This window comes from Arachis hypogaea, chromosome 2 (genome assembly GCF_003086295.3).
Source record: "Arachis hypogaea cultivar Tifrunner chromosome 2, arahy.Tifrunner.gnm2.J5K5, whole genome shotgun sequence".
Classification (NCBI taxonomy): Eukaryota; Viridiplantae; Streptophyta; class Magnoliopsida; order Fabales; family Fabaceae; genus Arachis; species Arachis hypogaea.
Window position 1 is genome coordinate 55855258 of NC_092037.1, and position 72089 is coordinate 55927346.

The 72089-nt window shown below is 33.7% G+C and overlaps 2 protein-coding genes and 1 non-coding gene across 4 annotated transcripts; all 3 read right to left on the reverse strand.

Moving 5' to 3' along the window:
- Positions 1 to 6406: 6406 nt before the first annotated feature.
- On the reverse strand, positions 6407 to 9163 carry LOC112744613 (cocosin 1). Its single transcript, XM_025794290.2, has 4 exons — positions 8803 to 9163; positions 8071 to 8315; positions 7140 to 7601; positions 6407 to 6926 (listed from the first exon to the last, which is right to left on the reverse strand). Exons 1-4 carry the CDS (start codon positions 9092 to 9094, stop codon positions 6549 to 6551), a joined length of 1377 nt encoding a protein of 458 aa, XP_025650075.1. The 5' UTR covers positions 9095 to 9163; the 3' UTR covers positions 6407 to 6548.
- Positions 9164 to 14700: 5537 nt separating this feature from the next.
- On the reverse strand, positions 14701 to 14808 carry LOC112763191 (small nucleolar RNA R71). Its single transcript, XR_003182836.1, has one exon. It is a non-coding gene; the product is annotated as a small nucleolar RNA R71 (small nucleolar RNA).
- A 10201-nt stretch (positions 14809 to 25009) lies between these two features.
- LOC112744623 (uncharacterized) lies at positions 25010 to 33912 on the reverse strand. Of its 2 annotated transcripts, XR_003172857.2 has the most exons (7): positions 33575 to 33912; positions 32977 to 33066; positions 29297 to 29738; positions 29070 to 29196; positions 27123 to 27374; positions 25925 to 26032; positions 25010 to 25828 (listed from the first exon to the last, which is right to left on the reverse strand). XR_003172857.2 is itself a non-coding variant. In XM_025794308.2 (3 exons), exons 1-3 carry the CDS (start codon positions 33845 to 33847, stop codon positions 29171 to 29173), a joined length of 741 nt encoding a protein of 246 aa, XP_025650093.1. In that variant the 5' UTR covers positions 33848 to 33891; the 3' UTR covers positions 29090 to 29170. The 2 variants fall into 2 exon arrangements, 1 of the variants encoding a protein (XP_025650093.1); XM_025794308.2 differs by lacking the exons at positions 25010 to 25828; positions 25925 to 26032; positions 27123 to 27374; positions 32977 to 33066 and having other exon boundaries at positions 29090 to 29196; positions 33575 to 33891.
- Positions 33913 to 72089: the final 38177 nt, after the last annotated feature.

The window sequence follows — 72089 nt, forward strand, 5'->3', positions numbered from 1 at the left end:
TAATTTTGAGGATTTTATGACCTTTTACCCACATTTATCCAAGGAAGTAGCATGGTTTCATGACTGTCTTCTAATTTGTGCTTGAGTGTGAAAACATGCTTTTTAGACCTTTAATTAGCTAAATTTAATTCACCTTTTATTCCACTAGATGCCTTGATATGTTTGTTAGTGAATTCAGGATGAAAAGGGCTAGGAATGGATCAAAGGGGTGAAGAGAAAAAGCATGCAAGTGGAGAACTCATGAAGAAACAAGGATTTGGGATGAACTCATCAGCGCGCAAGCGCAGCTAATGTGCACGTGTAGAAGTGACATCGAATGGCGACGCGTATGCGTATATATCGCGTACACATGGATAGGAATTTTCCAAGCGATGCGTATGCGTATGCGTCGATGCTCGCACGTGACTCACTTAAAGGCAAAATGCTGGGGGCGAATTCTGGGCTTCCCATGCCCAAATCCAACTCATCTCTGGTGCTATTTAAGTTAGAATTCAGAGGGGAATCAAGAGAATCCATCACATTAGAATCACTTTAGTTTAGTTTAGTTTTAGAGTTAGTTTTCTAGAGAGAAAAGCTCTCTCTTCTCTCTAGAATTAGGATAAGGTTTAGGTTCGAATTTCTTAGATCTAGGCTTTAATCTTTGCTTTCATCTACTTCTACCTTTCAATTCTATGTTGCTACATCTTGTTCTCCTATTCTCTTATTGCAATTTCTTCTATTTTGTTCCCATACTTTGTAAGTTGATTTACTCTTGTTCTTCTTGTTTTCTTTTAATGTAATTTGAGGTAATTCATGTTAATTGTGTTTTCTTTGATTGTTGTTGTTAATTCTTTGCAATTAATTATTGTTAAAATTCATTCTTATTATCAATTTACTATGCTTTCCTATGCCTTTCAAGTGTTTGATGAAATGCTTGGAAGGATGTTAGAGTAGAATTTTAGGTTCTTGGCTTGAGATGGTAATTTAGGAACTCTTAAGTTACTCATGCCCAAGTGATTGATGATTGGTAGCCATTGACTCTAGCTCTCATTAATTCAATTAGTGAATAGTTAGGACCAATGGACTTGGATTGATATAGCTCATTTGACCTTCCTTTACTAGTTAGAGGATGATTTAATGAGATTGATCCTTGTAATTATCATGATGTGATTAGTGATAAGGATAGAGATCCTTGACCACCAACCCTTGCCAAGACCGCTTTCTCATTTGATTTTCATTGCCATTTACATTTCATGTTTCTCATCCAAAACTCCAAAATATACAACTCATAACCAATAGCAAGAACACTACCCTGCAATTTCTTTGAGAAGACGATCCGAGGTTTGAATACTTTGCTTTATTAATATTAGGGGTTTGTACTTGTGACAAACAAATTTTTGTATGAAAGAATTATTGTTGGTTTATTAACTATACTTGCAACGAGATTTCATTAGTGAAATTCTATACCACACAAAAATCCAATCATCAGTCATCGGCCACACGGGAGAGATTATGGCTCAAAGTATTGAAGATAAGCTTGCTTGAATAGCTGGAAGTTGAACAAGATCTTGAGTTTGACAGTTGATAATGCATCGTCTAACGATGAAGGAGTTATGTATTTACAAAGAAGGCTGATTTCTTGGAAGAGTTTAGTTTTGAATGGAGAGTATCTCCATATGCGGTATTGTGCGCATATTTTAAACTTGATTGTAAAGGATGGATTAAAGGAGATTGATGATTCGGTCGCCAAAATTCGAGATGCTGTGAAGTATGTTAGATCTTCAAATTCAAGATTAACTAGGTTTAAGGCATGTATTGCACAAGAGAATATTCCACATAGGAGTCTTATTTGCCTAGATGTTAAAACGTGATGGAACTCTACATACTTAACGTAAGTAGCAGCCTTAAACCATCAGAAGGCATTTGAACTATTAGAGATGCAAGACAAAAATTTTGTTGAAGAATTAAACAAGGGTACCTTCAATTCAAGATTGGGATTATGCTAAGTCTGTCTTACCATTTTTAGAGATATTTTGCGATGCTACACTTCCCATCTCTAGATCCTCTTATGTCACCATTAACTTATACATGAAAGAAGTGTTTGCTCTTGGAATGAGGATTCAACAATATTGTGATGATGATGATTTGAACATAAGTCTTATGGCAAGTAAGATGGAAGCAAAATACAACAAGTATTGGAAAAATGCAAAAACTATTAACATGTTGTTGTTAATTGCCGTAGTTCTAGATCCTTGCCATAAATTGGATTATGTTGAGTGGTGCCTAGTTAATTCTTTTGGTGCGAAAGTGGGCGGTGAATTGAAGACAAAGTTGTCTTCTTGTCTTCATTCACTTTATAATTTATATATCAAAGTGCAGATGAAGGAAACCAAGATGATACCCTCTCACAACTAAGTGCAAGTGATAAAGCCAAAGACATTTATGATATTGAGTTATATCACCGATCAACCGATCGCAAATCCAATCTTAAATCTGAGCTTAATTGTTATTTGAATAAAGACTGTGAGCTAGATGATAAGCCTTTGGATATTTTAGGATGGTAGAAGGCTAACTCGAATCGATTTTCAACAGTAGCTTCCAAGTCTGCTTTTAGTATGGAGGGAAGAATCATCGATCAATATCGTAGCTCATTGACTCCTAAGATGGTAGAATCCCTTGTATACACCGAAGATTGGCTTGAAGGAGACTTTTTCTCTTCTCTTGCACCTAAGAATTTTGAAGAGCTTGAAAAGGTCAAGCAAGGTAAATTGAATATTAAATGTCTCGTAAATATATCATATGATAATTTATCAATTCCAATATCTATTTTATAGTTTAGACCATCGTTAATTGAATATAGAGCATAATTTTATTTGTTGCTCAATTGGTAAAATGAATCGGTTTGTTTGATTTACTTAGAAAATATTTTAGTTTAACTTATGTAGATTCAAATGATGAATAAAATTAATTAAATTATTCTGTTTGTATTTATATTTTTTAAAATTGATAATTATAGCCTTTTTTGTGCAGATTTGATTTTATCAGAGGATATTACTTGTTCAGTAGGTCCAAGTTCAATTGCACCTGAGGATGACTAGAAAGTCTTGATTGTTTATGTTTTCTTCAGTTATGTTCTAAACACTTAGGTGGTAAAGAAATTAGACTTGCTTTTCCATATATGAGTAGACTTGCTTATGTTTATGTTTATATTTTCTTTAGTTAAGTTATATATATATGATTGCTAAAGAGATTAGACTTACTTTTCCAACGTTGGTTTTGTGAAGGAGATTGTGTCATTGTGGAGTGGATTATGCCTTATTTGAATAGGAAAGGTGTTGAAGAAAAATAAAAATATTTGCAATGGAAGGGATTTCATTATTTACAAATGTTACTCGTATCATTTAGAAAGAAAAAAAATTAATTTTTAGATTAAAAAGGTTCAATTTAAAAAAAAGTAAAAAATTTAGATTTTTATATGTAAAAAAATTAATTTTTTTGTAAAAACCAATTTTAAGTGTAAAAAACAATTTTTTGATATAAAAACTAATTTTTTAGTATAAAAACTAATTTTTTGTTGTAAAAACCAATTTTTTAGTGTAAAAATCGGTTTTTCTATATAAAAATTGGTTATTTTTAAAATCGATTTTTATTTTAATAATTGGTTAAAAATTAATTTTAAATTTTATTAACCGATTAATAATCAATTTTATCATGTATAATCAATTTAATTAATTAATTAAGATTATAGTTTTGATTAACCAAAAAATTAGTTTAATTTTTGAATTAACCAAATTATGTAAACTCCTATAAGAGAGACCAAGGTGTGTCAAAGTGTTTTTGGGTAAATACCACCCCGCATTCCTAATTATTATGTTTATTCTTTTTGGGAAGAAGATTACTAGCAACTAAAACTTTAATTTTAGCATATATCTTATTATTGTTATGGTCTATGTGTTTGAATAAATTCCGATACCTATCTTATTATTAAGGATAGTGAATAATAAAATAGAGCATGCTGGTTCATTGAATTTTGGTTTGTTTTGTCACACTTATCAAGTTGATTGTTTGAATTTTAATTTATGGTTTGCTTTTGTTTCGTCACTCTAAGTATACTGAATATGTCATTTTCATGATAAATTTATGGGGTAAGTATGGTTTACTCTCTTACGTTTAGAGTGAAAATCAAAATCATTTCTCATCTAATTTTTTATTTAAAATCGTTCTTAACGTTTTTTTCATATTAAAATCATCTTTTTAATTTTTTTTTAGACAAAAATATCCTCACCACTATTAGCACAATTACCTCTTCCACCACCACCACCACCAACACTAATATCAACACCACAACCACAACCACAACCAGTACCACCACCAACACCACCACCAACATCAGTACCACCACCAACATCAACACCACACCAGAACTCAGAACTCAGATCCCATAACTCAAATTAATTAGAAAAACAACCCAAAACTCAAACTAAAAAAAACAAGAACTCAACTCAGAAAATCATCATCATCATCAGAACCCATAACTCAGAATCTAGAATTCAAACTCAAAAAAACAAACTCAAAACTCAAACTTAAAAAACAAGAACCCAAAACTCAAACTGAAGCAAACCCAGAAGAAGAAGAAGACGAAGCAGAAACAGAGATCGAAGCAAGAAGCAGAAGCGGTGAGGCGGCGAGGAACAGCGGCGACGGTGGTGCTGGCTTCCCTTAGCGGCAAGGCGGCAAGAAGCAGCAGCGCGAGTCCTTCTCCCTCTTCGCGTCTCTCTCTGTCCGATCTCTCTCCTTTGTCGTGGGTGGCTGGCACGACGGCAAGTTGGGCAGTGGTCTGGGTGGCGATGCAACGGGGCACGCAGCGGGCTGGGCGCGATGGGGCACGCAGCGGGCTGGGCGCGGCAGCGAGATTTCCTGCATTTTCTTCCCATTCAGCTCTCTCAAATCTCCCTCTCTTCTCCTGTCAACAGCGGCGGCGACGGCGGCAATGACACCAAGCACGTCTCCTCCCTCTTTCCCCCACCTTTCTTTTTCCCGCGTCATCCCCCTCCCCCTCTTCCTTTCCCCTTTTCCCTTTCCCTCCCCTCCCCTCCCCCTTCGTATACCCTTTTCTTTCTCCCCCCTCCCCGACGCGTTTTCTCCCACCCCCCAACACGGTTTTTTTATTTTTTCTTTTAAATTTTATAACTTTTTTATTAAAATATGGGTAGTTTAAGAATAATATAAAAAAATTATTAAAAATGACGATTTTAATAAAAAAAACGTTAAGGACGATTTTAAATTAAAAATTAGATGAGAGACGGTTTCAATTTTCACTCTCAACGTTAGAAACTAAAATGATACTTACTTCTAAATTTATCTATATGTTTTTTGGCCGAAGTAGTTGACAGTGGCAAGGAAGAACTACTTTTGCAAATTCTCTGCTACTACTACATATTCATGCCAAAACATAAATGGATATAGAGTGAAAGAGAGTATAAAGCTAACCTTCTTTAGCTGCTTTTCTATTTATGTAGCATTTTAAGTACGAGAAATATTCAAGGACAAGCAGAATTTATTAATTTTAGCTATTATTTTTAGTTATTAATTTAATTTTTTTAGTATAATAATTCAATAATATATTTTTAATTTATATTTTTAAATATTAATAACTAACTACTAATTAAAAATAATAAATTCTATTAGTCTTTTAACATTTGATTTTTAGTAAAATTCAGTTCAAAGTGTAAACCTGTTACTTATAAAAGAAATGAAAAATGAGATTACTCTATGATATTAGAAGGATATCTACATTTATATTTTGCTAAAAAAATGTTTTCGAAGTGTAAAGCCTTGGATATAGCTCGGCTAATTGTGATTCTTCTGGAACTTATATGGTTATTGGTGATGATCTCAATTCTTACCCCTGCCATTTTAATAGGAAGAATCTCTTTGTTTTGTTTAAGATTGTAAAAGAAACATATACTGGTGTGGTATTATGCCACTATGAGAATAATGAAAAATGAAATTGAGGCAATTTCATAATTATTATCAACATTTCATAATTACTTTGCTTATATAACTAGTACTAAATGTGGCAAAATTGGAACATTGCCAACAAATTTATTCTTGAACTAATTAATAAATGTCAAAACTAATAAAAGCATCACAAAAATGTAAAAATAATGACAAAAATAACAATTAAAATAAAAGTTTATCAAATTGATAATTTTATAAACTTATCTTTATTTGTCAAAACAAACCAAATATTATTAGATGTAGCTATATCTATGTTATCTTTAGCATATAACAAAACCTAATTATCATGTAAACTTTCATATTTTATGATTAGTTTTGCAGATAATTTTATCTTTTGTGAATATTTGTAAGAACTGAAATTATTAATTTTATACGCATATATAATTACATAATATTAACTATCAAATTAAAAAAAACAGATATAATTAAACGATTTCATGAAATATTTTATATTAATACATCAAAATTAAACATAATTTAGTCTTTTATTCCTTACTAGACATATAAGCCAGGTTTAAGAAGCTTGGTTAAGCTTGGTGAAGTAGTTGCTAGTGGGTTTCTTCAAGTGGAGGACTAATAATAGTAAGCTCTCCCTTTCGCTTCAAAAGCCTAGCTTCCTTCCTTTCCATCCGATACGAACTCATCAGCACTGCCTCGGGAATTGCGCGGACGAGGGAGAGCTCTCCGGCGAGTGTGTTGATGATGGGGTTATCACTGGTTTTGATTGCTACCCAGTCAAATGCATCACTCCCAGCCTTCTTCACAACAATGTAATGCTGTGGCACAATTAACACTTGACCCTCCTTCACCTCTTCATCCAACACCCTCTTTCCGTTCTCGTTGATTACCTGAACCAGAGCGCTTCCCCTTGTGCAGTAGATCACAGCATGGCAATTCAAATTGTAGTGAGGAACTAGAATAGCATCCTGCATTTTGGTTAAAAAGTATTACTAAAATTAAGATTATATTTTGTAACATTTTTTATTTTTATTTTTAAGTTAACAAATGTTTTAAATTTTGAAAATTTATTATTTTAATTTTAATAAGTTTGAAAGTTATATAGACATCGTAGCAATCATGTATATATACGATAATAGTTATAGTCCAAACAAAGTCTTAATATTATGTAGCAATTGTACCTTGTAGAGTACACCGCGGTCTAAACCAAGTTGGAGGTATTGAAGGACTGCCATATTGGGAGTGTTGAGGCTAGTAATGTGACCCCCACGTGGGTTATATTTGTCAGCATGCATTCTTGGTTCACCTAATGGATGCACAAATGAGTAAGAACATAGAGTTTCCTCTATACCATTAACATCACCTTTCTTCCTCTTTTCTAATCCTTCTTCTTCTTCCTCTTCTTCTGGGCTCAGCCAATCAAGTCCTTCCTTCACCAAAATGATTGAACCTCTCCAATCCTTCAAGCCTTGCACTTTCTCCGCTATCTCCCTCTGAACATTAAAAGACCCAATCAATGTCTCTAATGCTAATCCACTGAACACATTGCCTTCTTGTGCCTCTCTTTGCTTCTTCTTTATAAACCAATTATTGTTACTTTCTTCTCCCTCCTTTCCGTTTCCGTTCCCACTAAGGAGGAAGTTCTGTAATTAATATCAATGTTAAAAGATCGAATCATATTACTTATTATTTTTGTGTAATTTTGAGTGTTACATGCATATACATATAATTATTTATAGTTTAACGGTACATTTTTTCAATAAAAATAAAATTTATTAAAGTAATCTAATATTTTTATAATAATAACATAAATATTTTTAAAAAATACTAAGTATATATATTTATATACACTAATCAATTAAAAGCTAATTTTTTAATCATATAATATAAATTAGATTTAATTAAAACTAATGGTGATGTACGCCAGTTAATTTGAGGACAAGTTAACTCCCATAAAAGATTTATTCCGTGATGCATAGAAAACTAGTAAATGTATCAAATTATTATCTTAAATTTTAAATTATAAAAAAATAAATTGTATTAAATAATTAAAAATTAATTTCTTATACTTCAATTTTATTTGATGATGCCTCAAAAACTAGTGAATAGTACCCTAAATGTGGGGTCAAGTTGGTTATCAGCATTGGCGACATCGACGAGCGAGAAGAGAACAAGATCTGAGTGGCCGGTGTTGTATATCCAGTGAACCGAACTTGAAGGCACGGCAACGGCGTCGTTTTGCTCAATTGATTGAATCTTCTGGTGCTCGTCACTGTAACTGCTCATCATGCCTCTCTTTGTTGATGACCGATACATTGCCCGACACCCTGTCACCACTATTTCCATAACACCCTTACCTGCATAATTTACCGCCTCCCACAAGTTAAAACAGAGATCTTTTGACATTCATGATTGTATATTATCCAATACAAAAAATAAATTTGTCACAGATATATAATATATATTAAAAACAAATCAAATAATATATATTTTTAGATGCATTTAAAATTTTTACTAACATATGTGAAGGATGAGAAATATTAAAAGATTAATAATTTTTATTAATATCAACTAATACTTTAGAACGATATCTATGATCTAAAATTTATGATTTAATATTTAAAATTTAAAATTAATTAAATATTAATAAAAAAATAAATTTTATTAATCATGTAACATTATTTTATAAAGCGATGTAAGCAACTACTCTCTTTGTAATTGGCCCTCAAAATCTCCAATAGTTTAACACGTCTTCCGTTGAGTAACTATTTGGTGGAAGTTGAAACTAAAAGGTTTTGGTTGCAAAATCACCGAAATTTGTGAAAAGTAACCTTTAATTCTGACCTTGGAGAATATAGTGGATTCTGGGGGCATTGGTGTAAAATGGCAAGAGCAGGCCCTTGGGTCTTATAGTGTATCGAATCAACGTGACACCAATGCACTGGAGCTGCTGGCTCTTGTCATCCCAGAACTCAGCTACGCCACCTTCAGATTCAACTCGTTTTGTAGGTTCCATGACGCTGAGGTGCTCAAGACGGCACTCTCCGATTCTGTCTCCATGTGACTGCGCATGACATGTTAAACGTTCAATAAGAACGAGGTAAGCAAGTGTGAGAAAAAGTAATGATGAAGACATGATATGTTTCAAGACAAGCTTAGTAGTGATAATAGAGAAAGATAGTTCAGCAGCGAGGACCAACTAGCCTCTTTGTTTATAATATAGTGAACCTGTGAGCGTGTCCATTAAACCATTTTTTTTCAAGTAAAAGAAATGAGTCTAATTTTTGTATGCTACAGTACTAATAAAATTTATTATTTTTAATATTTAAATTTTGAATATATTATTTTAAATAAATTTTAAATTTTAATAATATAAAAAATAATATTAATTAATATTAATAGAAAGTGTTCTTTCCTAATATATATTTTATTTTATAAAAGTGTTTTACTATTTTAAATTTTATAAAGAGAAAATTTTAGGAGTGACATCGCAATCAATTAACATAAAAGATATTTAAAAATAAAAATATTTAAAAATAAATTTAAATTCACAAAACTCATTTTTAATAGATTTTATATTAAATTTATTTGACAATTAATTATAATCCTAAAATTACTCTTTTATAAAACCAGGGCATTGTATGTTGTAACTTGTAAGGAGGGGGGTTGTTGCATGGCTGACAAACTGCAAGGAGTTAACAAATATATTGAAACTACAATTATATAGTGTTTAATTTATTTCAGATGGAAAATCTAATCCACCATATAATACCACTTCATCAAAATAACTTATATACTATTTGTCTTTGTGAAATTAATGTAGTTTCTATATCAACATTATTTATTATATAATATAAGTTTAATAAGTATCATTTTATTTTAAATATTAAATTATATATTTTTATATTTGTATTTCTCCTATATATTGCTCGTATATATATATATATCTTACACGCGAGCAATACAAATATAAAAAGTATCATTTGTCTATTAATATGTTTATAAGTTACTACTATACGTGCGTAAATAATCTAATATATTAAGATATTTAATTTTGACTTAATTAGTTAGATGATGTGTTAGAATAATGACATTTTAGATTAACTTGATTTAAATAATTATTTGACATGTTAAGATATCTAAGTAATTAAATGACGTATTAAAATATTAACATATTAGATTATTTTGATTTAATTAATTAGGATCGTTAGATTTAATTAGCTAGAAGATCATTAGTTAGTATAAAACATTTATATTAGAATATTACTAATTAATATTAATGCTGTTATATGATTATATTCATAAAATAGAGCTTTGTTTTAAATTAAATTATTAAATTAGTTAAAAGATCGATCATTAGTTAGTAGAAAATATTAGAAAATAATTAATTAATTTTTTAAATTTACATGAAGGTTTTTTTTACTAAATACTTAATTATATTAGGATATTATTAATTAATATTGTTATACGATTATATCTGTAAAATAGAATATTTTTTTAAAAAATTATTTATTTACTTAATTTTGTGAGGTTTGGCATAGTAAATTAGTGTTGCTACTACGGAGACTGTTTATGGAATTGAAGAGGACGATCCACAATTACTACTTACAATTACAAACTTTAACATACCACTCCATTACATATTACGGTATTAGTCTCGCATAGCTCTTTATGTAGGTTTTTTTTTTTTTGGTAATTATATAGTTAAGGTACAGAAATATCTAGATAACCGTATACATATCTCGAATATGTTGTCTAGAATTTTTTTATGATCATATTGAGTACTGAGCACCCTAAATATATACAACTACGTAATTGTAACATATTCTAAATGTTCTTTTTTTTTTTTTTTTTACTTATGTATCATATTTCGAATACTGAATATCTGAACTCAATTATTGTTATATACCCAAAATATGTAATGTGTATATAAAATTATAATTTATCTATACATTACATATTTCAATAAATATTATATTTTATTAATTTAAATAAAAAAAATCCCTTCATGCATATGTATGATTTAACCCCTTTATTTTTTTTTAAAATTATCCCAAAGAAAAATATTAACAGTGCTTAAAAATATATAAATTGATAGAAAATTTAATGTATAATTTTTATTCATAAATCTTTTACAATATATATTTGACGAACAGCAAATAGTTTTGTATAGTTTTTTTTTCTTTTATCGAACATTTCATCTTTTCATTTCTATCTAACTTATTAAATAAAATTTTTATTAGGTTAAATATTAAATTTGGGTGAAAATTTTCTATCCATTTAGCATTATTATTTTTATATATTAATAGTATAAATATTATCTATGCTATCTTGGAATAAAATATTATATTATTTATGTAATTAAATTCCTTTATTTTAAATAATTTATAACAAAAACCAATAGAGTATACATGTATATGGAATACTTTATATCATTCTAGCTAAATGTATATTTATTATTAAGAAATCTAAAATTAAGGTAATCTAAAACAAAATATTACTAATAAATAACATTTACTTAGTAATGAATAAAAGTGCATACTATTAGAAAAATTATTTTTAATCATTATTTATTTTATTTTTAACAACAATAAAAATAGTCACTAATATATTTATTGGTAATTAAATATTATCCGTTTTAGCTTTATCATTAAAATATTTTAAAGATAATTATACAATTATCAGTAAAAAAAATTTAATAACAATAAAAAATATATAATAATAAATATATATTTTATATAACAACGCGATTATATTATTATTGTTGGGCCGACCGTAGAGAGCTCTCGATAACCGGGGAGACTTTAGGGAGGAATCAAATGAGAGAATATAAGATGAGAAGACACCACATCCAACTCAAAATCTTAATGTGTCAAGTAAATGGGTCTCTCATCTTATAAACTCCTCACTCTTCCTTGCTTTCTTTGATATGTGGGACTAACTTCGACACTCCTCACACTTGCAACACTAACAATCTCCTCATCAAGTGTGAGCCTCCACATCAATCACTAACTCCCCTTTAGCTCCTCCATCACATATGAGTATTCGTCCATCACACCGCCGCAAAACACCGCGGGACACGTGATGAGCGGATAATTTATACGCTTTTTGGCATTGTTTTTAGTATGTTTTTAGTATGTTTTAGTTAGTTTTTAGTATATTTTTATTAGTTTTTAGTTAAAATTCACTTTTCTGGACTTTACTATGAGTTTGTGTGTTTTTCTGTGATTTTAGGTATTTTCTGGTTGAAATTGAGGGACTTGAGCAAAAATCTGATTCAGAGACTAAAAAGGACTGCAGATGCTGTTGGATTCTGACCTTTCTGCACTCGAAGTGGATTTTCTGGAGCTACAGAAGCCCAATTGGCGCGCTCTCAACGGCGTTGGAAAGTAGACATCCTGGGCTTTCCAGCAATATATAATAGTCCATACTTTACCCGAGATTTGATGGCCCAAACCGGCGTTCCAAATCAGCTCAGAAATGCCCGGCGTTAAACGCCGGAACTGGCACAAGAATGGGAGTTAAACGCCCAAACTGGCATAAAAGCTGGCGTTTAACTCCAAGAAGAGTCTCTACACGAAAATGCTTCAATGATCAGCCCAAGCACACACCAAGTGGGCCCGGAAGTGGATTTTTATGTCATTTACTCATCTTTGTAAACCTTAGGCTACTAGTTCTCTATAAGTAGGACCTTTTGCTAATGTATTTTCATCTTTAGATCTTTGAATCTTTTGATCACGTTTTGGGGGCTGGCCTCTCGGCCATGCCTAGACCTTGTTCTTATGTATTTTCAATGGTGGAGTTTCAACACACCATAAATTAAGGTGTGGAGCTCTGCTGTACCTCGAGTATTAATGCAATTACTATTGTTCTTTTATTCAATTCAGCTTGTTCTTATTCTAAGATATTCATTTTCACCCAAGAACATGATGAATGTGATGATTATGTGACACTCATCATCATTCTCACTTATGAACGAGTGCCTGACAACCACTTCTGTTATACAAGCAAACGAGGCTTGAATGTTTATCTCTTGAATTTCTTAATCGGAATCTTCGTGGTATAAGCTAGAATTGATGGCGGCATTCAAGAGAATCCGAAAGGTCTAAACCTTGTCTATGGTATTCTGAGTAGGATTCAATGATTGAATGACTGTGACGAGCTTCAAACTCCTGAAGGCTGGGCGTTAGTGACAGACGCAAAAGAATCACTGGATTCTATTCCAACCTGATTGAGAACCGACAGATGATTAGCCGTGCCGTGACAGGGTGCATAGAACATTTTCACTGAGAGGATGGGAGGTAGCCACTGACAACAGTGAAACCCTACATACAGCTTGCCATGGAAAGGAGTAAGAAGGATTGGATGAAGACAGTAGGAAAGCAGAGAGACGGAAGGGACAAAGCATCTTCATACGCTTATCTGAAATTCCCACCAATGAATTACATAAGTATCTCTATCTTTATCTTTATGTTTTATTCATCATTCATAATCATTTGAGTTTGCCTGACTAAGATTTACAAGGTGACCATAGCTTGTTTTCAAATCAAATTTTTTTTAAGTTTTCAAAATCTTTTCAAAATCAAATCTTTTTCAAATCATATCTTTTCAATCAAATCTTTTTCAAAATCAATTTCTTTCCTTTTTCAAAAATACTTGCTATCAATTAATGATTTGATTCAACATTTCAAGTTTGTTGCCTTTTCTGTTGAGAAAGGTTTAATGTTTGAATCATATCTTTTCTTGTTAGCCAAGTTATTATTTTTTTTAAAATCAAATCTTTTTAAAATGTTTTTCAAATCATATCTTCTCACATCTTTTTAAAATCAATCATATCTTTTTAATCACATCTTTTTCAAAATAGTTTTCAATCATATCTTTTTAATTTCTAATTTCAAAATCTTTTTCAAAAAAATCACTTGATTTCTTTTCCACCCTTGGTTTTCGAAAATCAATTAGTGTTTTTCAAAATGTTTTCAAAATCTTTTACTTAATTTTCGAAAATTTCTTCCCCTCTTCTCACATCCTTCTATTTATGGACTAACACTATTCCTTAATGCACAATTCGAACCCCATCTTCTTTGATAAAGTTCGAATCTTCTACTTCTGCCTTCTATTTTTCTTTTCCTCTGACACCTTAAGGAATCTCTATACTGTGACATAGAGGATTCCACATTTTCTTGTTCTCTTCTCTTTCATATGAGCAGGAGCAAAGACAAAAGCATTCTTGTTGAGGCTGACCCTGAACCTGAAATGACCTTGAAGCGAAAGCTAAGAGAAGCTAAGGCACAATTCTCTGTAGAGGACCTAACAGAAATCTTCAAAGAAGAAGAAACCATGGCAGCCGAAAACAACAACAATACCAACAATGCAAGGAAGGTGCTGGGTGACTTTACTGCACCTACTCCCGACTTTTATGGGAGAAGCATCTCTATCCCTGCCATTGGAGCAAACAACTTTGAGCTTAAGCCTCAATTAGTTTCTCTAATGCAACAGAATTGCAAGTTTCATGGACTTCCATTGGAAGATCCTCATCAGTTTTTAGCTGAGTTCTTGCAAATCTGTGACACTGTCAAGACTAATGGGGTTAACCCTGAGGTCTACAGACTTATGCTATTCCCTTTTGCTGTAAGAGACAGAGCTAGAATATGGTTGGACTCACAACCTAAAGAAAGCCTGAACTCTTGGGAAAAGCTAGTCAATGTCTTCTTGGCAAAGTTCTTCCCACCTCAAAAATTGAGTAAGCTTAGAGTGGAAGTTCAAGCCTTCAGACAGAAGGAAGGAGAATCCCTCTATGAAGCTTGGGAAAGATACAAACAATTGATTAGAAAGTGTCCCTCTGATATGCTTTCTGAGTGGAGCATCATAGGTATTTTCTATGATGGTCTGTCTGAACTGTCCAAGATGTCCTTGGATAGCTCTGCTGGAGGATCTCTTCATCTGAAGAAGACGCCTACAGAAGCTCAAGAGCTAATTGAAATGGTAGCAAATAACCAATTCATGTACGCTTCTGAAAGGAATCCTGTGAACAATGGGACAAATCAGAAGAGAGGAGTTCTTGAGATTGATACTCTGAATGCCATATTGGCTCAGAACAAAATATTGAGTCAGCAAGTCAACATGATTTCTCAAAGTCTGTCTGGAATGCAAAATGCACCAAGCAGTACTAAGGAAGCTTCATCTGAGGAAAAAGCTTATGACCTTGAGAACCCTTCAATGGAAGAGGTGAATTACATGGGAGAACCCTATGGAAACACCTATAATCCTTCATGGAGAAATCATCCAAATCTCTCATGGAAGGATCAACAGAGACCTCAACAAGGTTTCAATAACAATAATGGTGGAAGAAACAGGTTTAGCAATGGCAAGCCTTTTCCATCATCTTCTCAGCAACAGACAGAGAGTTCTAAGCAGAACAACTCTGACTTAGCAACCATGGTCTCTGATCTAATCAAAACCACTCAAAGTTTCATGACTGAAACAAGGTCCTCCATTAGAAACTTGGAGGCACAAGTGGGTCAGCTAAGCAAGAAAATTACTGAACTCCCTCCTAATACTCTTCCAAGCAATACAGAAGAAAATCCAAAAGGAGAGTGCAAAGCCATCAACATGGCCGAATTTGGAGAGGAGGAAGAGGCAATGAACGCCACTAAGGAAGACCTCAATGGACGTCCACTGGCCTCCAATGAGTTCCCCAATGAGGAACCATGGGAATCTGAGGCTCCCACTGAGACCATAGAGATTCCATTGGATTTACTTCTGCCATTCATGAGCTCTGATGAGTATTCTTCCTCTGAAGAGGATGAGCATGTCACTGAAGAGCAAGTTGCTAAATACCTTGGAGCAATCATGAAGCTAAATGACAAGTTATTTGGCAATGAGACTTAGGAGGATGAACCCCCTTTGCTCACCAAAGAACTGGATGACTTGTCTAGGGAGAAACTACCTCAAAAGAGACAAGATCCTGGGAAGTTTTCAATACCTTGTACCATAGGCACCATGACCTTTAAGAAGGCTCTGTGTGACTTAGGGTCAAGTGTAAACCTCATGCCTCTCTCTGTAATGGAGAAGCTAGGGATCTTTGAGGTGCAAGCTGCAAAAATCTCACTAGAGATGGCAGACAATTCAAGAAAACAAGCTTATGGACTTGTGGAGGATGTTCTGGTAAAAGTTGAAGACCATTACATCCCTGCTGATTTCATAGTCCTAGAGACTGGGAAGTGCATGGATGAATCCATCATCCTTGGCAGACCCTTCCTAGCCACAGCAAAGGCTGTGATTGATGTTGATAGAGGAGAATTGATCATTCAAGTGAGTGAAGAATCCTTTGTGTTTAAGGCTCAAGGATAACCCTCTGTCACCATGGAGAGGAAGCATGAAGAGCTTCTCTCAAAACAGAGTCAAACAGAGCCCCCCTCAGTCAAACTCTAAGTTTGGTGTTGGGAGGCCACAACCAAATTCTAAGTTTGGTGTTGAACCCCCACATTCAAACTCTAAGTTTGGTGTTGGGAGGTTCCCACATTGCTCTGAGCATCTGTGAGGCTCCATGAGAGCCCTCTGTCAGGCTACTGACATTAAAGAAGCGCTTGTTGGGAGGCAACCCAATCTTATTATATTTATCTATTTTTCCTTTGTTATTTTATGTTTTCGTTAGGTTGATGATCATGAGAAGTCACAAAATCAATTGAAAAAGCAAAAACAGAATGAAAAACAGAAAGAAAAATAGCACACCCTGGAGGAGAATCTGCTGGCGTTTAAACGCCAGCAAAACTAGCAATTGGGCGTTTAACGCCCAGTCTGGCACCATTCTGGGCGTTTAACGCCAGAAAGGGGCACCAGACTAGCGTTAAACGCCAGAAAAGAGCAAGAACTTGGCGTTAAACGCCAGAAATGGGCACCAGCCCGGCGTTTAACGCCAGAATTGGCATGAAGGGAAATTTTGCTCGCCACTTGGTGCAGGGATGACTTTTCCTTGACACCTCAGGATCTATGGACCCCACAGGATCCCCACCTACCCCACCACTCTCTCTCTTCTTCTTCACTCATTCACCCATCACCTCAACACCTCTTCCCCAAAAACCCTTCACCTATCAAATCCCATCTTTCTCTTCACCACTCACATCTATCCTTCATAAAACCCCACCGACCTCACCATTCAAATTCAAACCACTTTCCCACCCAAACCCACCCATACATGACCGAACCCTACCCCTCTCCCCACGCCTATATAAACCCACCTTCACTCCTTCATTTTCACACAACCTAAACACTATTTCTCCCCCTTTGGCCGAACCACAAAGCCATTCTCTTCTCCTTCATTTCTTCTTCTTCTACTCTCTTCTTTCTTCTTTTGCTCGAGGACGAGCAAACCTTTTAAGTTTGGTGTGGTAAAAGCATTGCTTTTTGTTTTTCCATAACCATTTATGGCATCCAAGGCCGGAGAAACCTCTAGAAAGAGGAAAGGGAAGGCAAAAGCTTCCACCTCCGAGTCATGGGAGATGGAGAGATTCATCTCAAGGGTGCATCAAGACCACTTCTATGAAGTTGTGGCCTTGAAGAAGGTGATCCCCGATGTCCCTTTCAAACTCAAAAAGAGTGAATATCCAAAGATCCGACATGAGATCCGAAGAAGAGGTTGGGAAGTTCTTACCAACCCCATTCAACAAGTCGGAATCCTAATGGTTCAAGAGTTCTATGCCAATGCATGGATCACCAAGAACCATGATCAAAGTGTGAACCCGGACCCAAAGAATTGGCTTACAATGGTTCGGGAGAAATACATGGATTTTAGTCCGGAAAATGTAAGGTTGGCATTCAACTTGCCCATGATGCAAGGAGATGAACACCCTTACACTAGAAGGGTCAACTTTGATCAAAGGTTGGACCAAGTCCTCACTGTCATTTGTGAAGAGGGCGCCCAATGGAAGAGAGATTCAAGAGAAAAGCCGGTTCAATTGAGAAGGCATGACCTCAAACCTGTGGCTAGGGGATGGTTGGAGTTTATCCAACGCTCAATCATTCCCACTAGCAACCGGTCCGAAGTTACCATAGACCGGGCTATCATGATTCATAGCATCATGATTGGAGAAGAAATAGAAGTTCATGAGGTTATATCCCAAGAACTTTATAAGGTGGCGAACAAGTCCTCTACCTTGGCAAGGTTAGCCTTTCCTCATCTCATTTGTCACCTCTGTTATTCAGTTGGAGTTGACATAGAGGGAGACATCCCCATTGATGAGGACAAGCCCATCACTAAGAAGAGGATGGAGCAAACAAGAGACCCCTCTCATCATCAAATTCCTGAGATGCCTCAAGGGATGCACTTTCCTCCATAAAACTATTGGGAGCAACTGAACACCTCCCTAGGAGAATTGAGTTCCAACATGTGACAACTAAGGGTGGAGCACCAAGAACATTCCATTCTCCTCCATGAAATTAGAGAAGATCAAAGAATCATGAGAAAGGAGCAACAAAGGCAAGGAAGAGACATTGAGGAGCTCAAGCACTCCATAAGATCTTCAAGAGGAAGAACAAGCAGCCATCACTGAGGTGGACCCGTTCTTTAATCTCCTTGTTCCTTATTTTCCTATTTTTCGAAAATTATGCTTATGTTTACCTATGTTTGTGTTTCATAATCATTAGTGTCTTAGTGTCTATGCCTTAAAGTTATGAATGTCCTATGAATCCATCACCTTTCTTAAATGAAAAATGTTTTAATTACAAAAGAACAAGAAGTACATGATTTCGAATTCATCCTTAAAACTAGCTTAATTATTTTGATGTGGTGACAATATTTTTTGTTTTCTGAATGTATGCTTAAACAGTGCATATTTCTTTTGAATTTGTGGTTCATGAATGTTGGCTCTTGAAAGAATGATGGAAAAGGAAAAATGTTATTGAGGATCTGAAAAATCATAAAAATGATTCTTGAAGCAAGAAAAAGCAGTGAATACAAAAAAAAGAGAGAAAAAAGGAAGCAAAAAAACGAAAAAAAAGGGGAGAAAGAGAAAAAGAAAGAAAAAGAAAGAAATAAAGCTGTGATCCAAGGCAAAAAGAGTGCGCTTAAGAACCCTAGACACCTCTAATTGGGGACTCTAGCAAAGCTGAGTCACAATCTGAAAAGGTTCACCCAATTATGTGTCTGTGGCATGTATGTATCCAGTGGTAATATTGGAAGGCAGAGTGCTTTGGGCCACGGGCAAGACTCATAAAGTAGCTATGTTCAAGAATCATCATACTTAACTAGGAGAATCAATAACACTATCTGGATTCTGAGATCCTAAAGAAGCCAATCATTCTGAATTTCAAAGGATAGAGTGAGATGCCAAAACTATTCAGAGGCAAAAAGCCAAAAGTCCCGCTCATCTAATTGGAGCTAAGTTTCATTGATAATTTGGAGTCTATAGTATATTCTCTTCTTTTTATCTTATTTGATTTTCAGTTGCTTGGGGACAAGCAACAATTTAAGTTTGGTGTTGTGATGAGCGGATAATTTATATGCTTTTTGGCATTGTTTTTAGTATGTTTTTAGTATGTTTTAGTTAGTTTTTAGTATATTTTTATTAGTTTTTAGTTAAAATTCACTTTTCTGGACTTTACTATGAGTTTGTGTGTTTTTCTGTGATTTCAGGTATTTTCTGGCTGAAATTGACGGACTTGAGCAAAAATCTGATTCAGAGACTAAAAAGGACTGCAGATGCTGTTGGATTCTGACCTCCCTGTACTCGAAGTGGATTTTCTGGAGCTACAAAAGCCCAATTGGCACGCTCTCAATGGCGTTGGAAAGTAGACATCCTGGGCTTTCCAGCAAAATATAATAGTCCATACTTTGCCCGAGATTTGATGGCCCAAACCGGCGTTCCAAATCAGCTCAGAAATGTCCGGCGTTAAACGCCGGAACTGGCACAAGAATGGGAGTTAAACGCCCAAACTGGCATAAAAGCTGGCGTTTAACTCCAAGAAGAGTCTCTACACGAAAATGCTTCAATGATCAGCCCAAGCACACACCAAGTGGGCCCGGAAGTGGATTTTTATGTCATTTACTCATCTTTGTAAACCTTAGGCTACTAGTTCTCTATAAGTAGGACCTTTTGCTAATGTATTTTCATCTTTAGATCTTTGAATCTTTTGATCACGTTTTGGGGGCTGGCCTCTCGGCCATGCCTAGACCTTGTTCTTATGTATTTTCAATGGTGGAGTTTCAACACACCATAAATTAAGGTGTGGAGCTCTGCTGTACCTCGAGTATTAATGCAATTACTATTGTTCTTTTATTCAATTCAGCTTGTTCTTATTCTAAGATATTCATTTTCACCCAAGAACATGATGAATGTGATGATTATGTGACACTCATCATCATTCTCACTTATGAACGAGTGCCTGACAACCACTTCTGTTATACAAGCAAACGAGGCTTGAATGTTTATCTCTTGAATTTCTTAATCGGAATCTTCGTGGTATAAGCTAGAATTGATGGCGGCATTCAAGAGAATCCGAAAGGTCTAAACCTTGTCTATGGTATTCTGAGTAGGATTCAATGATTGAATGACTGTGACGAGCTTCAAACTCCTGAAGGCTGGGCGTTAGTGACAGACGCAAAAGAATCACTGGATTCTATTCCAACCTGATTGAGAACCGACAGATGATTAGCCGTGCCGTGACAGGGTGCATAGAACATTTTCACTGAGAGGATGGGAGGTAGCCACTGACAACAGTGAAACCCTACATACAGCTTGCCATGGAAAGGAGTAAGAAGGATTGGATGAAGACAGTAGGAAAGCAGAGAGACGGAAGGGACAAAGCATCTTCATACGCTTATCTGAAATTCCCACCAATGAATTACATAAGTATCTCTATCTTTATCTTTATGTTTTATTCATCATTCATAATCATTTGAGTTTGCCTGAGTAAGATTTACAAGGTGACCATAGCTTGTTTCATACCAACAATCTTTGTGGGATCGATCCTTACTCGCGTAAGGTTTATTACTTGGACGACCCAGTACACTTGCTGGTTAGTTGTGCAAAGTTGTGATAAATAGTTGAGATTGCAATTGTGCGTACCATGTTGATGGCGCCATTGATGATCACAATTTCGTGCACCAACACACCGCCGGACCACCTTTGCCGGGAAGACTTTCGATGCTTCACCTTGAATACCCCTTAAAACCACCAGACCGATTAACCATCGGCTCTGATACCATTTGTTGGGCCGACCGTGGAGAGCTCTCGACAACCGGGGAGACTTCGGGGAGGAATCAAGTGAGAGAATATAAGATGAAAAGACATCACATCCAACTCAAAACCTTAAAGTGTCAAGTAAATGGGTCTCTCATCTTATAAACTCTTCACTCTTCCTTGCTTTTTTTGACGTGGGACTAATTTTGACGCTCCTTACACTTGCAATACTAACGAATATCACTACAAATTTAGTATTAAAAGTGTTTCCTGTTGTGGTGGTAGTTAACTAATTCAACATACCTGTATTGATTATTATTCAAAGACAAATAGTGTCTAAAAAATGAAAATGAACTATGTTGAATAATAATATATTAGCATAGAAAAATGAGAGTGAGAGATATCGCGGAATAAAAATCTTAAATAACAAACAATAAAGGAATAATAGAGACATAGAGTAAACACATATGATTTAACTTGATCTTTTTAAATACTTGTCCTAAAACAAAAAAAATATTAATATAAAAGTAAATTTAGTAACATATAAACGTGAGCAAATAAAATTAAACTAAATTAAAATTTATATGTAATTATTTTTATATAAAATTAATAATAAAAAATTATTAAATAAAAATTTAAACAAAGACCAACAAGCCTGTATCATAATGTATTTGGAATAGTAATTATTAGTGAAATAAAAATATTTGTACAAATCATTAAAGTAATTCCATTTTCAACGGTAAAAAAAATAAAATCTTAGTGATATTTTGAATTATTCATGAACAGCACAGTAAAGAAGATTAAAACGTTTATAACTCCCATAAATTGTTTAAATTTTTATTTAATAATTTATTATTATTAATTTTTACATAAAAACAATGGCAAGCATGTGAGTCTTCACTATTTTATAAATAAAAAAGTATACAGAACTAAGTGTTTAACTAGTTAAAAAGTGAGCAACTTAATTAATTATAATTATTAATAATTAATTTTAAATTTTTAAATTCAAAATTTAAAAATTTTTTATTTGACTAAATAAATCTAATTAAAATTTATAAAAATATTTCTTTTCTCTTCCACATTAACCTACTCACCTTTAAAAATTTCTACAAAAATTTATGTCCACTCAATTCCAATCCAAATATTATTATCTCATTCACTTGCTTCTGAAAGAGTATTTTACCACTCCTGAAATATATATATAACACAGATTTCGATGACTGATGGTTTAATCATGCAACATATTCATGATAAATAAAAAAATATATTTAAAATTATTCAATTTATAAAGAAAAGAAATATCCTAATACTTAGCATAAATACTATTCACGTAGAAGTTTTAGATTCACCCAAAAGTATTTAGCTGATTTTTGACTGATACCCTCTTAATTTTTTAGTATTGTTGTTTATAAATATGAAAGTGACTGTTTTTAAAAATAAACGTATTTTATTTTTATTTTTATTTCGGTAATTAAATGTTTTATAAAATTAAAATTTTACATTTTAAAAAAGAACCTATTTTTATGCCCCCTTGTTACACACCTCATTACCTTTTTCTTACTATTCTCACATCAGCTGTATGACACATCGATATCGCCGACTCCATTACACGCATATTTTCATAGTTGGTTATGTAGCTAGATTGTTTTACATAATATTGGATACGGTTTGGATTTCTAGACTGTAATGCATTGTGTTGTGACGGGTGGAGTTATTTTGTTATATGTTCATTTGTTGCATGGCTGACAATATACAAGGAATTAACACATATATACTACAATTATTCCATTAAGAAGAATTTATTGTTAGTGATTTGGCAGTTTCGCACTTTCGCATCATACGAGGTATTCCTGCATTATTTATTTTACACAGATGAATAATAGAGGGGCAAAATAATCGTGCTTTGCAGAGGACATGTCACGATCATTATTTATTTATTAAAATGTCTATGATCGACTTTCATGCAGGATATACATGCATATCTCAGGATGTTGGTGGTATTCTTTAATTAAATTTAGAGAAGATAACAATCGTTTTGGTTTTAATTTTTATTCGATAATTAAATTAGCGTCTGAATTTTAAAACATTGATATATAAATTTCAATTATACTTTTCAGTATTTTTATCTTTATTTTGATAATTTTTTTGCTGTGCTTTTTTCAATTTTCTCGTTTTATATTCTTTTATTGCTATATAATTTTTTTTTTCTTTTCATCTCTAAAATAACTATTAATAACGTTGAAAATCAGCTAGAGTTATATTAATCTATGGTTAAATCAATCCAAAATAGTCTCTTTAATTACAAATTATGAAAGATATTAGTTCAATTACGATGAAATTTTTGTAATAAGTTAAGCAACAATAACGTAAAAATTTTATCATAATTTTTTAACCTAATTAACAAACTAAAGTCCTAATTAGTCGATCATCAATAATGTAAAAGTTAATTATGGGCATGTTAAATATATTAATTCAACTATTATATATAATTATCATTAATCATGAAGTACAATTGAGCTCAAGACTTCTCTAACTCCTACCTTTAAATCAAAACAATAATTTTACTCCATAATTATAGGATGATTATGTGTTTATAACACGCAATAAAAGTAATAAAATAATTCTAAACATCTATTTTTTACTTAAATTTTATTAAAATAATATAAATCAGATTCAAATATTTAAGTATGTTAGACAAAAATAATTTTTCCTTTTCATTGTTGAAAATATTATGTATATCCATACTAAAACTAAATTTTGTTGTTAACTCCTTAATCAATGAACATTTAATTTAAATTGAAAAATTTCTTGCAACTTCTTACATAATATAAAATTTCTCAAAAAATTAGACTCGAATATACTTATGTGTGTAGAAGTAAAAGAATAAATTTGTTATGTTCTTTTCACTACAAAAAACGTCGTTAAAATCGACGGCCAAATCGACGGCTTAGCCGTCGATAATATTGAAATTCGACGGCAAAATAAATGGCGCAGTTGGTCGCTATAAAGCTTGTCGATTTTTCAAAATGCTAATAAAATTGACGGCTTTCATTGCCGTCGATAATAATTTAATAAAATCGACGTTCGTTCCGTCTGAGAAGAAAAAACTTTTTCTAGAGAAAGAAGTAGTATCTAATTCACGTAAGAAAAGAGAATCAGTCTGCATGCTTAACAGCCTTCCCTGTCTGAACCCCATGACTTTGGAATAGAATAGGCGGGAGTAAGCAATAGAATGAGTTATCTCGGGCTGATCTGAAGGTTGTTTGCAGGATACGGATTCGGCAGTCGAGACATATCTATTTCATTAAGAAAGAAAGGAAAGGATGCAAGCAAGGAAGCGCTAACCTATACGACTGCTATTCTTATTGATCAATGTGGGCTAAAATAAAGCCAAAAAAGGGAACTAGAACGGGGCGAACAAAGGTTGCCGTCGATAATAATTTAATAATATCGACATTCGTTCCGTCTGTAATATGGGTGTGAGAATTTTACATTCTTAATAAAATCGATAACATTGCCGTCGATATTATTATTTAAAATCGACGTCCTCTTTGTCGATAATTGATTCAATAAAATCGACAGCCTTTGTATAGATATTTAACTTAATAAAATCAACAACACTATTGTCTATAATATGTTTAATAAAATCGACGCTAAAGCCGTTAATATGTGCTTGAATAAAATTGACAACGTTGCCGTTGATTTAATTATTTAGATTTGTCTATTTTAACTTTTAAAAGTGACAACTTTGCCGTCGATTTTAATAGTTATATGTTTTAATTTTTTTTTCTATTTGAAAAATAGTAAACCGTTAATACAAATAAACTTTTAAATATAAAATAAAATTTAAACAGAATATTAGATAACAAGACAAATAAACTTTTAAATATAAAAATAAATTTATACTAAATATTAGATAACGAGTTTACAAACTTATCAAAATAATAAATAACCCTCTAACATAAAGACTCAAGACAAGATAAATAACTAAACTTAGACTTATATTCATTTACATTGCAATCTACTAATAATACAAAATATTCAAAGTAAAGTAATTAAATAACCTACTCATACTCGTCTAAATAATCATCTGAGTCATCAAAATCGTCGTCAGAATCATCCTCCCTTTGAGAACTCTGTGGTTGTCCTGGTCGCTGCAGAATAGGTGGAAGTTTTCTACCTGGAGCTGGGGCTGTGCTTTTTTGAGAGCTTGGGAAAGTAAAAGGAGGAGGTTGGGGAACACGTGATCCAGAACTATTAGGACCCATGGCTCTCACATACTCAGTCAAACTGCTCAACTGATGACTAAATTGATCTATCTGTGAGTTACTAGTGTTGAGATCCTCACGCAAGGATTCAATAGTCTGTTGCCACTCTCTTTTCTCCCTTTGGTAGCGGTCTTCAGGCTCTCTATATTTAGCGGCATGTTGTTCAACTTCACTATTGAGTATTATAATTCGTTCTCTAAGATCCAAAACATAAGCGCTGGTGGTCGTGGTTGGCCCATTAACTCAAGGCCGCACCATAGAAGAGTCCCTTACCTCACCCATGCCATATACCCTACCTCTTCGTTTTTCACCCACTGTCTCAATCCATATGCTTTCCTCAGAGACAGGCGGTGGATCAATTACACTTGCCTCTATAGCAGCCTGTCGCTCTTGCTCAGTCTGAAACATACGCTCTTGAAATATATCCTACAATGAGGAGAAATGATTGATAAACTACTATAAGTATTAATAATTCATAACAATTAGATAACAAAATAGTTACAATTAATAAAGGTAAGTTACCTTTGTCTTTTGGGAGTGTTCATCAACCCATTTAGTCATACCCTCTTTGCGAGTACGAGTGTGCTAAAAAAACTCATCCATACATGATTGTCTTCCAAGCGAATGATTCTACATAATGTAACCAAATTATCATGTAATATGGGATGTATTGTACTAAGCAATTGATTAAGCAGAAAATAAAACTCAGCAGTTTGCATCAATTCAAAAAGAAACTAGATCAAGATCATTATTAAGAACGAATTTCACTCTCTATTGATTAAGGCTTACCAAAGCATAACTAAATCAGAAAATCAGAAAATCAGAAAATCGATACAAGTTCGGGAGATGTATGTAAGTTTTGATAACTAAAGGGAATGGAAGAAAAAACAATCAAAATGCAAGGGAATAGCTTGAATAAACAATTGGTACCTAAACAAAAACTGAACCAAAGAACAAATTCTTTACTTCTATATGTGGTAGTTTTCTCTTTTTCATATCAGCCTCACGGTTTTTTTTTTGTCATTTCTATATATTTTCCAGTTTCCTTCACTCTTCCCTTAGCTAATTAATCAGTATCTTCATCAATTATTTGAAAATATCATATTTTCATCATCCACATTGAAGTAACACTAATATCATTAACGCTTCCTTGTATAATTGTATATTTTCACATACCAATTACCAGGTAAACGATACAATGGAAACACTTATTTATTTTTATTTTTTTTCTAAATCTAATATCTAATAATTAGTAGGAATTATAAAGCAAGCTATCTACTATGTCCTTTCTATGTATAGTGCATGCAAATACATATTATTTATTTTATCAATTTATATTCACATTCTGTATAATATAAATACAAATTATACTAATTTATTTATTTATATATATAGTTATGTATCTTGTGTTGGTAAAAAAGTGTCAGTTATATATGAATAGAATGCTTGCCTTGTCTGAATATAGATTTAGCTAGCCAAATTTGTCCATAACTTGTAGAGAAAAGGTTCATGCATGGCTTTCATCAATTATTATCATTATTCAAGCCACACATAGACAATCAAAACTTCACAAATATTGAAAATGCACATAAAATTTTGAATCTGTGTAAAATAACATTTGCAACTGTCACCATTCAATGATTGACATTTAAGATCATTTTTATTAAACAACTTTCAGAACAGCAAATATCATAGTAAAGATTGTCTATAAGCAACTTACCAAGCGTAACCTCGCTTCTGGAAAGGTGGTGCCTCCTGCAGTGTGAAGGGAAGTACCTCGAGTCAATTTCCTGGCAGCTGTATTTCTCGCCTGTAATTGTCTATAGGCATCAGTGTTTCAATGTCTCATCAATTCACCAAGAACTTCTGGTGGGATTCAATATGGACGGGCATTTTTTTTGCGAATGGCAGCCCTAAACCTCCAAACTTGATAGATATCATCCTCTTCCGTATCAATAATGTCAAAGCATTTCTATTTTAAAAAAATTATTGGAATAAAATTTAGCCTCTGAACAAATACAAATTTATTTTGCTGACAAATAAATAACAAGTAATGCTGAGTTTAACAAGTAATAATAATCTAAAGATATCAGAATTCTCTCTAATAGCAAAAGATATCAGAATTCTTTTATAAAGGAAGAAACTCGCGTCTATAATGTAATTAATTATTCATGGATGCATTCAAAACAAATCCTATAAGGAGGATTAAAACTACCATTGTCTGTCATAATTATTAAGTTAATAACAAAAGGTACAGTACATATAGTATATTAATTCCTCTTCCTCCAAAATTATGAACAAACATTAATTTTCTAATTTTCTATTCACTGTTGAATTAATTAAGTCATTAACACAGTAATAAGTTAATAACATTACAACAAAAAATAAAAATAAAAATAAAATCCAGTAAGTCAGCAACTACGGAAGAAAGTTAAGATCTCAAGAACACACGTCAGCAATAGAACAACAAACCAGTAGCAAGAATAACATAACAACCATCAACAGAAAAACAGAGCAAGGATCAAAGAGCTATATTAGAGAAAGTGGTTCTTTTAGACGAGTGGCATGGTTTATAATTCTATCTTTGACATATGTGAGCTAACGTCAGCTTCAAATTTGAACATATTTAAAAGTATGTGCTTTTATTGAATGTAAGTATAAACTTTATATTTATCATGTCTCAAGCTTATAGAGATTTTTGGAGTAGCTTTCACTGCATGAAACAAATGCTGCAGAATTTGTATGAACAATTTTGAGAGGATAAAAAATAAAAGTTAATTAGTTCACTATGATAATTATAAAAAAATTCAATTGAGAATGAATATTAAAAGTACAAAAAATACATGCTTATATACAAGAGAATAGCTTTAACTAATTCTAAAAATTACTAACTAACTAATTGTAATAGTAACTAATTTAATTACTAACTATTATATTGAATTAAATACGTGAGTCCAATATTTAGTTAATTACTTCACTATGATAATTTAATATGCCAATTCGACACATTACTTTTGAAGATTAATGAGATAAACCTAGAGATTAATAATGTAAATCATGTAATCAAAATTAGAATCCGAGTCGAAATAATTGGAATTAAACCAAGTGTGGCAGTATATTGTTGAAACTAGTGTCAGCATAAAATGGAATTAAACCACTTTAATTAATTAGGAACAAAATATACATTTGAAAAGATATGCAAAAATAAAATAAAGTTACAAATTTAGTGCCATGACCGGCCACAAAGTTCATTGGAGGTTCACAACTTCACAGTAACAATCATGCCATGTAGAATGCGTGAGTCACCAAAATTTTTAATAACTTTGCACTTTCATGTGGTAGAATAATCTTTTTATCTCTAACTTTAATTTTATGCCTACTCATCAATCATAATATCATATCATATATATCTATCTATTCATTCCTCATAATAAAGAATAGGATATTTTCCGTGAACATTTAAAAAAACTAACTGTTGACTATTTATCCTTACCCACCAAAAAACATATATATTTAACTAATGTTGGGAGGATAAAAAATAACCAGAATATTTTGAGCTCAAAAACAATTTTGTTGCTGCAAAGATTTCGATAGAATAAGGAGACAGTATAATATACTATGAGATATAATATTATAAAATATGTAAAACAAGGTAGATAAAATTTACCCTCCATTCAGTCCACCATATTTTTCGAATATCATCATCTGCCTCATCAAAATTCAGCCAAGACTTGTTGTAGTTTTTCTTAAAAACCTGAGAAATATGCTTCAATCCAGGTTTAAGTGGGTGCCAACTACATCAAAAACAAAAAAAAAATGATAACGACATATTACTAAGTAAAAATGAGACATGCTATTCATAAAATTTAAAGCAAATAACAAACTATTTGGCACCATCATATCTGAGCTTTGGAGCACTTGTGCTAGAGTGACCAGTGGCAGTGGATGTTTCTTGACCCTGAACATCTTGGGTACTATTAGATATGGTTTGTCTTTCCCCACAAGATCCTGCTTGACTGGGAGCTACAATAGCTGGATCACTTTGCACACCATGTGAGGCAGTGTTGGAAGGTTCATTGGCTTGTTGAGTGCATGATCTTGGCACACCCAGAGTAGGCATCATTTGTATCTGAGGCTCCTGACGGAAGGGGGTAGTAGTAGTAATAGCTGGTGGTCTTCCATTGGTCGGAGCAGTCGTGTCGGATGATGACCCAACGAGAGAGTATGGATCCGCATGCAAGTCAAGGGGCTGACCAGTAGAAAGCCTAGGCCTCCCCTTTCGGCCTCGGCCACGGCCACGGCCACGACCGCGATCTCCGTCTCTACCAACCATATCCTGTACACATTAAAATAAGCAAGTTATTATCCATACTTGTTAAAGTAAAATGCAATTAAATTAAAATGCAATTATCCATACTAGTAAAATGCTTTTGCGGATTTAAATTCAGTAAAGAGTAGGAATTGGGTAAAGAATATAGCAGAAGCAGATTTTTCTTTAATAAAAAAAGTGAAATTGGTTAAAGAGGCTGCCATATTGAGTAACAGATTTTCAGCAACAAATATAGCCAAAATAACACCAAAGACACAAACGTCAAAAGAGAAGGATTCCGGAAAACACAGGGAATTTCCTACAACTTAAGGAAATTCAAGTAACCTCCATGTTTTCCCAAATCTAGAATTAATTAAGAAAGAACTACTTTTTACCATCATATTTCCTACTACTTTTTCCTACATCACGAAAGCCATATCCAGATAAGCTAATAAGTAGCTTGAGAAATAGCACTATACTTGAAATTGTAAGAAAATTGAAGAAGTGTATGTGTTTCGGATGATTAAACTATACATTACACTATATATTGACACCTGGTGAATATTTCCTAAAATACCAACACTCAGTTTCTCTGCAAACATATTTACCCTATCGACTTAAAATTGTAAAGAAATTTAAATGCTCTATCGGATTCATAATTTCTAAGGTATTTACAACCAATAATTTTGGAAACCAAAGTCTAAGGGTCAATAACAGAGCATGTGCCCTTGTATATATGTATAATGATTGTAGTAGAAGTTGTTCAGAACTCAAATGAAAATGTTAGCAAAAATTTTCATCCCATGAATATTATATTACTGGACATTCTTCTCAATATGCATTAGATCTAAACAATGACAAACCAAATGATCTTTCCAATATGGGAGATCCCAAAATATACTCCTTTTGGTCCAATTGTGTTCCACCCCATATCCGCTCAATCTCATTTGTCCTCCTGTGTCAACTGTTTTAGGATAGTGTCTAACTCTTTCCCAAATCTGTTCGCCACTAAGCCTAATAGGAGGTTCTTCATCCTCCTCAACATTCTTCTTAAAACAAACTTTATTACGTCTATAAGGATGACCTTTAGGTAAATATCTTCTGTGACAGTCAAACCACGAATTCTTTCCGCCATAATCTAACCAAAAGGCCTTGGTATCCTCCATGCATACTGGACATGCTAATCTTCCCCCCGTACTCCAACCAGACAACATTCCATAAGCAGAAAAATCGTTAATTGTCCACATTAATGCAGCCTTTAACTGAAAATTTCTCTTGCTATGAATGTCGTATGTTAGGACGCCTTCATCCCATAACTCTTTAAGTTCATCTATCAATGGTTGAAGATAAACATCAATTTTTGCTTTGGGATTTTCTTTTCCGAGTATGATGCACGTTAGGAACAAAAAAGGGTCTTTCATACACATATGAGGTGGAAGGTTATAAGGGGTAACTATAACAGGCCAACAAGAGTACGGTGTGTTAAAATGAACATTAGGAGAAAACCCAATCAGAATAAAGTCCAAGTCTAACATTACGCAGTTCGCTTACAAAATGAGGAAGCTTGGTATCAAAATGTTTTCATGCTTCACCATGGGAAGGATGTGTCATCACGTCGTCATTTCTGCGATTTTGGTGATGCCACAACATATGAGGGGCAGTACTCATTGATGCATACAACCTTTGTAGCCTTGGAATCAATGGCAAATAATGCATTCTTTTATATGGCACCTCTTTATTTTTTCCCTTTCTAGGCTTAAATCTCTGCTCTCCACAAAATTTACATTGTCTAAGATCTTTGTCCGCTTTGTAATATATCATACAACCATTGACACAACAATCTATCTTAACCTCCTTAAACCTTGAATAGCTTTTCTGGGAGTCTTAAACTCTACCAATACTTGTGATAGTGTAAATGGATGCCATTGGAACTTTGATAATATTTGTGACTATGTCAACCTTGCCAAAAAAATATATATAGGCACGATTTTTATAGTGAGATTACACGATTTTGACTGAGATTACACTGAGACTGAAGTTTGAAGTAATGGCTTAGGCAGTTGATAAAAATTTCTAATGATGGAATGAAAATGAGTTTGACTTCTAGGAAAAGTAACCCTTTTTGATAGTGAGATTACACGATTTTTATGTAGAAGTTTATCAAAATTTATATACGGGTTTTGTTTATGAAGATATTCTCCTACAAAAAAAATTAAGTTAGCACGATTGCTGTGTCTATAATGTATTGCAAATACTAAATAATACTTTATTAGATGTGGATTAGTCTACCCTAAATTCGAAAGTGGAGTTGAGTTTCCACATAACTATTAGAACCAAAAGATATAAAAAGTTTAAGGAATAAGTGTTTATTTTTGGACTGAGCAAGTTAATTAAACAAGCCCACAATAGGTAACACCATGCTGCATGAATGTTGTACTCACTTTTCAAGCCCAAATAGTAAAGTTTAGAGCCCAAAACAAAGGGGTGATGATCAGAACTCATAACCACCACAACGAACCATTTATATGTTCAAAGAAGAGAGCGTAAAGCAAGAAAGAAGTATGATGATGGCTCGTTATCTAACTCAGATTGCATCGTTATCACCATCATCATCTTCGTGTCTGACTTGCTCATCATCAAATACGTCTCATCCTTTCCGAACACCACACTTACAACAACCACCTAAGACGCTGTCGTGTCACCTCTCTTCATCTCACAACAACAACAACATTATATTATTTCTCTGAGAGAGATCAGCACTTCTGGTGCTTATAGTGCAACATCTCAATCAAATTTACTACCATCTTCTAACCAAACAATAAAATTTAATGCTAGAGTATTGGTGCTTATTTAGTTCACCAACTTGAGTTATACATATTAACCTTAAAGTTTATCTTAAATATTAAGACGACGAAGTTTGAATTTCAATCATAGAATAGTTGAGCTCACACCTATAGTCCCTTGACCATAATGAAAAAATTGATCAATCTATTGTCCTGTTTCAGTTTTATTTGCTTAGGAGAAATAGATAGGGACACAAACATCACATGCAAACCCATTTATTGAGCCAACAATTTATAAAACAGTATTTTTATATTGTTGTATCCAAATATAATTGATAGAATAAAAGTACTTTTAATGAAAAGAAGATATCACTGAAAAATAATCTTTCTAAACAAGCCCAAATTCACTATAAAGCATTGGCATCATGCTTTCCACAATCAATCTATCTAAACATGAAACGAAACAGAATACAAAACCTTACCTAACTAAGCAATCTATAAATGCAACAGCTTGCAAGTTTAACGTTGTCGACCCATCCTTAGCATCTAATGAAACCTTCGATCCATATCTCCTAAATAAAAATAGTTAGCCTCAATTAAAAAAACAAAATATACTACTATAGCTTCCTACTTTCTTTATCTATTTCTATTGTTTTTCTCTAAATAAACTAAAAGAGCAAGGTGCTGCATCTGCCATCATCAGTAACAGAAGAAATCATGCTTTTTATAGACAACACACACACCACCAGTGTACTAACGAAGCGGACATATATAGAAAAAAGGAAACAACACCAGAATAGAATCAACTTGAAGCTGCAAAATGGTCCAACATCACAATAGAAATTAAATAAAAAATTCCATTCAGGCATTTCTCCGAACATGTGGTGTGTAGAGTTCAAAACAGTAAATTTCAATTCAATCTAAGCAGCATTCAACCCAGTAATTTCAGAAAGATACAGTCAACAACAATTTCAGTCCATAAACACAAGTTTTAACAAACCTAAGCCTAACCAAAATTTCTAAAAATAGAATTAAAAAGCAGTGAAAATAAAGAAAAGACAGGGAACAGGAGAAGGGAACCTGCATTGATGAAATGAGAAAGAAGAACGAAGAGGCGGTGGGGTGGTGGTGATGTCGCGGTGGCACAAAAGGTCGCCGCCGCTGGTGGTTGCTTGTCGGTGCTTGAAGATACAGATAGAGGGTGACTCCATGAACAGGGGTGTCGCACGCAGGAACGAAGAAATGGAGAAATGGGGAAGAAAGAGAAGAAGGAAGAGAGAGAGGGTAGGAGATGGTGGTCGCCGGTGGTGGTGTCGGACGGAGGCGGTGGTGAAGAGAAAGCGAAGAATACATGCTTGAATTTGGGTAAGTTTGCGTTCTGAACTTTGGAAGGGGGGTTCACGCGAAAATATGTATTTAAAAAAAACAACATACATAGCGTCTATTTTATAGATTAAATTTACATCATCCATTCCATTCTAGAAAGCAATCAAGACCGTTCAAATTTATCGACGGCAAAGGTGTCGATATTTGAAATAATAAAATAGACGCCATAAACGTCGATTTTAATATAAAAAAAACAACATATATAGCGTCTATTATATAGATTAAATTTAGACCATTCATTCCATTTCAGAAAGTAATCTAGACCGTTCAAACTTATCGACGGCAACGGTGTCGATATTTAAAATAATAAAATAGACGCTACATTCGTCGATTTTATTTTCGATTTTTGGTTCGCCTGTCCTATGACGATAATAGAGAAATAAATTAATGCATTATAAAAATATCGACGACTAGGTTGTCGATTTTAATATTTTATTTTTAATTATATTTTTAGTGATATCGACAACAGGCCGTCGAAAATTATCGACGGCAGAAATAGCCGTCGATTTTTTGCGTCAAAAAACACGCTTTTTCTTATAGTGCTTTACTCCTCTCTCTCTATATATATATCTATATATATATATATATATATATATATATATATATATATATATATATATATATATATAGTATCAGATTTATTGTTAATTTTAAATTTAAATCTCATTTCAAATTTAAATCATATCGTATTATTTCAAACTTTACGAATAAGAATCATATCATAACTCAATTTGAAACAGAATCATTTAGGATCTTATTCAAACTTAGAATTTAAATTTAGAAATAGAAAAACACTAATTATTTTCGATTCTTATTTCATATTCTCAATTATTATATTATTACAAGTGTAATAACCCGTGCCATACACGTGATAAGATTGAAATTAGAATTTTAAGTTGTTTTGTTAAGATTAATTTGAATCATAATAATTTGATTAATAAAAAAGTAACATGTTATGTATTGTTTGCTTTTTCTTAATCTAGTGTTAAGTGTATTAACTCTAATTGTTACTAATTGGTTTTAGTAGTCTACCTTTTTTAATAAATCAGACATATATACTCAATATGACCATAAGTAACCTAGTAATATTTAGACCCACCAATAAACTTTTATATGTTATTTTACTGTCAAGGACATATCAAAATCAGCTCAAAATGAACAACAGATTATTAGAAAATTCTAATGCACAAAGTTCTCCAATAAATAATAAATAATTTAAACCCACTAAAAAATAACTTAACACTTTTTTTTTTATGCCTACAAAATATATACTTGATACAATATTATATCAATGTTAGTATATAATTTTATGATCATTGACTGTGTTTACTATACGTGACTCATTCTTAAAAGTTATTCTACACACGTGTGTAGTCGGAAGATAAATTCCGCTTGATTCATTAATAAAAAAATTTGAGAAGATATAGACCTTCCCCTCGATAAGTTCATTCTCAAACATTATTTTTGGCAAATAATTTTTTATTGAACAATGAATTTTATCACACTATAAAACAAATTAAATATAAAAGCTATTAGCACTTATAAAGCTATTAAACTGCACTGTCTTTGATTCGTGCAAGGGTTTACTTATTAAATAAACTTAAAATACGAACAAAAAATATTTTTAAACTGGACCTAGCATCACTTGAAAGAATCATGAAAAATAATCAACAAACCTTATCATCTATAAGAACTATTTCTATGTAAGTCGTCTTGCTCTTGTCAAATATAGATGAAACTTTTCATAACTTTATAATTCTTACCTTTATTTTCCAAACTTTTTCATCACATAATCTACCATAGGTAATACTATTGATAGAATCGTAGTTAGTAGTCATTAGATATGAAGAATAAAAAACAAAAAAACTATGCCTGAATTATGAATTTTCTAAATGAATTATAATGGTAACATATATATATATATATATATATATATATATATATATATATATATATATATATATATATATATATATATATAATAATTAGTTACAATTAGGTAAAAGTTATGTCATTATATTTTATTAATCTTTTTGATTAATTAAATAAAGATACTTGCTCAGTATATATATTATCTATAATAATTATATGCCAATATTTTTAGAAAAGAGTTAAAAGAGAAGATATATAAATATATATAATATTATTGCTATATAAAAATTAAATATAAAAAAATATGTTATTGTAATAAAATATTATATTATAAACAATTATATTTATAAACTAATTTTATTAATACACTATATCTATAGTATTATCATATGTTTTCGCAAAGAATAACTATTAATTAATATATATGTGTGTGTGTGTGGTGTGTTTTCACAAAAATTACATAAAATGATTTTCTCAAATCTTAATACATAAAAATGGAAATCGAGTTATTATCATTGTATACTACAAATATATAATTTCACAAAAAATAACTAATTTAATAATTTTTTATTTTTTATTATTAATAATCAGTGTTTGTGTAATTTTCATAAATTACAGTAATTTTTTATTTATATACACGTATATATTAATTTTGTTAAATACTTTTAAATATTCTTTTATTTATGCATAAATGTATATTAATTATACATAAAAATATTTAAATCACATATATTAATTATTTTTTTGTGATAATTATTTCCTTATATATATATATATATATATATATATATATATATATATATATATATATATATATATATATATATATATATATATATATATATATATAGATATATGATTATTTTTTATTCTACAATCTTGCAATAATTTTTTATTTTTTATATCCATGTATGTTCCTGATTCCCGTTCATACGCAAGATTAACATTTTTTTTAAATAGTGATGTTTTAATTTTTTTTTCTTTCACGTATCTTTATATGTTAGTAAGAAAAACAAAATCACCTATTGTGACTCTTTTTTTAATCACAATTTAATTTTAATTAATTAATCTTGTGTCCATACAATATAATTAAACTTTTAATCACTCTAATTTATTGATAAATTACACTTCTCTTAATAATTGTATTACTAATCTAAAATACAAAAAAAGTTGATATATATATCCAAGAAAGAAAATAAAGTTAAAAGTCGAAAAAAATTTATATTACAAAATTTAAAAATAACATATCTAAGAAGAATAGTCGTAATATATAAATTGAGGTAACAATTTAAATTTCTCTAAAACTAATTTAATCAAATAGCAATATTAGAACTAAATTACTTAAATAATATTTAATCTATTATAGTCCTTAGACATTTTAACCTATTCAAAAATGCCATTTTAACCAACCAAAACGCTACTCTGTCAGGGTAAAAACGGCGGTTATAGCCGCCATTTTAACCAATTTAGAAACCGCCATTTTATACGGAAATAATGGCGGTTACAAACTGCCATTTTAACCCTCAAAAAACCGCCGTATTAACCTCAGGTAATTGTGGCGATTTTCTGAAAACCGCCGTAATAACCATAATGGCGCCCAGAATAATGGAGTTTCTTGGGGGCGCCATTTTCGGTAATAATGGCGGTTACCAAAAATAACCGCCGTTTTAACCCTGTTTTTTTGTAGTGACACGTATAGATTAGAGTCATTCTTGTAACGACAATCAACTGAAACAACATCATAAGTTCTAACATTTAGAATCGTGCAAATTCAGACCATCCCCTTGTTAAATAAGATTCATCATCCGCTATCTGTGCAATGCGGCAAGGTATAGAATTGCCACACCGAGAAACTAAATTGACCTTTATTCCCTTCAATGGCATTACATTGATGGAAAAGAAGGCCGATAATTTCTGAAAAAAAATCACAATATGTTATAAAATTATTTTAATTATGAAAAGTTTAAAATAAGAAAATTTGAATATATTACCAATTGTTGAAATTGCATCTCCGAGTTTGACACGAATTTACCAAAACTGAACTTAAATTGAAGGAATTCAATCTCATTATGTGCTCCACTTCGAAGATTTTCGGGCAGACGTATAAAGCATGGAGGGGATGAAACTTAAACTTGGCCTACAAAACTCCGTGGAAACAATTCCTTAATAAAAAATCGAGCTCCTCTAAAGAAAACCAACTTTATCCACATTCCAATAGGCTGGTCATAATATATTAGTAGATCCAATCATCATTCGGTAAAATAGAGTTTACTGTCCCTTTGTTGGACACTTACATCCATGTAATTAGAACCCGAATCAGTGAATACAACTTGAAATGATATTTGATAGATGTGATGCATTGTAAATGATTGCGGCAAAATACAATCGCACTGGACTATTAAATGAAAAGAATAAGTTGGAGTAAGAACAATCATTAAATTATTAAAAGAATAATATAATAGAATGAATATATACAAAATACTATAAAAAATTATAAATTGTACCTTAAAATGATTAATTTTGATGAAAAATGAATAATACATTCTTATTCTATGAAGTAGTTAAGGAAGAATAATAAATTAAAAAAATGAGTTGACTCTTAGATCTAGACTCACGAACCATAAAAAAATACTATATATAGCCTTTATTAAAACAAAAATAATTATATAAATTAGTTATTATTGAGTTAATTTTTTATTATTTACGTTATACATTATATATTTGCCGTAATTAAATAAGTCATTATCATATCATATATATTTTTATTATGATTGGAATAATATATTTTTGTTTTAATTTTTTAAGGTTGATATCAATATCAACTTGCCAAAAATTATGATTAATTTAAAATTATATTATAATGATTGAAAGATTAAAATTATTTACAATTAACATAATTATGTATTAAATGCTGATTTGATGTATAATTATAAAAAATATTGACAATTAATATAATTATGTATTAAATGCTAATTTAATTTATAATGATTGACAATTAACATAATTATGTAGAAAATAAAGCATAACAACTAAAATTAAATTTGTTAACTAATTGAAGTTAGGTAGACAATTTTTGGCAATTATTTTAACATTTAATTATTGATATCTATTATTATTATTATTATTATTATTATTATTATTATTATTATTATTATTATTATTATTATTATTATTATTATTATTATTATTATTATTATTATTATTATTATTATTATTAATTGATATCAATATAAATGGGTCACCATTAACATAATAACTTACCACTAATAAAATTATTGCATAATGAATGAGAATTAGAATTATATCAATATAATTAAAATGATTAAAAATATTCACGATTGATAATTAGTTTAATAATATATTAAACATTAATTTTATATAATTATAATAAAGATATTTTTTTAAATTAGTATAATTATGAATTATTCATTAAATGCTAATTGTAATATAATTGTAATATTGTAATATAATTATAATAAAGATATTTTTCTAAAATACTTTAGAAGAGAGAATAGTGCTTTCAATTTGAAAGAAAAATGAATTCATGAGAAATTAACACCTCACTTTTATTAGTTGATAATGTATTAAATATTAATTTTATATAATTATAATAAAGATATTTTTCTAAATTAGTATAATCATGCATTATTCATTTAATGCTAATTGTAATATAATTGTAATATTGTAATATAATTATAATAAAGATATTTTTCTAAAATACTTTAGAAGAGAGAATAGTGCTTTCAATTTGAAAGAAAAATGAATTCATGAGAAATTAACACCTCACTTTTATTAGTTGATAATGTATTAAATATTAATTTTATATAATTATAATAAAGATATTTTTCTAAATTAGTATAATCATGCATTATTCATTTAATGCTAATTGTAATATAATTATAATGTAATTGTAATATAATGATAATAAAATTATTTTTCTAAAATAAATTTAAAAGAGAAAATAGTGATTTCATTTTGTAGAAAAAATGAATTCATGAAGAATTGACACATCACTTTCATTAGTTGGGAAAAAAATTCAGTTTTAGTATATTTCTCATTATTATATATTTTTCTCTAATAATATATTCAGTGTTTTCTTTGCTTTGTTTCAGCATTTCGAACATGGGTTTAACTTCTCGTAGTTCTCACTTCTTAGTCATTCCATTATTAGATGCAGTTGATAACTATTGAAATTCCTCGATTAACATAGGAGAAAAATATATTATATGATAGAATTAATATGAGTATATTTTGTTATTAAATAAAGTTAATGTAAAATAAAATTATACGTAAAAAAAGCAAAGAAAACAAAATTAAAATAGCAAAAGTGATAAAAAGATTATTTTTACAATTTTGTTCTGTCATTTTTATGTATAGAAGATTAGAAAATAGTAAACTTCTAACTAAATTAATCTGTATTTATTTTAGTCAATTTGAATAAATATCAAATTATCTTATTTAAATTTATTTCTTAAATTTATATATCATAAAAATAATATCAATTAATTGATATAAATAATTTTAAATTGTGTGATACTTAAATATCTAATCAAATCAATTAGTTAATATACTTAAATCATCATAATGAATTGTATTTAATGAGTTAAAAAAAATAAATTAGGAAACACTCTCAAAAGCATCGACTCTATCATTAAATGTAAAAATTCGATTTTTATATAATAGAATAGATAATATAATAGACGGTGAAGAAGAGAAAGATAAGCATTTTAGATCCTAAATTGTTTCATTTGGATGTTATAATATAGGTATCACATTATTTTACTTATTCTATCCTATGGAACCTTTTGTAACTTTATTTCAGTATGAATGAAATTTTACTACCTTTGAGTAATAAATTAAAATCCAAAATAAAAGTGAAAAAAATAAAGAATATAAATTATTAATTAAAATTTAATTTAATTTTTTGTTATTATAATAAATATTTTTATTCAATATACCAACACCGTGCAAAATTAATCATAAAAAAGTATAAATATAAATAAAAGAATGAATAAGTAAAATTACTAAATTATATAATGCACTGTAAAATAATACATTTTTATGTTTAAAAAATTACATTTAAATAAAATATTTATAAAATATAAAATTTAGAGTAACATAGCTTCGTGAACATTATTCGTTAATCAATTATGAACTAACATAAAATTATAATACAATTTATTTACGAAAAAAATAATCAACAATTAATATTAATAAATATAAAAATCATCCAAACACTTTGATTTAAAGTATGAGTGGTTAATTATTATTCATTATTATTGTTTTATTCATAACAAAAAAGTAAAAATATAATTATTCAGATTTAGATTTTAGAAGAATTAACGTTATAAGTAACAAATGATCTATTTTATTATGCATATTATAAATTAATGAATTAAACTAACTGATATAATAAATTATAATTAATTAATTGGTATAAATTATAATAAATTATATAATATTTAAAAAGAAAATAAAATGAATAAGAAGAAAATAAAAAGAAATAGAACAGATAGAAGACTACAATAAAATAAATTAAGTGTGAGAATTTTTTTTTGTAAATTTTATATCACATCCGTTTCAATAATAATAATAAATGAAAATACGTCAACTTGATATCTAAGAAAAAATGATGAGATAAAATCATAATATAGTTCTAAAGTAAAAGTTTAAATTAGACCATAATATCATTGCACAACACAAATTGAAAGTAATTTTACACTACAATATACCGTAAACTGGTAAATGACTTAAATTTAAATACAAATTTTTTTTATTTATACATACATGATAATACCATGGTCTATAAATATTTCATGGATAACATATCATATATAGCTCCGAATGATGAGCACGGGAGTTGGAGTGTGGTGGTTTGTGTCCGCGATAGTTGCTTTCTTGCAAGGACGCCTCATGCCCTCATAGGAAGAAAAAGAATTGTTGTAAAAGCTATCCAATGAAAGAGTAATTGGTAAACAAATGATATTTTCTTCTAGCATACAAGCTCTTTTATAGTGATAAAATAAAAATAGAAGGAATAAAATTTTCTATTTTTATATTAGGAATAAAATTTGATATTTATCCTATTATTATTATTATTATTATTATTATTATTATTATTATTATTATTATTATTATTATTGTTATTATTATTATTATTATAAATGAGTTACCATTAAGGTAACAACTTGCTACTAATAAAATCATTAGATAATGAATAAAAATTAGAATGATATTAATATAATTAAAATGATTAAAAATATTTTTGATTGATAATTAGTTTAATAATGCATTAAATATTAATTTTACATAATTATAATAAAGATCTTTTTCTAAATTAGTATAATTATGCATTATTCATTAAAATGATTAAAAATATTTCCGATTGATAATTGATAAGTAGTTTAATAATATATTAAATATTAATTTTATATAATTATAATAAAGATATTTTCTTAAATTAGTATAATTATGCATTATTCATTAAATGCATTCATTTTAGAGAGAAAATAGGTTCATGTAAAATTGATACCTCACTTTTATTAGTTGATGGAAAACCCAATTTTAATATATTAAGTAGATAGATTATATCTTCCTAAACAAACCTAAACAACTCTAACACTAATAGCCCGTGCCATTTCGTGTTTTTCAAGACTTATATTTAGGAACATATAGAATTTTAATAATATTACACGGGTAATTGAAATAGTTTATATATGGGTTTTTCAAGTTATTATTATTATTATTATTATTATTATTATTATTATTATTATTATTATTATTATTATTATTGGATAATGAATAAGAATTAAAATTATATCAATATTTTTAAAATTAATACAATTAAAATGACTAAAAATATTTAAAATTAATGTGCCTTATTAATATCATAAGATTTGATCATTTTATGATTAGAATTAAATATACTTTTCATGATTATCACGATTGGTGCCATTATCATATCATTATCATATATTATTATTATTATTATTATTATTATTATTATTATTATTATTATTATTATTATTATTATTATTATTATTATTATTATTAAAATGATTAAAAGTATTTTTAATTGATAAGTAGTTTAATAATACATTAAATATTGATTTGATATAATTATAATGAAGATATGTTCTTAATTTAGTATAATTATGTATTATTCATTAAATATTAATTATAATATAATTATAATAAAAATAATTTTTATAAAATAATTTACAATAGAATAAAGTGCATTCATTTTGGAGGAAAAATGGAGTTACGAGAGATTGACATCTCACCTTTCTTAGTTGGGGAAAAACCCAATTTTAGTATATTAAGTAGATTATTATATTCTTGGTACTAGCAAAAATTATAATAACTTTCTATTTGAATTAATATAATTTTTATTTGATTAAATCAAAATAATGATTAAATAATTCTTTAGTAAAGATTAAAAAATTTATTACTGTGTGACCCCATCTATTCAATACTAAGTGGATTATAAATTAGTCATCCTAAATTTATTAATTAAGATTAGTATCTAACAAAACTGCTTAATAACCTGATAGTGTGAAGTAAAATATTTTTACTAAGAATCCAAGAAGAGCAAAGTATAACTCTTTCTATATTTTCAACTCTTGGTTAATCCTTAAAGTATGATTTAATTGTCAAACTCTAACTTATTACTATTAGTCTATAATTATAATGAACTGTGAATGACCTAAAAAATTGATTTCTTCTTTCGTTCAATCCTCTTGGCCTAGATTTTACTTATTCTAATCATTATAATCATAGAGCTCAAACTTTTTAACAAGAGTTGACATATTCTTTATTGACTAATAATTAATTCTATAAGTATTTAAATCATACCTAATACACTGTTGATTACTATGACAGTCGCAGGTAAAATAAAAGCTCTATTATCATGTTCATCTTGATAATATCCTATTGACAAATATGCAATAATTAAAACTATTAAGAATTCTCAATGTGAGCTAGTTCAATGATCATATCTTTATATGCACTATATATATATATATATATATATATATATATATATATATATATATATATATATATATATATATATATATAAATACGATCTAGGATAATTCACAAAAGCAATTCATATGGATTGTAATATTCCACAAATGTCCTAAATCTAAACAGGTTACATGGATATCTCGTTTGCATATCTATGTAAATCGAATCAATTATATTTGATTTGCACTTTCTCAATGTAAATCAAATTAATTGGATTCGAATTAGCAGGGATATTGATAAATAAAAAACTAGCTTCGATTTAGCAAGAAAATGCATTGAATATTTGATTATAAGTGTTAGTTAAAATTTTTAAACTACGAATATCAGTTAGAGTAGTGATTTAGTTGTTTGTTAGAATTCTAAATGTTACTTAGAGTATTAATTATAAATGTTAATTAGAGTAGTGAATAGAGGTTTTGTTAGAATTTGTAAGTTCTAAATGTTAGAATAATTAATTAGTGACTAGAGGTTTAATTAGAATTTATTTTAAGTTAAAAGTATTAGTGATAATAGTAATTTAGGATTGTAATATCTTTTACATTAAATGGTTTTTTAGAATTTGTAATTTCTAAATGTTAGAATAATTAATTAGTGACTAAAGGTTTAATTAGAATTTATTTTAAGTTAAATGTATCAGTGATAATAGTGATTTAAGATTGTAATATATTTTACATTAAAGGGTTTTTTATTTAGAATTCTTCGTTTTAGGTGATTTTAGATTTAGCGTGGATTTGATTTTTTTTATAATTTGTTTAATATATAAGTATTGTAAGATTATATTTTTTAGTATTTGTATTTTTTCCAAAAGGGCATGCATCATTTAAAATTCATTTAATGTATTGTTTTGTTAATTATTATGGTTCTTAGAAATTTTTTTATCATTATGCATGCCACCCGATGTATTACCAGCATGAAGAGGCAGGATGGTATGTCCCTGGATAATGGGATCATAATGTACTTGCAGATGGCCGGCTTATACCATCTTGCGAGACTAAACGACCACTGGTTTAGGTTGGATGAGTCGCTAGTCAGTGTTTTCGTGGAGAGATGTAGCATTAGGTCTGATTAAACTATCCAGAGACACATACTTTTCATATGTCATTCAGGGAGGGCACGATTAAACTATAGGATGTAGCATTAGGCCTCCCAATCGACGGTGAGTATGTTAGTGGATGTCTAACGGACTTTGAGCGGTACATTGAGAGTGGCTGACCTCCATGGACTTGGTTCGAGGAGCTATTCGGTGTCTTACCTTCTGTGGACTGTATCGACAAGTTCACTGTTAACTGCACTTTGATGCAGAATATATTCGTGCACTTGGATGCAAGATACATGATAAGCAACTATTTTATGATATATTTTGGACTGTATTGAGTGGGTTTTGTCAACTATCCTCACACTTATGCATGTAAATTGCATATTTTTCATTACATTCCTAATTTTATGCTATGACTAAAAACATGCTTCCTAGGTCTTAAACATGTTAATTTTTAATTCTCCTTTATTACCATTCGATGCCGTTATGTATTTGTGAAGTGTTTTCAGGTTTACAGGGCACGAATGACTTAAAAGATGAAGATCAGGCATGTCAAAGTGGAAGGAACACAAAAAACAAAGAAGCTAAGAAGCGAGGAGCGACACGCATGCATGGCTGACGCGTGCATGTGATTTGGAGCGTCTTACAGCGATGCATACACGTGACTGATGCATACGCGTGACCTGCGCAGAAGTCCAGTGACACGTACGCGTGACCGAGCATCACGTGCTGTACTTAACAGAACTCGCTGGGGGTGATTTTTGGGCTGATTTAGACCCAGTTTCAGGCCCGAAAACACATACTAGAGGCAAGGGTGGAGCTAAGACTGAAGACACTTCACTTTTCATTTTAGTTTTTGCTTAGTTTTGAATTCTAGGGAGAGAAACACTTACTTTTCTCTAGGGTTTTGATTTCTTATTTTTGCTTTGGATTAGATCTTGAGAGAGTTGCTACTACCTTCAAGTGGAGTCATTCTTCTTTCAATTTTCTTCTCTTTTACTTAAATTTCTCCTTGCTATTTAATTGCTTTGAACTTATATTTGGATCTTGTTATTTTTGAATTTTTTTACTAATGCATTGAAGTATTTTATATTTATTCTTATTGTTTGTTTGATTCGTGTTAATTATTGTTCATGCCAATTTTAATTTAATTAATTCCTCAGAATTACCATGTCTTGTATTTACTCCCATTATATGTTATTGAAATGGCATTCATGTTAATGACTTAAAGCTCTCAACTTGGTGATAAACTATTATTTTATGATTTATATTGTGTTTAATTGAGTGATTTTATTAAGTCTTCACCCACTTATTCATATGATTTGCATGTATTTACAATTCCTTTCCAAAATTATTCTATGATTGAAAACTTGATTCCTAAGGATCTTTTAATTGTATATTCTTATTCTCCTTTATACCATTCGATGCCGTGATCTGTGTGTTAAGTGTTTCAAGCTTTATAGGGCAGGAATGGCTTAGAAAATAGAGAGGAAGCTTGCAAAGATGGAAGGAACACAAGAAATTAAGGAGACGATCAGCGGGAAGTGATGCGGGCGCATGGCTCACGCGATCGTGCGAAATAGAGGAAATTGCAGTGACGCGCTTGCGTGCCTGACGCGACTGCGTAGATTGGAAGCTGCACGAGTGATACGAATGCGTGGACGATGCGCACGCGTGGCACAGAAAACGCTGAGTGACGCGAACGCGTGGATGACGCGGTTACGTGATGTGCGTAATCTGCAGAATTACAGAAATCACTGGCATAGAGTCTGGGCCACATGTTAACCCAGTTTTTTGCCCAGAAATGCAGACTAGAGCCAGGGAACATGCAGAGACAAGGGAGAACATTCATTCCGCATAATTTCTAGTTTTTATATCTGATTCTACTCCTCCTCTAGGTTTTTCTACATACATTCATAATTTAGGATTTGAAGATTTTGGCTTTGGTGATTGAGAAGAGTCTACCTCCGGAACTGGTCATTCTAGTTTGTTTACCTACTTTTCATTTACTCTTTCATATTCTTAATTTGTCCAGAGTTGACATTGGATTACTTTTAGAGTTCATTAATACAAGACTATTTTTATTTTTAATTGATCTCTTTGATTATTATTTATCATGTCTCTTTTTATTTTCCCTCTTAATTTTGTGAAGTCTATATTTATGATGATGGAGTAGTTGCCCAACTTGATTGGGAGTTGATTAAAAGGAGAACCTTGAGTTGGAATACTCAAGAGTTCAATTGTAATTGGTTCGTTATTGGTTGACTTGTTAGTCACTAACTCTAATCCTTCCCAAGGAAGAGGATTAGGACTTGTGAATAGAAGTTGACTTTTAACTTACCTTTCCTTCAGGGTTAACTAAGTAGAAATAACTACTAATTATTAATTGATTTTGAGAAAATTCCAACAAGGATAGAACTTTCGATTAATCTTCTCCCGGTCAAGATTTTTATTTAAATTACATAAATTCTCTAATTTAATTTTCTGTTCATCAAACTAAAAACTATTTTGAAAAACCTCTGATTAGTAAAATAGCACATCTTCCTACAGCTCGTTGGGAGATGACCTGGGACTCATACTCCCAGCATTTTATTTCTAAAATTTGTGACAACTCTTTTCTAAATTGATAAGTGGGTTTTTGCTGGTTAAAAACTATACCTGCAATGCGATTTTCCTTAATAATTCTTAATCTATTAATTTTTGCCACGTCAATTTTTGGCGCTATTGCCGGGGAGTTGCAATAGTGTGATAATTTATTGATTGGAATTTATTTATTTGTATTTTTCTTTTTATTTTTGCTACTATGTGCTGCATGTTTCTTTTATTGAATGACGCGTTCACTACCTGATCGAAGCTTGCCAGTATTTGATCCTGAGATTGAAAGAACTATTTCACGTATAAGGCAAGCTCGGCGTCTATTAGTCCTCTCCGAGGACGAATCTGAAACGTCACTTAAGGAAGAAACACGCTCCCTTTCTACTGATTCGGTTGATTTACATGCAGGTGACATGGCAGCACCTAGGAGAGTCACTATTTAGGAGGCTGGAGCCCTTGATTTTACACTGCAACCGTATCAGGCGCATCACCCAACGGTGGCTGCAGATTTTGAACTAAAGACTGCACTACTCAATTTGATGCCTAAGTTTCATGGCTTACCTGCTCAAGAGCCTATCAAGCACCTTAGGGATTTCCAGGAAGCCTGTTCTTCTGTCAGGTGCGATGGTGAAGATGAAACTTCTATTCTGTTAAAAGCCTTCCCGTTCTCTCTCGAGGGAAAGGCAAGAGAGTGGTACTACGCCCAACCTAGAGCGACTGTTGCTAATTGGGACACGCTTAGAAGGGAATTTTTGGAAAAATTCTTTCCAACTGAAGTTACTGATAGATTGAGGAAGGAAATTTCCATGATTGTTCAAGGCAAATCCGAGACTCTCCACAAATATTGGGAGCGCTTCAACAATCTTCTGGAAGCATGTCCCCACCACATGATTGAGAAGCTAGTGTTGCTCGGCTACTTCACACAGGGCATGAAGTATCAAGATAAGACCACATTGGAAGGTGCTAGCAATGGGTCTTTGAAAAAGTACAAGACCACTGATAAGCATGGTAATTGATCAGCGACTTAGCTGAATCCACTAGGAATCACAGGCAGAAGCAAGGCCACTCAAAAGCTGTTGCAGAGGTATCCTCTAGCAGAGAGACTACTGCTCTAACTCAGAGTATATGTGAAATGACCAACTTACTGAAGCAGATACAGTTGAGTCAACAACAAGCTCAGTAAGCTCAGCCTTCTCCACCACAGCAAAGCCAACAGTTGGTTCCACAAAGAGTATGCGGGATCTGTGCTGATTATAGTCATTATACTGATGAATATCCACAACTTTAACAGGAAGACAACACCGTGGCAGCAACTCATAACTTCTATGATCGCCTCAATCAAGGATACAATCAAGGTGGCAGCTATAACCATGGATGGCAGGACAATTCCAACCAAGGTTGGAGAGATAATTCTAACCAGGGTTGGAGGGACAATCATAACAGAGGAGGCAGAGATAACAATGGAAACCAGAGGTGGAATAACAATAACAACTTTAGGTAGCAAAATCAGAACCAGGCCTATAGAGCACCTCATCTAAGGCAGCCACAAGCATCTCAGCAGACCCCTCAGATCACTTATCCCTCTTCATCTTCTAATGATGAGTTATTACAATCTATTGATCGGAGGCAGCAGGCCATGGAAAGAAACCTTACTTCTACTCTAAATGGTCTGAACTCTACCTTGCAAGCTCTTGTCTCACAGATTGGATCACTAAATAATTCCAACAACCAGCCTTCGAGCTCCAGTGGAATCCCCTCTCAACTATTACCCAACCCCAAGGGTGGCATCAATGCCATTACCTTGAGGTCTGGCACCACACTACAAGGGGGTATCCTGGGGAACCAAGCTTGCTAGAGCACCCCCAACTGAGGACACGGTTGAGGTAGAGGATGTTGAAGAAGAAGATGAAGCACAAGGCATGACCGAAGCTGAAGCAACCCAACCAAGGAATGCAGAACCCCAGCAAGCTGAAGCTGTAAGAGACGCCACTCCTATCCCATTTCCACACCTTGCTAGGAAAGCCAGAAAGCAGACGAAACTTGATCATAAAATGGTAGAAATCTTAAAAAAGGTTGAGGTAACTGTTCCCCTTTTTGATGTTATTCAACAAGTACCTAAATACGTAAAGTTTCTTAAAGAATTGTGCATACATAAAGATAAAATTAATGAATTAGAAACTATTCCTTTAGGTAGTTCTATATCTACTTTAATGGAAAATATACCTGAAAAATGTAGTGATCCAGGCCTATATATGGTTAACTGTACCATTGGAGGTGTGATATTTTCTGACTGTATGTGTGATTTAGGAGCGTTCGTGAGTATTATGCCCTTGTCTATATATAATGCTTTAAGGCTTCCTCCCTTAAAAAGGTCGGTAGCTCATTTTGTGTTAGCAGATAAAAGCATTATTACAGTGGTTGGAATTGATGAAGATGTGCTAGTGAGCATTAAGGGGCTCACGTTTTCCATTGACTTCTATATCTTGGAGATGCCCCAAAATGACTCAGGAAAGCCTTCGTCTATCCTGCTTGGAAGACCATTTTTGAAAACTTCGAAGTTCAAGTTGGATGCCTTTTTGGGAACCTATTCTATTGAGGTAGATGGCAGAACAGTGAGCTTCAATCTGGATAAAGCTATGAAGCATCCCCCAAAAGATTACTCCATATTCCAATGTGACATCATTGATGAAATTATAGTTGCAACTCACCAGGAAGAAATGAAAGAGAGTCACCTGGAGCAAGATCCAAGTGTGGGGACACCCTCTAAACATACTAAAGATTCATTACCATTTTCACCAGCCCCATATGATCCAGAGCCAAACCATGAGGAGAAAATGGAATTATAGCCCCTTCCTCCACACCTCAAGTATGCTTACCTTGATGACAAGCAGAAGTTTCTAGTTATCATTGCAAGGGAGCTCACTTCCCAACAAGAAGAACAACTGCTTAGTGTATTGAGGATGCATAAGAAAGCAATTAGATGGAGCTTGGCGGATATAGTAGGAATCAGCCCTCAAGTTTGTGAACACAGAATATTCTTAGAAGAAGGAGCAAAGCCTGTCCATCAACCTCAGAGAAGATTGAATCCAACCATCTTATAAGTTGTCAAGAAGGAAGTGACCAGACTACTTGAAGCAGATATCATTTATTCCATCTCAGATAGCGAATGGGTAAGTCCAGTACAAGTGGTGCCCAAGAAGTCTGGAGTCACAATAATAAGAAACGAGCAGGGAGAACTTCTGACAACCAGAGTGCAGAACGCATGGAGAGTTTGCATTGACTACAGGCGTCTCAACCAAGCCACTCGCAAGGATCATTACCCCTTGCCATTCATTGATCAGATGCTTGATCGCCTGTCAGGTAAATCTCATTACTGCTTTTTAGATGGTTATATAGGTTATTTTCAAATCCATATAGCTCCTGAAGATCAGGAAAAGTTTACTTTTACATGTCCTTTTGGGACTTATGCTTATAAAAGAATGCCCTTTGGCTTATGTAATGCACCAGCTACTTTCCAAAGGTGTATGATGAGTTTTTTCTCTGATCTCATTGAGACCTGTATGGAAGTTTTTATGGATGACTTTTAGTGTATATGGTGATTCATTTAGCCTTTGCTTGGATAGTTTATCTAGAGTGTTGGACAGGTGTGTTAGTTCAAACCTTGTTTTAAATTTTGAAAAGTGTCATTTTATGGTGAAACAAGGAATTGTTCTAGGACATGTTGTTTCTGATACTGGTATCTCTGTAGACCCAGCAAAGGTGGATGTTATTTCTAGTTTACCTTATCCCTCCTCTGTGAGGGAAGTCCGTTCGTTCCTTTGCCATACAGGTTTTTACAGAAGATTCATTAAGGACTTCAGTAAGGTAGCACTACCCTTATCCAGACTACTGTAGAAGGACATTGAGTTCGAGTTCAGTGAAGATTGCAAATAATTGTTTGATAAGCTGAAGACCGCCCTGACTCAAGCTCCGAATGTGAGGGGACCAGACTGGAGTCAATCATTTGAAATCATGTGTGATGCCTCAAATCATGCAGTAGGAGCAGCACTAGCTCAGCATGAAGGTAACGATCCTTTTGTAATTGCTTATGCATCTAAAACTTTGGATGCTGCTCAATCTAATTACACTACTACTGAAAAAGAGCTTCTAGCTATTGTTTTTGCTCTGGATAAATTCTGAGCCTATTTACGTGGTACTAAGGTAGTATTGTACTCAGACCATGCAGCTCTAAAATATTTATTAGCTAAAAAGGAGTCTAAACCAAGGCTAATACGTTGAATGCTACTGCTGCAAGAATTCGATTTGGAAATTAAAGATAGGAGTGGTAACCAAAATTTAGTGGCAGACCACTTGAGTCGCCTTGAGCACATTAAAGATGACTCCATTCCCATCAATGATAATTTCCCATTTGATAGCTTACAGGCAGTATCTGATGTAGTTCCTTGGTATGCACCTGTAGCTAATTATCTGGTTAGCCACACTTTTCCTCCCGATTTTACTAAACATCAGATAGACAAGCTGAAAAGCGAGTCCAAATATTATGTATGGGATGATCCATATTTATGGAGGTGTGGTGCTGACCAGGTAATTAGATGATGTGTACCTCAATCAGAATTCCAGTCCATTTTAGAGGCCTGCCACTCATCTGAGAGTGGAGGACACTTTGGCCCTCAACGAACAGCTAGAAAAGTTTTAGACTGTGGATTCTGGTGGCCTACTCTTTTTAAAGATGCTGCTAACCTTTGTAAATCTTGTTCTCCTTGCCAAAGATTTGGTAATATATCCCAGAGGGATGAAATACCTCAACAAATTATGCTTTTCTGTGAAATTTTTGATGTTTGGGGCATTGACTTCATGGGTCCATTTCCAAATTTTCATGGTCACCTCTATATACTGTTAGCTGTAGGTTATGTTTCTAAATGGGTGGAAACAATTTTGACCCGTACTGATGACGCTAACACTGTTGTTTCCTTTGTTATAAACCATACTATTTGTCGCTTTGGATCACCACGAGCAATCGTGAGCGATCAAGGCACTCACTTTTGTAACAGGAGACTAACAGGATTACTGAAGAGGCATGGGATCATTCATAAAGTATCAACAGCCTATCATCCCCAAACTAATGGGCAATTTGAGGTGTCTAACAGAGAGATAAAGCGCATATTGCAAAAGATAGTCAAGCCTCATAGAAAGGACTGGAGCACCAGACTCCAAGATGCGCTTTGGGCATATCGGACAGCATATAAGACACCAATCGGGATGAGTCCTTTCCGCTTAGTTTATAGAAAGGCCTATGATCTCCCAGTTGAGTTAGAACACAAAGCCTTCTGGGCAGTAAAGGAATGCAACATGGACTATGAGAAAGCTGGAGCTGAACGGAAGTTGCAACTGCAAGAATTAGAGAACCTTCGCCTAGAAGCTTATGAAAATTCCAGGCTGTATAAAGAGAAGGTGAAAGTTGTGCATGACAAGAACATCAAGAGAAGAGAGTTCCAACCTGGGGACTTAGTCCTCCTTTACAACTCCAGAATGCGGCTCATGCCAGGCAAGCTGAGATCCAGATGGGATGGTCCTTATCGAGTAGAGAAGGCAGAACCATACGGAGTCTTTCACTTGAGCCATCCTTCAAGCCCTGAACTTATAAAGGTCAATGGACACCGTTTGAAGTTATTCCATGGCAAAAAGATGGCAAAAAACCAGGAGCTAGAGATCTTCCTCTTGGAGGATCCACCCACAGCAGAAGACTGAGCTAGTGGAGCGTCCAACTTAAGGATTTTAAACCAAAGTGCTGGGTGAGAGACAACCCACCATGGTATGATCGTTCTTTTCCCTCCCCTTAATTTCCTTTTCAATAACTCTTCTCAGTACTAATTCCTATAGTCTGCATCTGCATTTGCATGTTAAAAAAAAGAAAGAAGAAATCGCACGCGACGTGCCAGCGTCGCCGACGCGTCCGCGTCGCCAGTGCATTGGGATGAAAAGAAAATCGAATAGAGAGTCACGCAAAAGTGTGGCTGACGCATCCGCGTCATGTGCGCAATGACCTCCCCACGCGTTTGCGTCACCCACGCGAACGCGTGGCCCTGCAATTCGATGTAAAAAGGGTGTATGGCAGTAAGTTGAGCTGGCGTTGGGCTGGACTCATGCTAGACGCACAAGCCCTACCATGCGTACGCGTGCCCCACGCGTCCGCGCTATTTTCAAAATTTGGCCATTCACGCGATTGCGTCAACCACGCGACTGTGTCACCCTAAAATTTGGCAAATTGAGTTCACACAGAGAGTTGTGCGAGCGCGAGGCTGCCCTCGCGCCACTAGCATAAATCATGTCACATGTCCACGTGACCGACGCATCCGCGTCAGCTCATTTAAGCGCTATCCGCGCGAAACGCGTGACCCACGCGTCCGCGTCGAATGCGCCGCACAACTTATCTAAATCTGCCAATATATCTTATCTTTTTCTTCCCCAAATCCTACTTTTTTTTCCCTTTCTTATTTCTTTCTTTGCCCTTCCTCCTTCTTCCTCCTTCCTTCTTTCTCACTTTCTACTTCCTCTTTCTCACCACCATTACCAAGGTTTTTCTTTTCTTCTTCCCTCATTACTTTTCTATTCTTCTTCTTATTTTTATGTTTTCTTCTTCTTTTTCTTCCTACTTTCACTATCCATGTTTTCTCTCTCTTTCTTTTTCTTTTTAATGGTGTTGAAAATTTATTTGGGTCATTATTTCCTATATTTTGCTTGTGGATTGTTACGGAATTGTTTAACAATTATATATTATTTTTATAGGGTTGCTTGCATGTTCAATTTAATACTTTCAAATACCTTATTTACCATGCATGCTATGTGTTTGTGAAAATGCCCGTATGGCTTTATGCACTATTTTTAGATTTCTTTTAATCTACTACTCTAAATGCTTGCTTTTCACCAAAACCCTTCTTATATTTTATTAATTAAATATACCTATTATTATAAACAGATTCTTAGTTTGACAAGCTTGGTAATCTAACTTGGACATTGAATGCTTGATCTATGCTACTCATTCCTTTGTCGGCATGCCAATAAACACCATGCATTTAACTGTCATCATATGCACTTGCTGTATTTTCATTGTTGACTTTCACGTGTAGTCATGACCATGTGTTAGCGTCATTCTTCTTTACTGTGCATTGATTACCACCTTTCCCATTCTCTTCCTTGCTCTAACCCTAGACGTTTTAACGTACTCCCTTTTTTCTTTTTTAGGATGGCCACCAAGAAAGGCAAGGAAAAAGCTACCCCCAAATCAACAGCAAGGAGAGGAACAAAAAGAGCATTAGTGGTAGAGCCATCTTCCACTGCAGTTAAGTCCTCAACAAAAAGAATTAAGAGGATTATAAAGATCGATGAAAAAGAAAAAGCCTTCCCAGCAAAGGACACTGCGCAATTTCCCAACCACTACTGTGAGCAGAAGTTCCCCATCCTGGCAGAAAGGAGTTACAACCATGAATACCTTCTTATCCTCCCACTCCGTATTGCTGAATTTGTTGAGCCGCGAATTGAGCGACGACACTGGGGATTCCTACAGAGACAGCCACGGCAGGTTAATCTTTCATGGGTAGTTGAGTTCTACTCCAATGTTCACCTGCCAACCTTGCAGTCTGTATATGTCCTTTAGAAGCAAGTCTCCATTATAGAAGAGGCCATTCAATGAGCCTTAGATCTCCCCTCTGCTCCAGAAGGACTGGACGCATTTCAAGAAGCCACACTCAAGCGCCAGACGTACCAATTTGACTGGGACGCTATTCTCAGAGTTATCGCACAACCTGGCAGCAGATGAATTTTTGGATACCATCGTTCCCAGCCTAAGGGAATGTCAGCTTCCGCTCTTACCTTGGAGGCTCGCGTATGGGCATAGATTATGTTCCATTACGTCTTTCCAAGCACTCATGAGTCCTCCTTCACTGCAGACATGGCCGTTCTACTATGGTGCACCCTTACAGACCAGCCTCTGAACCTCCCAAGACACATCCGAAATGCCATGGGACACGTACAAATTGCGGGCAACCTACCTTTTCCCGCCTTGGTCTCAGATCTTGTCTCAGCAGCTGAAGTCTCCTACAGAGCTAGGGACACCAAAGCTATGCTTCCACGGGATGATCAGTACATCCCTAACGGGAAATATCTCAGGCCACCAATAGCCACTACCAGCCAGTCCGCAGAATAAGCTGCAGACATTCCTCCTTCAACACCACAAGCACCTTCATCAAGTCAGTTGCTCCAGCAAATACTGGAGAGGTTGGACTGGCAAGAACAGAAAGTAAAGCTACGAGAGCGCCGCAACCAGCGCCGTTTCAAATACCTCAAGGAGCTACTCATAGGCAACCACAGACCTTAAAAAGACCCAAACACTCCGGACTCCACTTCCTTTACCAGCACAGGGAGCCATGACGGTCCCGACTGTGGAGATACTGCTACTAGCCCACCTTTGGTCCTGACAGATGGCACCGAGGACGGTGCAAAGCCTTAAGTGTGGGGAGGTCGGTCAGTACCTGACTTCCGGAGGTAATTTCTGTTCCCTAACACCAATTTCTTTTTTTTAGAATAGGATAGATTGCATAGTAATAGGTTAATTGCATGCATGTTCTACTTGATTGAAAAGATAATAAGTTTCTTTTAAGACCCTGTTTTTGAAAATTTTCACTAATTTAAATCAAAACCTTTATGCTAAATTTGTTTGAAGTTGTAATTGGAACATGGTTTTTGAGCTAAAGAACACACAACCCGTGAGACTTTGAGGCTAAATACATGGTTACATTATTTAACCATAAATATTTTTTTTCTTGTGTGTTTACTTCTCTATGATTGTAATATGAATTTTGTTTTATCCTATATGTCCAATGTTAATGTGTTATATGCATGCATATGATTGAGGCCATTGTTTGTTAGCTCACTTATCCCAAATAAGCCTACCCTTTTAATTACCTTTGTTAGCCACTTTGAGCCGTTTTAACCCCATTTGTTCTACACTTTACCACATTACTAGTCTTAAGTAGAAAAATAATTAAATATCCCAATTGAATCTCTGGTTAGCTTAAGATAGAGATCGTGTGTTAATTGAGTATGGAAAGATTGTGGGAACAAATGGTAATAAAGGAATGTGTCATGATGAAATAATGGGAATTTGGGTACCTACTCATGTGAAACTATAAAAGAAATTTAAAAATCTATGTGCATTGATAAGCTATGTTTATTAAAAATATTTATTTTAATAAATAAGGGGCAAAATTACCCCAATGATAAGTTAAAGTTCAACAATCAATGCACATGTGATAAAATTAAAATGAAGGTTGATGCATGAGTATGGGATGTGAAAAGGAAATTCTGGGTAGCTAGGTATGAAATTTGAAGTTATATAGAATATACATATATAATTAGGTGAAGGCCTGAGTTAATTAAAGATTCATTTTATAAGCTCACTTAGCCATATATACCCTTACCCTTAGAGAACTTATTTATTTTTAATCAGATAGACAAAATCATATAGTTGCATTCATTATATAAGTTGCATTGCATTGCATGAGTCTTACATGTCCCTATTCTTTAGATTTATCTCCTTCAACTAAGCATGAGGACATGCTAATGTTTAAGTGTGGGGAGGTTGATAAACCATTATTTTATGATTTATATTGTGTTTAATTGAGTGGTTTTATTAAGTCTTTACCCACTTATTCATATGATTTGCATGTATTTACAATTCCTTCCCAAAATTGTTCTATGATTGAAAACTTGCTTCCTAAGGATCTTTTAATTGTATATTCTTATTCTCCTTTATATCATTCGATGCTGTGATCTGTGTGTTAAGTGTTTCAGGCTTCATAGGGTAGGAATGGCTTAGAAAATGGAGAGGAAGCTTGCAAAGATGGAAGGAACACAAGAAATTGAGGAGATGACCAGCAAGAAGTGACGCGGGCGCATGGCTCACGCGACCGCACGAAATGGAGTAAATCGCAGTGACACGCTCGCGTGCCTGACGTGACCGCATGGATTGGAAGCTGCACGAGTGACACGAATGCGTGGACGATGCGCACGCCACGGAAAATGCCGAGTGACGTGAATGCGTGGATGACGCGGTCGCGTGACGTGCGCGATCTACAGAATTACAGAAGTCACTGGCATAGAGTCTGGGCCGCGTTTTAACCCAGTTTTCGGCCCAGAAACACAGATTAGAGCCAGGGAGCATGCAAAGACAAGGGAGAACATTCATTCCGCATAATTTCTAGTTTTTAGATCTGATTCTACTCCTCCTCTAGGTTTTTCTATATACATTCATAATTTAGGATTTGAAGATTTTGGCTTTGGTGATTGAGAAGAGTCTACCTCCGGAACTGGTCATTCTAGTTTGTTTACCTACTTTTTATTTACTCTTCCATATTCTTAATTTGTCCAGAGTTGACATTGGATTACTTTTAGAGTTCATTAATACAAGACTATTTTTATTTTTAATTGATCTCTTTGATTATTATTTATCATGTCTCTTTTTATTTTCCCTCTTAATTTTGTGAAGTCTATATTTATGATGATGGAGTAGTTGCCCAACTTGATTGGGAGTTGATTAAAAGGAGAACCATGAGTTGGAATACTCAAGAGTTCAATTGTAATTGGTTCGTTGTTGGTTGACTTGTTAGTCATTAACTCTAATCCTTCCCAAGGGAGAGGATTAGGACTTGTGAATAGAAGTTGACTTTTAACTTGACTTTCCTTCATTCGTTGAGGGTTAACTAAGTAGAAACAACTACTAATTATTAATTAATTTTGAGAAAATTCCAACAAGGATAGAACTTCCGATTAATCTTCTCCCGGTCAAGGTTTTTATTTAAATTACATAAATTCTCTAATTTAATTTTCTGTTCATCAAACTAAAAACCATTTTGAAAACCTCTGATTAGTAAAATAGCACATCTTCCTGCAGCTCGTTGGGAGACGACCTGGGACTCATACTCCCAGCATTTTATTTCTAAAATTTGTGACAACTCTTTTCTAAATTGACAAGTAGATTTTTGCTGGTTAAGAACTGTACTTGCAATGCCATTTTTCTTAATAATTCTTAATCTGCTAATTTCCGCCACGTCACTTGGCTTAGGGGTTGATTAATTGGGATCCCTTGAGTTATGATACTCAAGTGTTGATCTGTAATTGGGAATTGCTAGCTATCTCAATATTCACCAACTCTAGTCCTTTCCTATGAAGTGACTAGGACTTGTGAATCAAGAGTTAGTGACAACCACTTGACTTTCCTTCAATTGTTAGAGGATAACTAAGTGGAAGCAATGAAACTTTACTATCATACTTGGGAAAGATAACAAGGATAGAAACCCCAATTATCTCCCATAACCAAGGAATTTTATTTCAAATACATAACATCTCTTGTGTATTTGCTCATTGCATCAATTTAATTATTTATTTTTCCATTCTCAACCTCAAAAACATTCGAAAAAATCCTGATCAATAATTTGCATCATTATGTTAGCTCTTAAGGAAACGACCCAAGATTCTACTCCTGGTTATTTATTATTAATTGTGACACACAATTTAAATTGATAGTGGGAATTTTGTCAATTAAGACTGTACTTGCAATGCCACTTTTATCAGAATTTCTTAACTGGCATTTTTCCACCCATCAATTTTTGGCGTCGTTGCCGAGGAGTTACATATGCGTGCTAAATAATTGGTTGGTGTAAATATTTTTATATTTACATAATTGCATTTTTTTATTTTTATTTGTGTGTTTTTTTCGTTTATTAGTAGTATTTATTATTTATTTTCCTTAGTATATTTTTTTACCATGAGCTCTATGTTTCTTTCATTGAATGACGTGTTCATTACCGAATCCGAGCTTAGCCACATTTGATCCTGAAATTGAAAAGACCATTTCACGTATTAGGCGAGCTCGGTGTCGGTTAGCCTCTGAGGGTGGTGAAGGGGTTCCACCCAATTCACCAGTCTTATCTGAGGTTGAGTTTGAAGTGTCATTTGAGGAAGAAACTAACTCCTCTCATACTAATTCCATTGATGCCTCTTTTGCTGATTTAAGTTCAGATACTATGGCAGCTCCAAGGAGAATTACTCTCAAGGAAGTGGGAGCTCCGGATTTTACACTACAACCATATCAAGCGCATCATCCAAATTTGACTGCTGATTTTGAAGTGAAGACCGTATTAATTAATCTACTACCTAAATTCCATGGTTTACCTGCTCAAGAGCCCATCAAGCACTTTAGAGATTTTCAGACAGCTTACTCAACTACTAGGCGGCATGGTGTGGACGAGACTACCGTGTGGTTATATGCCTTCCCATTTTCTCTTGAGGGAAAGGCAAAGGAGTGGTTCTATACTCAACCTGAAGCTGTTGTTACTAATTGGGATCTGCTCAGAAGGGAATTCTTGGACAAGTTCTTTCCAGTGGAGGTCACAGATAGATTGAGGAAGGAAATTTCCTGCATCATTCAAGGTGAATCAGAGACTCTCTATGAGTATTGGGAATGCTTCAGGAATCTCCTTGACTCGTGCCCCCATCACATGATTGACCAGTTGGTGTTAATTAGCTACTTCTGCCAAGGCATGAAGCCTCAAGACAAGACTATCTTTGATGCCGCGAGTAATGGTTCTTTGACATAGTATAAGACGGCGACGGAGGCATGGCAACTTATCACCGATCTAGCTGAGTCAACCCGACATGCAAGGCAAAGGAATAATCATCCCAAGGCGATTGCAGACGTTTCCTCTAGTAGTGAGACCACTTCTCTCACCAAGACTTTGGGAGAGATGACCAATATACTCAAGCAGCTCCAGCTCAATCAACAACAACCTCCGCCTCCTCCACAACAACAATGTCAACAGTTAGTCCTTCAAAGAGTCTATGAAATTTGTGCTTGCTACACTCACTACACTAATGAATGTCCAAAACTCCAAGAGGACAACATCTTGGTGGCTACCAATGCTTATTACAACCATCCAAATCAAGGGTACTATCAACAAGGCGGTAACTATAATCAAGGTGGTAACTACAATCAAGGTTGGCAAGACAACCCCAACCAAGGATGGAGAGAAAATCCCAACCAAGGATGGAGAGACAATTTCAACCAAGGATGGAGGGACAACTACAACCAAAGAGGCAGAGACAATGGTAGAAACCAAAGGTGGAATAATAACTACCAACAAAATCGAACTCAACAAAACCAAGGCCAAAGTTACCGAACACCCCGCCAAAGGCAAACTCAAGCATCTCCACTCAACCAACCACAAGCCCCCAAATTACCTACCCCCTTCTACCTCCAATGATGAGATGCTTCGCTCTCTTATACAAGGACAAAAAAGCTTCAAGCCACAATTGCCTCTAGTATCACCGGTCTTACCTTTAATCTCCAAGCTCTTCTATCCTGTATAGACCCACCCTCTACCTTAAATACTCAACTTTCAAGCTCCAGTGCACTTCCTTCTCAACCTTTACCTAACCCTGGTGCACGAAATTATGATCTCAATGGCGCCAACAACTTGTTATGCACAATTGTAATCTCAACTCTTTTTCACAACTTTGCACAACTAACAAGCAAGTGCACTGGGTCGTCCAAGTAATAAACCTTACGTGAGTAAGGGTCGATCCCACGGAGATTGTCGGCTTGAAGCAAGCTATAGTCATCTTGTAAATCTCAGTCAGGCAGATTCAAATGGTTATGGAGTTTGGATAATTAAAAGATAAATAAACATAAAATAAAGATAGAGACACTTATGTAATTCATTGGTGGGAATTTTAGATAAGCGTATGGAGATGCGTTATTCCTTCTGAATCTCTGGTTTCCTACTGTCTTCATTCAATCATTCATGCTCCTTTCCATGGCAAGCTGTATGTTGGGGATCACCGTTGTCAATGGCTACCTCCCGTCCTCTCAGTGAAAATGGTCCTCTATGGTTTCTGTATGGCAAATCAATTGTCAGATTTCTCGTCTCGGATGAAAAATACCAGGAACAGCTACCACATGGCTAATCAGCTATTGGTTCTCGACCGTGTTGGAATAAGATCCAATGATCCTTTTGCGTCTGTCATTACGCCCCACAGTCACGAGTTTGAAGCTCGTCACAGTCATCCCTTCCCAGATCCTACTCGGAATACCACAAACAAGGTTTAGACTTTCCAGATCTCAAGAATGCTGCCAAGTGTTTCTAACCTATACCACGAAGATTCTAATCTCGGATTCAGATGCCCCATTATCAGAGGGGAGTCGATGTGAATCGTTGATTAGAAACCCAAGAGATAAACACTCTAGCTTTTGCAGGTAGAACGGGAGTGTCTGTCAGGCACGCGTTCATAAGTGAGAATGGTGATGAGTGTCACAGATCATCACATTCATCATGTTGAAGTGTGAGTGAATATCTTAGAATAAGAATAATCTTGAATTGAATAGAAGAACAATAGTACTTTGCATTAATACTCGAGGAACAGCAGAGCTCCACACCATAATCTACGGGGTGTAGAAAAGCCACCGTTAAAAATACATAAGTGATAATGGTGTTCATTGGCTTCGGTCCTAGAAAGGGAACCAGAATAACCAAGATGTCTAATACAATGAGAAAATGTAATATTTATACTAAAACTAGTAGCTAAGGTTTACAGAGATAAGTAAACGATGCAGAAATCCACTTCCGGGCCCACTTGGTGTGTGCTTGGGCTGAGCATTGAAGCTTTCATGTGTAAAGACTTTTCTTGGAGTTAAATGCCAGTTTTTATGCCAGTTTGGGCATTTAACTTCAGCTTCTATCCTGTTTCTGGCGTTTAACGCCAGAATAGGGCAGGAAGTTGGCATTTGAACGCCAGTTTGCATCGTCAAAACTCGAGCAAAGTATGGACTATTATATATTGCTAGAAAGCCCAGGATGTCTACTTTCCAACGCAATTGAGAGACCCCCATTTAGGTTTGTGTAGCTCCAAAAGATCTATTTCGAGTACAGGGAGGTCAGAATCCAATAGCATCAGCAGTCCTTTTTCAGCCTCTGAATCAGATTTTTGTTCAGGTCCCTCAATTTCAGCCAGAAAATACTTGAAATCACAGAAAAACACACAAACTCATAGTAAAGTCTAGAAATGTGAATTTTGCTTTAAAAACTAATAAAAATATACTAAAAAGTAGCTAGATCCTACTAAAAACTATCTAAAAACAATGCCAAAAAGCGTATAAATTTTCCGCTCATCACAACACCAAACTTAAATTGTTGCTTGTTACCAAGCAACTGAAAACAAAATAGGATAAAAAGAAGAGAATATACAATGAATCTCACAATATCAATAAAACTTAGTCCTAATTAGATGAGCGGGGCTAGTAGCTTTTTGCTTCTGAACAGTTTTGGCATCTCACTTTATCCTTTGAAATTTAGAATGATTGGCATCTATAGGAACTCAGGATTTTGGATAGTGGTATTGATTCTCCTAGTTCAGTATGTTGATTCTTGAACACAACTACTTTATGAGTCTTGGCCATGGCCCTAAGCACTTTATTTTTTCAGTATTACCACCGGATACATAAATGCCACAGACATATTACTAGGTGAACCTTTTCAGATTGTGACTTAGCTTTGCTAAAGTCTCCAATTAGAGGTGTCCAGAGTTCTTAAGCACACTCTTTTGCTTTGGATCACGACTTTAACCACTCAATCTCAAGCTTTTCACTTGGACCTTCATGACACAAGCACATGGTTAGGGACAGCTTGATTTAGCCGCTTAGGCCAGAATTTTATTCCTATAGGCCCTCCTATCCATTAATGCTCAAAGCCTTGGATCTTTTTTACCCTTACCTTTTGGTTTAAAGGGCTATTGGCTTTTTCTGCTTGCTTTTTCTTGTCTTTCTTTTTCTTTTTCTTTCTTTTTCTTTTTCTCTTTTTTTTCGCCACCTTTTTTTCGCTATTTTCTCTTTTTCACTGCTTTTTCTTGCTTCAAGAATCAATTTCATGATTTTTCAAATTATCAACAATATTTCTCTTTGTTCATCATTCTTTCAAGAGCCAACAATTTTAACATTCATAAACTTCACTATAAAAAATATGCACTGTTCAAGCATTCATTCAGAAAACAAAAAGTATTGCCACCACATCAAAATAATTAAACTAATTTCAAGATAAAATTTGAAATCCAAGTACTTCTTGTTCTTTTGTAATTAGGCACATTTTTCATTTAAGAGAGGTGAAGGATTCATGGAATTATTCATAGCTTTAAGACATAGATGCTAGACACTAATGATCATGTAATGAAGACACAAACATAGACAAACATAAAGCATCAAATTCGAAAAACAGAAAAATAAGAACAAGGAAATCAAAGAACGGGTCCACCTTAGTGATGGCGGCTAGTTCTTCCTCTTGAAGATCCAATGGAACTCTTGAGCTCCTCTATTTCTCTTCCTTGCCTTTATTGCTCCTCCCTCATGGCTCCTTGATGTGCAGTCAAACGCTCTACTACTGAGCTATAGACCCTTGAGATAAATCTCTCCATCTCCCATGACTCGGAGGTGGAAGCTTTTGCCTTCTCTTTCCTCTTTCTAGTGGTTTTTCTGGCCTTAGCTGCCATAAATGGTTATGGAAAAATAAAAAGCAATTCTTTTACCACAACAAACTTAAAAGGTTTGCTCGTCCTCAAGCAAAAGAAGAAAGAAAGAAGGGGAAGAAGAAGAAAATGGAGGAGATGGAGGGAGAGAGTGAATTCGGCCAACGGGGTATAAGGTGATTGTGATTTGTGAAAATGAAGGATGGATGAGGGGTTTATATAGGAGTGGGAGGGTTGGGTTCATGTATTTTGGGTTAGGTTTGGGATGGAAAGAATTTTGAATTTTTGGAGGTAGGGGTTTTTGGGGAAGAGATATGGAGGTGATTGGTGAAGGGTATTTGGGGTAGAGTGTTATGAAAAGGTATGAGAGAGAGAGAGAATGAGTTGAGGTTGGTGGGGATCCTGTGGGATCCATAGATCCTGAGGGGTCAAGGACTTCTCATCCCTACTCCATTTAGGCGTGCAAAAAGCCCTTAGAGTGCAATTCTGGCGTTTAACATTAGACTATTGCCTGTTTCTGGCGTTAAACGCCAGCTTTTATACCTTTCCTAGTGTTTAACGCCAAGCTGTTGCTTGTTTCTGGCATTTAACACCAACTTGGTGCTCTGTTCTAACGTTAAATACCAATCTAGTGCCCATTTCTAGCGTTAAACACCCAGAATGGTGCCAGACTGGGCGTTTAACGCCCATTCTGCTACTCTTACTGGCGTTTAAATGCTAGTAAGCTTATCCTCCAAGGTGTGCTATTTTTAATGCTGTTTTTGAATTTGCTTTGATTTTTGCAGTTGTTTTTGTGACTCCACATGATCATCAACCTAAAGAAAACATAAAATAACATAGATAAATAAAAATTGGGTTGCCTCCCAATAAGCGCTTCTTTAATGTCAATAGCTTGACAGTGGGCTCTCATGGAGCTTCACAGATATTCAGAGCATGGTTGGGGCCTCTCAACACCAAACTTAGAGTTTGGTTGTGGCCTCCCAACACCAAACTTAGAGTTTGAATGTGGGGGTTTTATTTGACTCTGTATTTAGAGAAGCTTTTCATACTTCTTCTCCATGAGTACAGAAGGAGAACCTTGAGTCTTGAATACAAGGTAGTCCTCATTCAATTGAAGGACCAACTCTCCTTTGTCAACATCAATCACAGCTTTTGCTGTGGCTAGGAAATGTCTGCCAAGGATGATGGATTCATCCTCATCTTTCCCGGTGCCTAGGATTATGAAATCAGCAGGGATGTAAAGGCCTTCAATCTTCACTAGCACGTCCTCTACTAGTCCATAAGCCTATTTTATTGATTTGTCTGCCATCTCTAGTGAGATTCTTGTAGATTGAACCTCAAAAATTCCTAGTTTCTCCATTACAGAGAGTGGCATGAGGTTTATGCCTGACCCCAGGTCACACAGAACCTTCTCAAAGGTCATGGTGCCTATGGTACAAGGTATTAAGAACCTTCCGGGATCCTATTTCTTTTAAGGTAATGTCTGCCTAATCAAGTTATTCAGTTCATTGGTAAGTAAGGGGGGTTCATCCACCCAAGTCTCATTACCAAATAACTTGGCATTCAACTTCATGATTGCTCCAAGGTACTTAGCAAATTGCTCTTCAGTAATATCTTCATCCTCTTCAGAGGAGGAATAGTCATCAGAGCTCATGAATGGCAGAGGTAGGTTCAATGGAATCTCTATGGTCTCTAGATGAGCCTTAGATTCCTTAGGTTCCTCAATTGGGAACTCCTTTTTATCCAGAGGACGTCCCATGAGGTCTTCCTTACTGGGATTCATATCCTCCTCCTCCTCTCTAGGTTTGGCCACACCAAGTAAGGTTATGGCCTTGCACTCTCTTTTTGGATTCTCTTCTGTATTGCTTGGGAGAGTACCAGGAGGAGTTTCAGTGACTCTTTTACTTAGTTGGCCTACTTATGCCTCCAAATTTCTAATGGAGGACCTTGTTTCATTCATAAAACTTAGAGTGGCCTTAGATAGATCAGAAACTATATTTGCTAAGCTAGAGGGGCTCTGCTCAGAATTCTCTGTCTGTTGCTCAGAGGATGATGGAAAAGGCTTGCTATTGCTAAACCTGTTTCTTCCACCATTATTATTGTTAAAGCCTTTTTGAGGCTTTTGTTGATCATTCTATGAGAAATTTGGATTATTTCTCCATGACAGATTATAGGTGTTTCCATAGGCTTCACCCATGTAATTCACCTCTGCCATTGCAGGGTTCTCAGGATTATAAGCTTCTTCTTTAGAAGATGCTTCTTTAGTACTGCATTTTGCAATCCATTCAGACTCTGAGAAATCATATTGACTTGTTGAGTCAACATTTTGTTCTCATCCAATATGACATTCAGAGCATCAATTTCAAGAACTCCCTTCCTCTGAGGTGTCCCATTACTCACAGGATTCCTTTCAGATGTGTACATGAACTGGTTATTTGCAACCATTTCAATGAGTTCCTGAGCTTCTGCAGGTGTTTTCTTTAGGTGAATAGATCCACCTGCAGAATAGTCCAATGACATCTTAGACAATTCAGACAGACCATCATAGAATATATCCAGGATGGTCCATTCTGAGAGTATGTTAGAAGGATACCTTTTGGTCAATTGCTTGTATATTTCCCAAGCTTCATAGACGGATTCACTTTCTTTCTGCCTGAAGGTTTGAACATCCATTCTAAGCTTGCTCAGTTTTTCAGGAGGAAAGAATTTGGCTAAGAAAGTCGTGACCAGCTTATCCCAAGAGTTCAAGCTATCTCTAGGTTGAAAGTCCAACCATATTCTAGCTCTGTCTCTTACAGCAAAAGGGAAAAGTATAAGCTTGTAGACCTCGGGATCAACTCCATTGGTCTTAACAGTATCACAGATCTGCAAGAATTCAGTTAAGAATTGAAATGGATCTTCTGATGGAAGTCCATAAAACTTGCAATTCTGTTGCATCAGAGAAACTAATTGAGGCTTTAGCTCAAAATTGTTTGCTCCAATGGCAAGGATTGAGATGCTTCTTCTATGGAAGTTAGAATTTGGTGCAGTGACGTCACCAAGAATCTTCCTTGCATTGTTGTTGGGTTCGGCCATTACTTCTTTTTTGAGATTCTCTGTAAGGTTTTCTTTGGATTGTTGTGCTTTAGCTTCTCTTAGCTTCTTCTTCAGAGTCTTTTCAGGTTCAGGATCTGCTTCAACAAGAATGTCCTTGTCCTTGCTCCTGTTCATATGAAAAAGAAGAGGACAGAAAAGGAAGAAGAATCCTCTATGTCACAGTATAGAGATTCCTTTATGTGAGTAGAAGAAGAAAAGAATAGAAGAATGATGTAGAGAGAAGAGATGAAGAATTCAAACACAGAGAGGGTGAGAGGGTTCGAATTATAAGAAGAAGAGAAGAGTGTTAGTGGTTAAATAAATAAATAGAAGAAGATGAGAGAGAGAGTTTTCGAAAATAATTAAAAAGAAAAGGAAAATATTTTTGTTTTTATTTTAAAATTTTGTTAGAATTCGAAAATTAAGAGAAGAAATAGAATAAAATTAAAATTTAAAACAATTAGTTAATTTAAAAGAATTTTGAAAAAGAAGTTAATGATTTTCGAAAATTAGAGAGAGAAAAGTAGTTAGGTGGTTTTGAAAAAGATAAGAATTTTAAAATCAAAGAAAAAGTTAAGTAGTTAATTGAAAAAGATTTGAAAATCAATTTTGGAAAGATAAGAAGTTAGAAAAGATTTTGAAATTAATTTTGAAAAAGATATGATTTGAAAAAGATATGTTTGAAAAGATATGATTGAAAAGATATGATTGAAATTTATTTTGAAAAATATTTAATTTTTAAAATTAGAATTAATCACTTGACTCACAAGAAATCAAAAAATATGATTTTGAAATTTAAAGTTTGAATCTTTCTTAACAAGAAAGTAACAAACTTGAAATTTTTGAATCAAAACATTAATTGTTAGTATTAATTTTGAAAAATATGAGGTAAAAATAGAAAAAAGATTTTGAAAAGTTTTGGAAAATATTTTTGAAGATTTTCGAAAAACAAAGGAAAAAAAATGAAAAAGATTTGATTTTGAAAAAGGATTTTGAAAAGATATATTTTTGGAATTGAAATCTTGACTTGACTAACAAGAAACAACTTATTTTAAAAATATTTGACTAAGTCAACCCAAAGATTTCGAAATTTATGAGTGAAATAAGGAAAAGATATATTTTTTATTTTTTTGAATTTAATTAGGAAAGAGAAAAATACAAAAATGACTCAACACATAAAAATTTTGGATTAAAACAAATGATGCATGCAAGAATACTATAAATGTCAAGATGAACACCAAGAACACTTTGAAGATCATGATGAACATCAAGAACTTATTTTTGAAAAATTTTCAAGAAAAGAAAAAAATGCAAGACACCAAACTTTGAAATTTTTCATTTTAGACACTATGAATTCAAAAATGCATATGAAAAACAACAAAAGACACAAAACAAGAAAATATGAAGATCAAACAAGGAGACTCATTAAGAACAACTTGAAGATCATGAAGAATGCAATGCATGAATTTTCAAATTTTTTTTCTAGAAAAATTAAAACATGCAATTGACACCAAACTTAAAAATTGACACTAGACTCAAATAAGAAACACAAAATATTTTTTTATTTTTTTCAAAAATTAATTTTGGAAAAACGAAAAAGAAGAAAAATTTTGAAAGATTTTTGAAAACTTTTTGAAAACAAATAAAGGTTGAAATAAGAAGAAAATTACCTAATCTGAGCAATAAGATGAACCGTCAGTTGTCCAAACTCGAACAATCCCCGGCAACAGCGCCAAAAACATGGTGCACGAAATTGTAATCTCAATGGCGCTAACAACTTGGTACACACAATTGTAATCTCAACTCTTTTTCACAACTTCGCACAACTAACCAGCAAGTGCACTGGGTCATCCAAGTAATAAACCTTACGTGAGTAAAGGTCAATCCCATGGAGATTGTCGGCTCGAAGCAAGCTATGGTCATCTTGTAAATCTTAGTCAGGTGGATTCAAATGGTTATGTAGTTTTGATAATTAAAAGATAAATAAACATAAAATAAATATAGAGATACTTATGTAATTCATTGGTGGGAATTTCAGATAAGTGTGTGGAGATGCGTTATTCCTTTTGAATCTCTGCTTTTCTACTGTCTTCATTCAATCATTCATGCTCCTTTTCATGGCAAGCTGTTTGTTGGGGATCACCGTTGTCAATGGCTACCTCTCGTCCTCTCAGTGAAAATGGTCCTCTACGGTTTCCGTACGGCTAATCAATTGTTGGATTTCTCGTCTCGGATGAAAAATACCAAGCACAGCTACCGCATGGCTAATCAGCTGTTGGTTCTCGATCGTGTCGGAATAAGATCCAATGATCCTTTTGCGTCTGTCACTACGCCTAAAAGTCGTGAGTTTGAAGCTCGTCATAGTCATCCATTCCCAGATCCTACTCGGAATACCACAGACAAGGTTTAGACTTTCTAGATCTCAGGAATGCTGCCAAGTGTTTCTAGCCTATACCACAAAGATTCTAATCTCGATTCAGATACCCATTGTGAGAGGGGAGTCGATGTGAATCGTTGATTAGAAACCCAAGAGATAAACACTCTAGCTTTCGCAGGTAGAACGGGAGTGTTTGTCAGGCACGCGTTCATAAGTGAGAATAGTGATGAGTGTCACAGATCATCACATTCATTAGGTTGAAGTGTGAGTGAATATCTTAGAATAAGAATAAGCTTGAATTGAATAGAAGACAATAGTACTTTGTATTAATACTCGAGGAACAGCATAGCTCCACACCTTAATCTATGGGGTGTAGAAACTCCACCATTGAAAATACATAAGTGATAATGGTGTTCATTGGCTTCAGCCCTAGAGAGGGAACCAGAATAACCAAGACGTCTAATACAATGAGAAAAAGTAATATTTATACTAAAACTAGTAGCTAAGGTTTACAAAGATAAGTAAACGATGCAGAAATCCACTTCCGGGCCAACTTGGTGTGTGCTTGGGCTGAGCATTGAAGATTTCATGTGTAGAGACTTTTCTTGGAGTTAAACGCCAGTTTTATGCTAGTTTGGGCGTTTAACTCTAGCTTCTATCCTGTTTCTGGCGTTTAATGCCAGAATAGGGCAGGAAGTTGGTGTTTGAACGCCAGTTTTCATCATCAAAACTCGAGCAAAGTATGGACTATTATATATTGCTGGAAAGTCCAGGATGTCGACTTTTCAACGCAATTGAATTCGCACCATTTGGGTTTCTGTAGCTCCAAAAAATTCATTTCGAGTATAGGGAGGTCAGAATCCAACAGCATCAGCAGTCCTTTTTCAGCCTCTGAATTAGATTTTTGCTCAGGTCCCTCAATTTCAACCAGAAATACCTAAAATCACAGAAAAATACACAAACTCATAGTAAGGTCCAGAAATGTGAATTTTGTTTAAAAACTAATAAAAATATACTAAAAAGTAGCTAGATCCTACTAAAAACTATCTAAAAACAATGTCAAAAAGTGTATAAATTATCTACTCATCAAACCCCAAGGGTGGAATTAATGCCATCACCTTGAGTTCAGGCACTACATTGTAAAAGAGGAGTCTAGAGGAGCCAAGCTCAAGTCAAGCCACTCCGGATGAAGATGTTGTTGAGGTAGAAGATGTGGAAGACGAGGATGAGGTACAAGAGGAGGTTGAAAAAGAAGTTGCTCAACCAAGGGATAAAGTTTCTAAGGAAGACAATGTGTTGAAAGAAGCCATTCCTATTCCTTTTACACACCTTGCTAGGAGGACTAAAAAGCAAGTGGAGCTAGTTCCCAAGATGGTGGAGATCTTCAAAAAGGTTGAGGTAACTATTCCCCTTTTTGATGCTATTCACCAAGTTCCTAAATATGCTAAGTTTCTAAAGGATTTATGCATGAATAAGGAAAAGATCCATGATTTAGAAACTATTCCTTTGGGTAGCTCGATTTCTACTCTTATGGGTGCTATACCGGAGAAATGTGGTGATCCCGGTCCTTGTATGGTTACTTGCACTATAGGAGGTGTACAGTTTGTTGACTACATGTGTGATTTAGGAGCATGTGTTATTATTATGCCATTGTCTGTATATGATGCTTTGAAGCTTCCATCATTGAAAAGGTCGGCAGCCCATTTTGTTTTGGCAGATAAGAGCATAATCTCAGTGGTTGGCATTGCGGAAGACGTCTTGGTGAGCATTAAGGGGTTGAATTTCCCTATTGACTTCTACATTCTAGACATTCCCCCTAATGACTCATGAAGACCTTCATCTATCTTGCATGGGAGGCCATTTTTGAAGACTTCAGAGTTTAAATTGGATGCCTTCTCGGGTACCTATTCTTTTAAGATAGACAGAAGAGCGGTGAGCTTCAACCTTGATGAAGCTATGAAACACCCACCAGAAGACCACTCTATCTTCCAGTTTGATATTATTGATGAGACTGTGGCTAAAGTTCACCAAGAGGCAATTGATGAGAAGAACATGGCTCAAGGTGCAAGTGTGGGGAAGCCCTCTGAGTATACTGAAGACACCTTGCCACCTCCAATGGTTCCGGATGATCAAGTGCCAAGCCATGAGCTGAAAATGGAGTTGAAGCCCCTTCCACCTCACCTCAGGTATGCTTATCTTGAAGACAATCGGAAGCTCCCAGTGATTATTGCGAAGGAACTTACTTCCTAACAAGAGGAAGTGTACTGAGAAGAAACAAGAAAGCTATTGGGTGGAGTTTGGCAGACATAATAGGTATAAGCCCTCAAGTCTATGAGCATCGCATTTTTCTAGAGGAGGGAGTAAGGCCTATCTATCAACCTCAAAGGCGTTTGAACCCTACAATTCTAAGTTCTGAAGAAGGAAGTGGCCCGACTACTTAAAGCCGACATTATTTATCCAATCTCGGATAGTGAGTGGGTTAGTCCAGTACGAGTGGTTCCAAAGAAGTCTGGCATCACAACAGTGAAGAATGAGAATGGGAAACTCATGGCTACAAGGGTACAGAATTTCTGGAGAGTGTGCATTGACTACAGGCGCCTGAACTTGGCCACTCGCAAGGATCACAACCCATTACCCTTCATCGATCAAATGCTTAATCG

What these genes read in the sequence shown, in the direction of transcription:
- LOC112744613 (XM_025794290.2), bottom strand. Translation starts at nt 9,094, where the DNA reads ATGTCTTCATCATTACTTTTTCTCACACTTGCTTACCTCGTTCTTATT. An exon ending in AATCCACTATATTCTCCAAG is followed by an intron (nt 8,316 to 8,802) that starts GTCAGAATTAAA and finishes TAAATTATGCAG; the next exon opens with GTAAGGGTGTTATGGAAATA. An exon ending in ACCGCGGTGTACTCTACAAG is followed by an intron (nt 6,927 to 7,139) that starts GTACAATTGCTA and finishes ACCAAAATGCAG; the next exon opens with GATGCTATTCTAGTTCCTCA.
- LOC112744623 (XM_025794308.2), bottom strand. Translation starts at nt 33,847, where the DNA reads ATGTATTCTTCGCTTTCTCTTCACCACCGCCTCCGTCCGACACCACCA. An exon ending in TTCTCATTTCATCAATGCAG is followed by an intron (nt 29,739 to 33,574) that starts GTTCCCTTCTCC and finishes TAATGTGTACAG; the next exon opens with GATATGGTTGGTAGAGACGG. An exon ending in TCCAAAGCTCAGATATGATG is followed by an intron (nt 29,197 to 29,296) that starts GTGCCAAATAGT and finishes TTTTTGATGTAG; the next exon opens with TTGGCACCCACTTAAACCTG.